Below are 72,089 nucleotides of genomic sequence, written 5' to 3'. Positions count from 1 at the left end.
AGAGAGAGAAGGGCTCTTGGGATCGAATGAGAATATTTCGAGCTGAGGTGAGGCATCCCAAGCCTCGACTTGCCCAGCACTAGTAGCGGCAATGGCAACAACAAATCTGTAAATGGCGGCATCTAGCTCGAGCAAAGTTACACTAAAGGCAGAGAACCAGATCTGTAAATGACATGCTGAATCTGATCAGGGGGAGACCCGCCTTCGTGGAAGAAAAGGTACTCGGAGCTTGGGTCCGATAGTGGTGGTGGTGGTGGAGGAGGCGGATTAGACTCGGGTGGGGGAGCGAAAGACAAAAGAATAAAAAAGAAGCTCAAAGGATGATGAGTTGCTTTCATGGCAAATTTTTCTTGGTATCTCTAATTAATTTCTTTTCTTTCTCCCAATTCATCTCTGGTTTTTGTCTTGCAAATTTTCTATACGGTGAGCCTGCATGTGAGCTGTGTGGGCAGTTAGTGGTTTGGGTCTGAGGATTCAAAGGTCCCAAATAATGCTATTTCTTCAAGCCTGAGAGGAGAAACAGTGCTAGAAAAATAGAGATAGAACACATTCTAAAGGGTTTCTTCTCTATGGCGTTTTAATGGAGTCTTCGCCATGAGAGAAAAGGCCTTTAATGCAAAAAATAAAGAAATTGGAAGAAATGAGTATAAAGGGTGCAAAGGCAATGGAGGGGAGAGAGAGAGAGAGTAAAAGGCAAAGGATGAACCTGAACATTCAGAACTTGTGCTTCTTGAGGCATATAATGGCTAGAATTGGGGAAGCTTTACAGGAGATGTAAGATATGAAAGACAATGCAAGATAGTGTCAGAGCCAATAAAAAAAAGTTGCGGGAGTCGTACTCATACGCATTAACTTCCGTCACAAGTTTTAAATTTATAGAGTTGGTAGAATTAACACTTGAAGAACAAATCTGACATTAGGTAGGTTGAAAACCGATTTGTAATGACCCGTCATATTGTTGGATGGATCGGATTGAATAAATCGGACCAATCGGTTCGTTGGCCATGTGCACAAGCCTATCTGCGCTTACACACTCCAAATACCATTTCTCTATATATAATCACATCATGCACTCGATATCTCTAAGCTTTTTTCTTCTCCGCGAATGAGAATAACTGTCTTAATTATATTCATACATTGTTCGTAGGGCTTTGGTTAGATGAAGGCAAATTAGTTCAGAACCCAGAAAAGGACAAAGAAAAATTAGAGGGCTCATAAAATAATGGCCAATATATATATATAAAACTGTGGAAACCTAATGTCCACTATAAGTTTCAAGCATTTTTGGAATCCAAGCTATGCTTTTTATGTCCCCTATATGTCCCCAGCTAGCTACTTACAGCGATATTAATTACCTCTATATAAGTCCAGAAAAAGGAGCCAAAAAAAAGAGGTAATCTTGACTATCGAAAAGCATATATAGCTAGGCAACATTTAATCTAGCTAGCTGCTTGTAATGACTTTGTTTAATAATTAGCTGTACCTAATTTATTATATAGAATGACTACAATAAATTAGAAAATGGGTCTATAATTTGTCTAATATTTCATTCATGTGACATATGCTACCTCAACTTACATAGGGTTCCGTCTCATTTGTTTTTATAATTCAATTTATCTCATCTAATTATTATAATTTTTTTAAAATCTCACACAAAATAAAATAAATAATTCAATTTTTTCAAATTTTAAAAACAAAAATAATATTAAAAAAATATATTGTAATAATATTTTATTCAACTTTTAACTTTAATCTCAATTCAACTCATCTCATCTACAAAAACAAAAAAAATGGAATTTAATTTATTTTCTCCCAAGGAATCATCATGTGATCAATTGGCATAGATCAAGAGAAACTAAATTATCTGAGAACGATCATCATGATAATCTAGTGATCCCCTTTCTAATTTTAAGGCAAAACTGATCACCCATCAAAGAAAAATAATAAAAGAAAAAGAAATTTGGATTAAGTGGAGGCCTTTGAATATATATGGGAGTACGGACACTAATTTATAAATAGTTTCAATTAATTCTAAAATTGACAACCAGTACTTTAACTAAATGCATGCCAAATGAGAGAGGCCGGAGATCAGAGATATATATTAGATGCCATGAGCGAGCTAGCTACTGATCATCTAATGTTTGGTACTCTTTCATATATATTGTTTGCAAATTGCAAGGCTTTGAAACAATAGATCGAGCAGTTGAGAGGCATATATATATATATATATATATATATATAGAAGGATAATATTATTGGAGGTGCCATACAGCTAGCTAGTTTTATTTTGATAAAATATATATAGTGCTACCATTTAATTGGGGGCATATATCCTTCAGCTTCTTGCTTTATATATAAAATATGATGCCCTAAATTTCGGGCAACCATTCAAATAAAATTATTATATATAGTCAAATCTGCAGTACCCCTTCAAAAGAAAGTCCTTTATATATATGTAAATATGGTCAAATATCAAAGCTAGCTGATATCGGTCAAGGGTGGAATTAAAATAATATTGAAGACGTGCATGCATGGGATGTTATCTAGCTTGTAATGGGCATCCACTAATTGCCAACATCCATGATCGCATGCATTAACCACTTCTAGCGATATCTTATTTTTATTGAGAAATGTATTTTTTTTCCTTGAATTTAAAATTTCAAAAATTCTATGTATAATTATTTTTGTGTGCTCCTTGCGCACTCTAGTAATATGATTGGCTGCGTCATTTTTTTCATATAAAATAAATGTTTTGGCCAATTACATCAATATATAGAGTGCACATATAAGGAGTACGCAAAAGTGACTATATATAACAGAACTTTTTTAATTTTATTATGTCAAGTTACATGATCAGTCAGTGTGTCACATTTTAAATAACTTCTCATATAAGAAGAAAATTGACTTATAAAATAATTCATTTAACATATGTTATATATTATATTGATTCATGTTCTTTATATATATATATATATATATATATATATATATTTGAATATTCAGTACACATACTTTGAAGATATGTTCATTAATTTTCCCGCTGCATATATACTCTACCATCAATCATAAACTGCACGGAAAAGAATTTGAAAAAACAAAACAATTAGAAAAAAAGAGTATTTGTGACGGATTATTTATAACAAAAAAAACTCATTTTTAGCATGAAATAGTTATTTTCGCAAGAAATAAATAATCACAAATAATCAGTTTTCTTGTTATAAGTTTTCTATATATATCAGACCTGTTTTTTTTTATTACCATTCCTTGAAAATAAATGGCTAAAAAGCTGAAGCTATGATCAGATAATTAATTAGAATTTAGACTCAGGGAAAATCTTGTTTTGTATAATAAATAAGCCCTTGCATGAAGAAATAAACTAATAGGAAAATCTATTTAACTGTGACCTAATTATATATATGAATATTATCTACCGTCGGAAAAACTTCGAGCTTGAATTGGGATGAATTAGCTAGCTATAGATCAACACATGCATGTAACCAGCCTGAGTTTACATCTATATATATATATATATATATATATATATATATATATATATATATATATATATATAATTCATTGGGGGAAATCTCATTTCTAAAGATGCAAATTGATTTGATTTGGACATGATCCTTGCTATTGACAATAAAAAAATGGAAAAAATAAGAGTAAAAAAAAGGAAGAAGAAGAAGAAAATTAGGACGTACGAAACAATTGACACGTGAACTTACATGCATGAGACATATGTCTATATATAATTGACATAAGAACCAACACGCATCTACGAAGAATCCTGCATTATGCATGAATGAAAGATCGATGGATCTCCCGACCTTTTCTCCATATTTCCCACTATTTCTTCAATGAAATCAATTACATATCAAGATATGCGTTATCAACATCAAATCACTACAGTTCCTCATGCCATATATGCATGGTCTGATCGATGTAGTGTTCCTTTCATGACCAGGCAATCATGCAATAAAAATTGTGAAGTCGACAAGACCCGCGTACACAATATATATTGTGGTCCACACTGACATTTACAGTCCTATATTAATCAAACATATGTTTTTTCTAAATATTTATATAAGGATATGGTAGGAAAAGGTATATATTTTTGTAATAAAATCTGGTATTATGGTAGATTATACATCCGGTCCTTAATTAATTTTGTTTTCTTTATATTTCTTTCCTACAGTACTTTTGATAGTGATGCTTCATCAACCTGAAATCATGCCATTTTCTCTTGTTATCTTTTGCTTTTTCGTTTTTCTCAGTCAATCACTGTAACTCGAGAGTTCTTGATGGAAGAGCTGCATGCAGGGCTGGTCAAGGTAGACTTTCACATATTTCCTAAGCACAGAAATGTTGTTTCAATTCATATTAGTGTTTTTGAGTTCTAGTACTGCTCTTAGGTTAATAGATAAAGGTTATTTAAAACCTCTAAAAAGTTCACCATGAGTTTATTTGATAACTTTAGCGAGAATATTTCATTATTCTTTTAACCATCATCATTATTCCATCATTTTTTGATGTGACATCATATTTTATAACGAATATTTGAATGGAGGTGAGACAAAGTATGTTTGAGAAAGTATTTTTCAAGCTCTTGATCGATAGCCTTGTGTCAATAATTGTGTGTTCACACATGGCTCTATTTAGATATTAAGAATATTTCAGATGATCTGTGAATAGTAATAAAATAGTTCGAGAATATATGAGAATGGTTGTATTTGGAAGCAGACTAAATCCCTAGAACACAATGAGCTCCTTTTAACGACCCAAAGCTTTCTCAATAATGATGATGCTCTCTGTAAGTAGGCCATTTAAAAGGCAAAGCCTTGAAGTGGATAACTTGCTTTATAGAAAGTTGTGGACACCATGAATTGATTAGTGTATAATAAGAAGTTTCTTAACAAAAGAGATTTATCATGTAAAGAAGGTAGGGCACAAGGATTATCCACCCAAATGATCTTTTGCTTTTGTGATCTTCTGCAAAGTAATAGCACATGTGCCTGTCATTATCTCATGTTCATTGCTGTTGCCACCATTTCCTTCATTAATGGATGATCAGTTTAGCCAAATCATTAGGTTTTGCATTTCATTAAATGGAAGTCACTAGTTTTACAAATGTCTCTTTTAAGAAAAAGATCATCTCAATTACATTTGAAATAGGTAGTCAATCTAAAATATATGGAAAAAAAAAAAAAAAAGAGTACAACAGTATTTCGAGCTATATACGAGAAAGAAAATGTCAGATATTGTACAGCATAAAAGTTGAATGTGTTAACAATATCATGAGCTTCCAAAGTTGGGAGGCAAATACATCCAATGCAATAGAATTGACAACCTCAAGTCAAATTGTGGATTTTTTATTAACAATGTTTTCACCCTCATTGAATTTTTATTTTTTAACCCTTTCCTATGGACATGTCTGCGTATGAAAAGGGAATATGTGAAAGTCTTGGTGACTTAATAAGATAGTCTTGGCAGAGTACTATTTCATTCTCAGAACACATTGTCCAATTTCATTCTCTCAAAACGAATCCCTCAACCAGTTAATTCAGATTCTCACAAACTGGAGTAGGGTCCATCTGATAGGAGTTCTGACACAACTGATGCCAACCTCAAATTTATTCGGATTCTAAGTGTAGTAATCAATGGATATAAGAGAAGTCTTAAATGGCCCAGTTAAGAAAAGCTAAGATTTCGTTGAAGAATTCTAAATCACATTCTTCTGAATGCCAAGTGCCTCATCAAGCCAAACATATGTAAAGGGAACGTTCAATGAACAGAAATAATTACCATTTGCATGTCATGATTTCCATCGCAGTGACTGCCTGATTCCAGTATAGATGAGTCCTAATGACCTCCCAATCAAGGAAACTAGAAAGAATGAGATCCCATCGCTGACTTTGTCAATCACAGCTCTAATCAATGGCATGCTAATGTCAGATAATTCAAGCAATAGGCTGAAGTAATATCTCCTGCGACACATCAATTAACAGTAATCAGAAGGCAAACACCGCTCATGCGACCTCAGAACCACCGACGAATAAAATTTGAAGATGTAACAGAAACTAATAGATTGGAAGTTACTATGTTCAGTCATTTGGCTCCAGCTTTTGGGATGAGACATCAGTTTTCTTTAGATTGCATTGTGACTACATATGTGCATTTACTTTAAAAGTTGGCAAAATCTGGCCTAAAAATCTGCTACCATAATTTCAGAAAGGGATATTACGAAGCAGAATTGTAACAGAACTCATCCAATATTGGTCCGAAAAATTGAATGCACAGAGTTTCTGAGATTCAAATCCAATAGGGGCAACAAATATCATGCTCTGTTCCCTCAAACTGTTAAAAGTTAAAACCCGAAATCATTCATCCAATGAAATTAAATTTATCTTCATTTAAGTCACTTGTCTTCCTCAAGAACCTATACAAGCACCAACTAATTTCTTCTCGCTGGCACCATACCAGGTCAACTCAAAACATGATCAAACTTCCTAAATTGAAATCCTCAAACATACAACGTATTGGATCACCTCAAGATATCCCCTCGTGCAGCATGTCTAAAAAGTTTTCAAATCCGCGAAATTCTCCAGTACAGGGTAAAATTGCGAACATAATCAGGCAAGTGTAATTAGGCTGTGTTTGGGTAGAGTGATCACTCCATTACTATTAAATATTTTATCATTACTTTTTCACTACTTTTCACTACTATTCAATATTTTATCATTACTTTTTCACTACTATCCACAGATTATATGAGATCACCTCATTATCCAAACGTACCCCTAAAGGTGAATTTAAGATCAGGAATCTCTTGCTTCCATTAATATTTAGAGGTAAATTAAAAATGAAAGACCAGCAATCCTTTTATACCATCTCCAACTATTTCAAGGTTGCATCGAGCAGTGATGGTTGCAAAAAATCTGGGGCAAAGAGAAAGAACATACCATCCTCTCAGGGCCCGTAACTCCTTCATCCGCTTTACAGGCATCGAGACTCGGCTTATCACAGTATGATGTACTTGAGATGACATAGTTTCAGAGTTTTGCAATGTAATCCTCTTCCACCAACTATTGTTCTCAGTCTGGCTATTTCTTGGCACCTCAATAAGTTGGCTCTTAAGGGTGCATAGGTCAAACCGATCCTCGTACATTGATACAATTGCCTCCACATTTTGATACAGCCACTGGTTCAAAGCCACCTAGTTTTAAAAAGAAAAAAATACTTATAAGTCTTGACAAGGCACTTTTTGGCAAACAATCATTATTTCGATAGCAATATAACATCATACATTTAGAAAAAAAAAATCCCCCCACTTTTTTCTCAAAACCTAATCTCCCCCACCAGGGACGAGGCCGGGGGGGGGGGGGGGGGGGGGGGGGGGGGGGGGGGGGGGGACCTTGGGTCCCCCAAGGCTCTAACCCAAAATATATATATATATATATATTATATAATCTTGTATCTAATTTACATATCTCTCTATTTTTTGTTTGATTGGCACTAGGTGTCTGAGAACAAAGTTCCGACTTATCCCGGAAGTGCACAAGCCCTCGACAAGGAGTTTCCCATAAGTGCACTCTAGGTAATTCAAGAGGAAGTTCCTCCAGTCCGATGATCCCTAGAAATTGTTTGCACCCAAGAGGATTTGAACCTTAGACATAGAGGGAGCATACCACCAAGATTAAGGCCTTTACCATTTGCGCCAACCCCTAGTTGTTATATCTCTCTATTAGTTTTTGATACTTTGTTCTTGTTCTTGTCCAAAACTCATAACTGGCACTGGCCAATGCTCTTAAATGGCCAGTCTTAAGAGGTGCCTTGCAAAATGTCAACAACTTTTTAATAAATTTTTCTTATATATCATCAAATTAGAATTTGGTCTCATTTACAATTTTGTGGTAACTATATTTTATTTTCTTGTTTTATTTCAAGAAATTAAGTTAAAATATAATAATCATATTAGATTATTTCTCTTTTAAAGCTTGTAATTATCTGGGTGAAACATATTTAACAAAAAACCTCACATTCACTAGATAGTTGGCTATGCAGTCTGCAATTGCGCTACTTAAAAACTTTTAAATATATGACTTAATGCTATATATTAATTCAGCAAAACACAAAACTTAGGGCTCGTTTGTTTTCAGAGATGAGATGAGATGAGATTAAAGTTAAAAAGTTGAATAAAATATTGTTAGAATATATTTTTTAATATTATTTTTGTTTTGGGATTTAAAAAAGTTGAATTATTTTTTTTATTTTGTGTGGGGATTTGAAAAAGTTGTAATGATGAGGTGAGATGAGATGAGATGTTTTCTAAAAACAAACAAGGCCTTAGTTTATAATTTACATATATTACCTCTTTTTTTATAATTCCTATATAGATTGTTTCCATAGTCCAACATCTTCTCAAAATTGCAACATATGAAAAGCTTAGATGTAAAATTACCGCTATTCATAGAAGAATGCCAAGTTTGAAATTTATTTTTTCTTTCTTATTTTACCAGGTTTTTTTTTTATCAATTTGTTAAAGGTGTTCCTAAAATTTTTTAATTCAACAACTATTTATTCTAGACCTAAAGTACCCAGCCCTCCAAACTTATAACCCTGGCTTCATCCCTATCCCCCAGCCCTCCACCACCATTTGCAGTCCCCAAGCCATGAAGAGCAGATAAAATGATAAATAACACAGCCTCGTACAATTCTAAAGCCTATTGGAAGTAGTTAGGACTAGAATTAAGTGGATTTAGCGGAGTCTATCTAAAGCCTAGATTGTCGAATGCTTGAAATATGAAATGGCATGGTGCCTAAACAGCAGGTCAATATAATTGGCACACTCAATGCATCACAACATTATAGAGGGAATACATATTACCTAGCTGTAGGAAAAGGACCTTTGTACTCTGACCAATAACTAGCTCTCGTGTATGGGAAAATTATATTTGAGATAAGTGTAAAAAGACAAGTTTCTTTTTATAGGTAAAGTCCAGAAAAAATCAAAGCTGGAATATTAGATGTAAGACCATGGATGCAAGCATGCCCAATAAATAATGAGTCAGAAGAGAAGGAAAAGGAAAATGCAAGAAGAAAGAAAGAAGAAAATCTACTAACATTAATACTGATGCAGTCCAGTTCTTCACCATTTAATAATCATTTTACATCCATATATATTTTGAAGGGGGAGCATTGAACACAAACACAACATCAAATTAGAAGTATAGTTTAAGGAACCAGTTGTGCACAAAAATCAATACTCAAATCTAAGCTGACAAACATTATACCTCATTACGTAATTTTTGGAGTGCCCGGGTTGACAAAGTACACAAAGGCAGACCAAGGCTATTCATTTCATTTGAGAAACTGCCGTCCACAGAAATTAGCTCCAAAAATATGCTCGCAATCCCATCAGCTAAAGTTATCACCATATCTTCCAATATCGAAGTTCCATGCAAAATAAATAAGTTTTTGTCATAACAGCAGCCCTCCCTGCTAAAACACATAAATGTAAGCATGAAAGTACCAGATAAAGTTTGGTTAGACATTGGAATGCAAACAAGCAAGCAAGTTGTGACATTAATCTCAAAGGCTCTCCAAGAATGTACTTAAAACAAGCAACCAAACCATGAACAGCATAATATGTAAAAAAATCTAGCATCATAAATTGCTACACAAACATGCATAAAAAACTAAGACAATTATCAGAGATGTCATACAGTAAATGCTGTCATCGTAATTCTTTTCTTTTTTTTTTATTGGCATCGGGTGTCCAGGAATAGTGTCCTAACTAATCCCGGGGGTGCATAGCGCAAAGAGTTTCCCGCAAGTGCACCTCGGGTAATTCAAGGGGAAAATCCCTCAGTCTGATAACCCCTTGAAATTGTTTGCACCCAGTGGGATTCGAACCTTGGATCTTGGAGGGAGCATACCACTAAAGACCAAGGCCTTTACCACAACCCCTAAGGGTTCTGTCAGCGTAATTCTAAACTAAGGTAACTATTTGAGATGTCATCCGACATCCAGTAAATGCTGCCAGTGTAATTCTAGCAGATAATCCCACTGGGCTTTCTCCCGGATCAAAGCAGATCAACTCGCCTTCTTGTTATCCAAAAGTTGGTTAAATCAGGCAGGTAAGATACATTTTACTCTTCAGGAAATCCTAATTTTAATACCAAATACTATGGCCCAAACTTACTCAGTCCCACATTTATACTCCCCATTATTTTCCATTGCTAAAAGATACAGTTCAAACTTTTATATTTATCCCAACACCATTTGTCATTACAAACAATACAACTAGATCCACATTTGAAGGCAATAGTGAGAAGAAACTTAAAAAAAAAAAAAAAAGGAGTAGATCGTAAGAGCAATTAATGTCACTTGCCTAAAAAATGTTCTTTGTAACCATACTTCAGGTGGTGAAGGAGTATTCTAAAAAACTCTTGATCAAATTTTGTAGAAAACCCCAAGGGGTTGGCCCAAGTGGTGAAGGCCTTTGTCTTGGGATATCACTCCCTTCAAGGTCTAAGGTTCAACACCTCATGGGTGTAAACAATCTTTTGGAGACACACCCCCAAGTAAAAAAGCCAATGATTTAACCAGTTCCGTATAGGGAAACTTCCGAGGGTGTGTACAGGACCGGGGTTTACTTTGGAAGGGTGGGTCTAAAGGGCCCTGCCTTGGAGAGGTTTACCGACACTAAAAAAAAAAAAAAAAAAAAAAAAAAAAAAAAATTGCAGAAGATAAATGGAATGCCGAAACGAGGACTTAAGCAGATTAGCAAACATGGTATAATCCCAATGATTGATTAACATGTTTAGGAGAGAACCAAGACACAGATAATAAAACCGAATTTACCTGAGAGAACCAAAACTTAGAAAGCACAAAAGTTCTGCATATAGATCTCCTTTGCCTGACTTTCTGATGTTCCGTAAAACAGTATCATCTCCCTTTAACTTTTCAAATATCAGAGAAGCAAGCGCCTGACAAGATGGGTAAAAAGAAAGGTATTTCATTCAACTTGCTAAATATTGCAAAAACTACAAAGTGGTACATGTAGTGTTCCAATATACATTGTTAGGATCACCCTTGTTGAGGCAAAGCTCCTTTCCCAGCCATGCCACGCATATAGGGTGACAGGACTTTTGAATGATTCCAGCAAAAACTGTCATCCAATTGTCCATCTTAGTTTCAGAATATTTTGTGATTTTATTCACCTGAAAAATAAAATAAAATTATATTTAATCAGTGAGTAGCCGAAATATATTCAAACAACTACCAATCAGAAAAAGGAAATAAATTCAAACAACTGAAAGTGTTAAATATTTATTTGACAAGGTAGTGTAAGAGACTCATTGCAAACAAAGAGAAATAAAGACAACTCATTATGGTCCAGTTGTACTTCATGATACAAGCAACAAAATTAGAGATTGCTTGCAGCTTTGTAAAGGTCATACAGGTCCCACAATACAGAACAAAAACTTAAATTGACTATCTAGGTAACTGTTCATTCTTATGGAGTTTAAATAAAGAGAGTAGTGATGTTCTTCATCCTAGACGTTGTCATTCTCAGTTACACTCGGTGATGTGGCACATCTTAAGTGATCTCCATTTAAGTGATTGATATAAGAAGCCACTTGAAATGTGCCACATCCCCAAGTGGGACTGGGGATGACAAATTTTACAATGAAAAGTAGCTCCTAAATAAAATGCTTATATTTGCTTATATTCACTCTTAGCTTTACATATATCTTTCTACATGATAGAAAAAGCTTCTCCCCTAGACAGATTATTTGGTCCCTAGTTCACTACTATAAATCTGATCAAGGAAGACTTCAACCAGCAATTCTAGCAGTTTGGGACTAGTTACTAACACCCAAAACAATGAAAGGGGACAGTTTATGATTTTATTTACAAAATCAGCCAATCTTGGAAATGTGAGGTGTAAAAAAAATACTACGTGAATACAAATGTCGAACTTCAGAAGGATACCAGTGGCAGAAAAATATCAGGATCAAATAAAGATGTAGATTCTCAATATTACGATTAATCTTTCATTCTATGACCCAAGCCTATAAGGTTTGCCATATCTGTTTAGGAAAATATTCAAAATTTTGGAACAAAATGTATCGGCCAAATATTATGGAATATAACTCAAATATTGGTTAGAATAAGAATCAACTGGACAGCTAAACATTGAATGAAACCTTGCCATGGGACCTAATTTCAATTAATTCCATCTAAGCATACCACTTGTACCAAGGCACATTCAGAGAAACGTGTCTGTAAGTATATTCACACACATATACCTAAGAATATCTATCATTCTATGACCCAAGCCTACAAGGTTCACCATATCTGTTTAGGAAAATATTCAAAATTTTGGAACAAAAAGTATCGGCCTAATATTATGGAATATAACTCAAATATTGGTTAGAACAAGAATCAATTGGACAGCTAAACATTGAATGAAACCTTGCCATGGGACCCTAATTTCAATTAATTCCATCTAAACATACCACTTGTACCAAGGCACATTCAGAGAAATGTGTATGTAAGTATATACACACACATATACCTAAGAATATCTATCCTTATGTATAGAATTCTTACATTCTCAAAAGTTTCTTCTTGAACAATTATTAGCAAGTGAGGTATCTATCTCACTTTCCCAACAAAAGGAAGAAATGATACTGTGCAGGGACACAAAAAAGGAAATAATCATGTAATCCCAACGAGTCTAGACTGAGTAAATTATGATTAAAATTCCATTCTCAAAGAACTTCTGGAAAATTTACTTTTTCTTCTTTTCCCTGAACGATTTCTGACCAGTGTGACTGGTCATGCAGGCAGGCAAAATGCTCAATTTCGATTAATGTAAACAAGAGTTCAGCAAAGTGATCATAGTGGAAAAAAAATAGCGACGGTGCCTACTTCTTCCTCAATTTGCTGAAATGAAGCCCACAGCAAACGCAGTCTTGGGCCCTCAGCAACAGCATTCACACTTAAAGGTTGTTTGGCATGATGTTCTTCAAATCCAAGACTGTTGTATCCCAAATTATGGCCATTTTCAAGAGCATTTAGAGAGCCCAAAAGTTTTCCTTTCACCACATCCAAGGCATACTTTGAATCCACTTTGTCATTGTCCTTCATGGCACTGAAACAAAATAAGTCTCTGGTAACTAAGAGAAAGAAGGAATAGAAAATCAAATGCATTCACTCCTATCCTTAAAGCTTAAAAACAGTCATCTATGTCTGATGGAAACATGCTTCAATCTTGACATCTTTGACATGCTTACCCTTACCTACCAGAAGAGTTTGAGCCTTCAGAGATCACATCATCATTGTAAATATTCTTTGGAAAATTTGGATAAAACTTCCGAACTGGAGTAACTCCAGCAATGTATGTGAGCAATACACTGGAGATCAAGAGCACTTGATCGATAACAGGTATCCAATCAGCAGCTGTTACACCATCAGTGTTTACCAAAGACGACCCCAGGCACGTAGACGTTAAGGAAGTCTCTCTAAGACAATCACTTAATTTCAAATTTGAGAAATTATGACTAAGCTTGAACATTTTCCATGCTGAGAGTTGGACAACCTTACAGCTTCCATGTGGATACTTTTTACAACTGCAAAGATAGAATGGGAGGGTGACAAATATCATGTCACTTTAGTTTTCAGTTGAAAAGGAACTAGAAAAATGCACCGGAATCTAAAATAACAGATTTCCCATTATTTAGGACACTAAAAACATGTGTTCATAGAATATTTGGCTTAGTTGAGGTTTTCATTCTGTGCCCAAAAAAAAAAAGGTAGCATGGAAGACCTGAAATTCATTTTATGTTGTTCCATGTTCTTCTTAAAACAAAGAGAACAATTTTACCAAACATACAACCTGCATAAAAAGGTGGTGAAGCTACGATGGTTTGGGGATTCAAAACTTAAGGGCTTTTAACAAGGCTCTCCTTAAGGGTGGCTTTAGCAGTACGCCAAAGAAGGGAGGCATTGTGGAGGGCTGTTACTTTTTTTTAAGTATTTTTTTTAATTGGCACTGGGTATCCGAGAACAAAGTCCCAACTAATCCCAAGGATGCACAACCCTCAGTAAGGAGTTTTCCGCAAGTGCACCTTGGGTAATTCAAGGGGAAGTTCCCCTGGTCCGATGGCCCATAGAAATTCTTTGCACTCAAGAGGATACAAACCTTAGACTTGGATGGAGCATACCACCAAGGCCTTTACCACTTGAGCCAACCACTAGAGGTTGGAGGGCTATTATTACTTCCAAGTATGGGAATACTTAATTTGGAAGTTTTGCTAGACACTTAAGATTTGCCAACCCCAGGATTGGATTTTGGCATGAGAAACTTGGTGGAGATAGAAATCTCAAGGTTGCATTCCCAGCTCTGTTTCAGATTGCACTTAAACAGAATGCTTCAGTAGCGGACCTAAGGGAAAGTCATAGTGGTTCTTTGCAATGGAATGTCAGTTTTCTCAAAGCAACTCAGGACTGAGATATGGGTGCTATTACATAATTTTTCAGCCTGATGTACTCTAAAAGTACAGGTAGTCTTGTGGTAAATAAGATGATTTGGATTCAGTCCGAGAGAGGGAAATTCTCTGTTCAGTCTGTGTACAAGGCTATGACGGGCCAGAACTATAACCCTTTTCCTTGGAAGGGTATTTAGAGGAGTAAGGTGCCTCTTAAGGTTGCTTTCTTTGGTTGGACCGCCTCTTAAGGAAGCAGTGGATTATTATTATTAATTGGTGTTTTATGTGTAAAAGCTGTGGTGGTGAATCCGTGGACCATTTGTTACTCCATTTTGAGGTGGCCAGGGTCTTATGTGATGATATTTTCAAGGAATTGGGCTTCGTGGGTAATGCCTAGGAGGGTGGTGGATCTCCTCTCCAGCTAGAGAGGTCTTCAGGGTAATCCCCAAATTACAGCGGTATGAAAGATGGTTCCCTTATGTCATATGTGGTGCATTTGGTTGGAGAGGAATGACAAGAGCTTCGAAAATAGGGAACGCTCAATGGAAGAACTAAGTAGATTTTTTTTTCAATGCTTTATTCTTATGGGAATCTGTTATTGATGTGAATGGAGCTACATTTCATGATTTTCTTGTTTCTTTTTCAAGCCCTAATTCTCACTAGGTGTTTCCTCTTGAATACTTCCTATTTAGTTGGGCTATGCCTACTCATTTGATTCAATAAAATTCTATTTTACATATAAGAAAAAGATGGTGAAGCCATAATCACAAAAGCATAGAGTACTGAGTGTGGGGCCAAAGTCACAAGAGCAAAAAAAGTGCAGAGTAAAAGGCCAGGAAGGAAATAAGCAAATAGACCTTTGAGCTATCCTGAAGTGAGTGTTCCGGGCCATGCAACCCCTCTCCTTGACGTAACATCTCTGCATACGAAGCTTGACACACGATGGTGAAGCCACGTATTCTGTCATTGGTATAATATCTATATCCTCGATCAAAACATTGCATAGCTCGCAAGCATATTGGAATACATTTGAATGAACACAGCTACCATATCAGATCCTATGCAAACCCATTACAATATAATCAGTTTCCAGAACCCATAAAAAACTGGGTCAATGTAAAATGCAGCAAAAAAAATCCACCAATAATTATTGAAAAAAGAACAAGCTTATAAACATAAATTGAAGGAAGAGAAATTAGCTTTCCACCGCTCTGTAAGGCTGTTCAAGTGAGAAAAACGAAAAGCCAAAAAGAAATTGCAGCACTCTTTATTTTTTGCGCTTCTCATTCATCCCGGAGTATAGAGGAAACCTAACTTTCTATCGGTTGTAATCCATAAAACCACACATGTTCCTACCCCAGATTAATATACACATTTCGAGAACCCGCAGACACTTCCATTCAATATAAGCAAAAAATGTGAATCTACTTGAACACATCTACTGATTCAAATTCATCAGTAATATAAAGTTCTCAAGTTGAGCTAGCTCCGTTCTCCACATGAGCATAACGCAACATCTTGACACAAATTAGGAAAAAAAAAATATATATTCTAGCTAGATACATATTCAATCACTTACATATACAAAAAAAGTAAAGCCCAAATGCTTCATAAGATGTGCACGAAATGCAGCTACAAATGACGGATACGATTCGAAGCAATAATTTTGACCAACTTAAATAAGAAGGCAGAGAGAGAGAGAGAGAGAGAGAGAGGCTGGAGTGGAGTCAAAGCAATGTCGAAGTCAAATTTAGGGTAACTGGGTAAGGGTTTTACGAGATTTATGTATGAGATAAGAGGCAGCAAATACGGAGGAGATATTGATCAGACAAAAACTCGGAGCTAAAGAAGATTGGGAGGATTGGATTTGTGCGTACCTGGTTTTTTTCTCCAACTCATACGACTCACTCTTCTCTCTTTCGTCGGTACATGCCAGGGTAACCACGGCCCGCAGTGATAAGTGACATCATAAGAATGTTTGACAAGATTTTCTATGTATTTGTTGGTTGGATTTTGTAAAAGAAAAATTATTCTCATGAATCTTACGCCACAACACCATCATCTAATTTTTTATTTTTATTTATTTTTTAAGGTAGAATAAACTGTATTTATTTATAATGAGATATTATAATTTTGACTTAAGATATACAAAATACAAGTTAACTTTTATTTTTAAGACTTCCTAATACATAAATTTCTTTGTGACTAAGATAGAATTAAACAACGTTAAACTCTGTCTAAGACAAAGTAGAGAATACACTCTATAGATAAAATTCAAGAGAATATGTGTTTTTTTTTTTTTTAGTTTAACCTAAAACAAAGAAAATAATAGAAAACTAAAAGATACATGAGAAAATAGCGAATTACAACTTGAAAAGTTGTAAATATGTATTTTTTACTTTAGAGGAAATCAAAACTACAAACACTGAGGCTGTGGTGGAGCGAAGTACGGCGGAATGTCAGGTCTGAATAAATCAATGAATGATGAGTAGCATTTCTCAACAAAATTAAAAAATTATTAACTATTTAAAAAAATAATTTTTTGGATAACTTTTGTTTGACAAATACTTAAGAAAAATTTACAAAAAACTTATTTCTTCACATGTCAGTTATTGATATGTTGAAAATTATGAAATTTTAAATTCAAAATTTGTATTTCAAAATAAAATTGATAAAATGAGTTATACTTAAAAGTGTAAGTATGTGTAGCACTACTCTTTTATTTTATTTTTATAATAGTTGTTCTAATTTTTGTATCTTTTGTTTTTCATTAAAATCTAGCAAATGATTCAATAGGAAGTTGACTTTTATTTACATTGATAAATGTTTAGATTGGTGTTATAATTTAAAAAAATAAAAATAGTTAGTTAGAATATGGTCCGAGAGAGGTGATTATGGAAGAGGTTTCTCTCTAGAATAAAGTGAGTCTCTGGGCTAGCTTGTGCTAGTCCAAGATAGGTGATTATGGAGGAGGAGTTGTCAAAGCAATGAGAGAGGCTATGTCTCATAGAGGAAGAAAAAGAAGGGGTGACACTAAAACACCATCCATTAGTGAATACTTTGAAGCTGAACCACTTCTATCTACTGGTCATGATTGTGGTGGAAAAAAACTATTAACAGAGAAGCATTCAAGAGTATCATGTCAAAAGTTTGGAAGTATGAAAGCTGGCTACAATTCTCAGACGTTGGAGCTAATAAGTTCCTGATTGAGTTCCAGAGCAAAAAGGATATGGATAGGGTGATCAATGGCAGGCCGTGGACATTTGATAGATGGCTTCTATGCATTCAGACTTTCAATGGCTCCATGTCCATTAATGAAGTTTAGTTCAACAAAGAGGAGTTTTGGATCCAAGCCTACAACCTGCCTTTTGATTGTATGAACCAAGATGTCGGTCACCAGACTGGAAACAACTTGGGAAGGTTTATTAAAGTTCATGTAGATGAAAGAGGCATTGGATGGGGAAAGTTTCTAAGAGTAAGGGTGGAGCTTGATATAACCAAAGTTCCTTTAAGGGGTATGTTCATCACAGTGGGGGGTAAGAAAACATGGGTGTATTTCAAGTATGAGAGACTGCCCTCTCTCTGTTTCAAATGTGGAGTCATCAAACACTCGTATAACTCATGCTTAAACGATAGGGGTGGAGATGGGCAGGTCTAATATGGGGCTTAGTTAAGAGCTCATCTAGTAAGGGAGAGTGAGTTGCAATTCAAAAGATATGGTGAAAGTGCTCCTCAGGCTTCTCAACCTGACTCACGGCCATGGAGGGAGAGAGGGGAGGTCAGGGATGAAGATATAATTGGTAAAGCAGCTTTCAAGGAATGGTGTAAGAGGCCTACAAAGGAAACTGATATTCTCGAGAAAAAATGTGATGGGAGGGGAAAGGGGCAGGTCCTAGGGGATATGTTAAAGTCAAAGCCAAAGTTAGAAGAGGAAAGTATGGGAAAATTAAAAAAGATAGCTAATGTATCTTTAGGCCCAGTTGAGGAGACATGTGACATGCTAGGAGTGGTGGATTCATGATTAAGTAATGGAAATATTGTTGCTAAAGAGACCAGATTTGACCTTAGCTTTGACAAAAGACCACCAAAGGGTACTGAAACCTTGACTGATCTAGTGAACCAAATTCATGAATTTGACCAGTTTTTCTCAAACCAAGTTAAAGTGCTTGAACAGGCTAAGAAAATTGCCAGCTAGAAGAAGAGGGCTCGAGACATCTGCCTAGAGAGGTGCTCCTTAGGTGTGGGGGCTAATTCAGGCTTACATTTAGGTAACAGAAGAGATAGAAGCTTTTTGTTGGCTATTGAGGGCCAGAACATAACAAAGAAAATCAAAGTTAAGGAAGATGACAACGTTATTTCCTCTCATTTTGATATGGTGGAAGCTGTGGAACAACCCCACCAAGACAAAAGAGTTGCCTCAATTGGAACTGTTGGGGGCTTGGGAACCCCCAAACAGTTCATGATTTGCACCAATTGGTGCTTAAAAAGTCCCCATCCTTTGTGAAAACAAAGTGTAAAAGAACTAAAATTGAAAGCCTAAAAAAACGCTTGAACTTAGATAATAGTTTTGTCATTGATTGTAAAGGACTGAGTGGTGGGCTTGCTTTCCTTTGGAAAGAAGACATGGAAGCTGTAGTGCACACATACATTCAATACCACATTTCTCTAATGGTGAAGGGGGCTGAGGAGGGTAAGGAGTGGCTGCTGACTGGGTTCTATGGAAATCCCAGTACCACAAGAAGGAAGGAAAGTTGCCAACTCCTTCAAGCTATTAAACCAGAAAGTTCCAAAGGGTGTGTGTGTGTGTTGGTGATTTTAATGAGATACTCAACTATGGAGAGAAATGGGGTGAAGCCTTGAGACCTAGTGCTCAGATTGAGGCTTTTAGAGCTGCTGTTGAGGCCTGTGAACTTTGTGACATGGGTTATATAGGCAACAAATTCACATGGACTAATGGAAGATATAGGTGAGCTTTTACCAAAGAAAGGCTGGACAGAGCTCTTTGTAATGCCACTTGGGCTGAGACCTTCCCTAACTCAAGAGTTTTTACTCTTCCAGCTTTGAGCTCAGACTACTACCCTCTGCTGGTCACATTTGAGGGGAGTCAACCTTATAGGAACAGGAAGGACAAGCCTTTTAGATTTGAAGCAAATTGGGCTCTAAGGGAGGATGATCAAAACCTGGTGGAGGAAGCTTGGCTGAACCATAAAGACTCTAAGAATAAACTGCATGCTATCAAGGATGGACTTAACCAGTGCAAAACAGAAGCTCTTGCAGTGGGATAAACGATTGTGGGGCAATCCTAAGCAACAGATGTCAGAAAATATGGCTCTATTGACTGATCTTCAAAAAGAGAACAAAGGCCACCTTAATGAGCAAATCAAGCAGGTTCAGAGGACTATAAACAGACAATTAGAGGAAGATAATCTCAGATGGAAACAAAGAGCTAAGTAGAGGTGGCTGAGAGAAGGTGACAGAAACACCAAGTTTTTTCACCAATGTGCTTCCTTCAGAAGAATAAACAACATGATCAAGAAGCTGGTGGATGATGATGGGCAGGAAGTGTATTCCAAAGAGAGTATTAGTTCTCTCTTCCAAGCTTATTATAAAGAACTCTTCTCAACCTCTTTACCAAAAAACATCTCTGCATGTTTAGAATCTATGGAGCCTCGAGTCACAGAAGAAATGAATGCCACTCTCACAAGACTCTACACCCAACAAGAGATTGAAAAGGCTCCTTTTCAAATGGAGGGCCTCAACTTTCCTGGCCCAGATGGCTTCCCTGCTGCATTTTATCAGAAACAATGGCCCCTTATTGGTAAACAGGAATGTGAAGCCATCTTGCAGGTGCTGAATTCAAATGGTAACCTTTCTACTGTAAATAACACTTTCATTTCATTAATCCCCAAGAACAAGAACCCCACTAAAGTTAAAGAATTCAGACCCATATCCTTGTGTAATGTTATGTATAAGCTCATTTCTAAAATAATTGCTAATAGACTTAAATCTATCCTGCCTCTCATCATATCTAGTTCTCAGTCTGCTTTTGTCCCCAATAGACTCATTTCTGACAATGTAATAGTGGCATTTGAAGCCTTGCATACGATGAAGTCTAAAATGACAGGTAAAGAGGGTTACATGGCACTGAAACTAGACATGAGCAAGACATACGACAGGCTAGAGTGGAGTTTTATCAGAGCCGTGCTGTGCAGAATGGGTTTTTGTAATCAGTGGATAGAATTGGTGATGAAATACATTGAGACAGTATCATATGCTCTCCTAGTTAATGGAATTCCTCAAGAACCCTTTCATCCAACTAGAGACATAAGACAAGGTGATCCCCTTTCACCTTATCTATTTATTATGTGTGCTGAGGCCCTTAGTTGCCTTCTTAGTAAAGCTAAAAGAAAGGGATGTGGGGTTCCTATTGCAAAAGGCCAGATCAGAATATCCCACCTCTTTTTTGCTGATGATTGCCTCTTTTTTTGTAAGGCTAATGCCATTGAATGGGGCAGACTTTTTGGATTATTGAGAACTTATGAATTAGGCTCGGGTCAAAGGCTTAATCTGGAGAAAACTTCCATCATTTTCAATAAGAATACAGCAAGGGTCACACAACAATATATCTTATCCATTGTGGGGGTGAGACATGGCATGTCTTATGAGGAATATTTGGGTTTGCCCTCAGTGGTTGGAAGGCTCAAATGCAAGACCTTTAAAGGTATCTTGGACAATGTTAGATAAAAAATCAGTAATCACAGGGTAAAATTGCTGTCTCAAGCTGGGAAAGAGGTCTTCATAAAAGCTGTGCTCCAAGCACTTCCAACCTACACAATGTCTGTTTTCAAACTTCCCAAATCCCTGCTCAAAGAAATCAATAGTGTCATCAACAACTTTTGGTAGGGGCAGCAAATCAATGAACACAAAATCCATTGGATATCATGAGATAAGTTGGGAAAAGCCAAATCTGAAGGAGGGATGGGCTTTAGAGATCTTGAGGCTTTCAACAAAGCAATGCTGGCCAAATAATGTTGGTGGCTGATCCAACATCCAGACTCTCTGGCTGCTCAGGTGATGAAGGCAAAGTATTACCCTAGATCCACCTTTCAAGAAGCAAAATTAGGCCCGAGACCTTCTTATGTTTGGAGAAGCTTCCTAGCAACTGGACCTTTGGTTGAAGCAGGTTCCTATTGGAGGATAGGGAATGGGAGTCAAGTGCAGATCTGGAAGGACAAATGGATTCTCTATCCAAATCCTAGTAGGGTCCAAAGTAATGTTAGTGTGCTGGGAATAATGCAACAGTTTCTAACTTAATTGATCCTTTCACTAAGCAGTGGGAAAGTGCCATGGTGCAGCAGCTTTTTAATCTGAGAGAAGCTGAAATCATAATTAAAACTCTCATTAGCTTACTCAACAGCAGAGATAGACTAGTTTGGCAAGGCACAAAAGATGGTGATTTTTCAGTAAGAAGTGCCTACCACAAGGAACTAGAGAGAAGTCTCCACACCTCAAGTCAAGCTTCAAGTAGTTCTTCATTCAAAGCAGTTTGGCAACAACTATGGCAGTTAAAAGTGCAATCTGGAGATAAAGTTTTCCTTTAGAGATCCTGCCTAGAGGCCCTTCCAACTCAATCAAATCTCTTTAAGAAGAGAATAGTTGAGAACCCCCTCTGCCCTATTTGCAACCTGGAGGAAGAAGATTCAGTTCATGCTTTATGGAGGTGTGAATCGACTAGAGATGTTTAGAGCCAGTGTTCAAAAAGATTACAGAAATGCCATCTACCTTACATGGCTGTGCTCCAACTACTTGAAGCCTTATTTCGGACCATGGATAGCCAAATCATTCAAGAGTTTGTTGTGGTGGACAGGAAGATATGGTGGAGAAGAAACAACCTTCTTTTTAAAGGTTCTTTTGCACACCCGAATGTTGTTGTGAAGGAAGCAAGAGGTATCTTGGATATGCTAAATGAGGAGGACTCTAGACAGGATCGTGCGCAGGCTTGTACATCAGCTGAGGATTGGTAGTCTCCTCCATCAAACTGGCTCAAGTTGAATTGGGATAGTGCAGTAGACAAGGCCAAAGGAGTAATTAGAGTGGGAGTAGCAGTTAGGGACAACTCTGGTCAAATCATTGCTACCATGAGGACCAAAAAACATCTCTTCCCTGATCCATTACTAGCAAAGACATTTGGAGCCCTTAAAGTAGTATAGTTTGGTATGGAGCTTGGTCTATCTCAAGTGACTATTGAAGGGGACTCGCTACAAGTCATCAATGCTCTGAGAAGGGAAAAAGAAGGTTGTAATAGTGCAAGTATGTTTGTGTGTGAGGCAAAATAGATTCTAAAAAATTTTGCCGAGTGAGAGGTTTCTCATGTTAGGAGCAATGGCAATATTATGGCTCACTTGTTAGCAAAAGATGCTCTTTCCATCCATGATCATAATGTAACGTTAGGGGATCTCCCTCCTTGTATTCCTTTGGTTTAATTGAATGAAATTGAGTTACTCAAAAAAAAAAAAAAAAAAAAAAGAATATGGTCATAACTTTTAACAAATTCTTAATTAGGATTCGATTTCTAAAAGACAATTGTCATGTGATCGATATGAAAATAATAGAATTTCAATATTTGGCAATTTATTTCCACATCAACATATCATTTTAAATAATAATAAAAATATATATTTTTCATTAAAAAACTAAAAGCATATTAATAATTAAAAAAATATATCCCACAATAAAGAACCCTCATGGTTAAGATGGCCTAGAACCTCAAAATAAGATGGTAGCGAAGATCCTTTTGTGGGGGTGGTACAGGCCACCTTGGAAGGTGGTTTGCCATCACCCTACGCTAAGGTGGTTGATGTGCACAACTCTTCGTGTATGGATCAAATCAGTAGTCTATAATTTAGTTTTGAGATAATGTAAAAATCAAGCTAAATGATAAAGCCAAAAAAAGATAGAACAAGTTGACTCAAACTTCTAAGAGGAAAGGGGTTTACAACTTAATTTGAACTCAATCACTCCAAAGAAATAGATATCTATATAAGGAAAAGATTCCCACAAATCTAGTAGGTTCTCCACAGAAGCTCCTTACGTGCAAACTCCACCACACACACAATGATTCCAAATGATCATCCCTAATATATTGTGAGATATGTGAAACTATGAGAGATTATAAAATCGTCTATTATAGTAGATTTAACCACTAAACAACCCGTGAATATAGGCATTATGTCAAACTATGTAAATTCATATGTCTCTCTTTATTTGTTTTTATTTACTTATGTATTATTTATTTCATGGATAAAGCAAAGAATACTGTATCAAAGCTTGAATTATCATTGTGGGCTGATGATAATTCTTTCTTCCATTTCGATGGCCTATTATGCAAATTTTAGATATTAACACTTCGACTCTTATGGGAATGATACAGGAAAAAATTCTTTCTCTATCTTTTGATAACTATTTTTCATAGGACGAGTCAATTTTATCTTTTCCTAAAAGAAGGTTTATATTATTTATTTTTTAATGATTTTATAAGAATATATTTTTATTGTATTTTGAATAAAGTGATGCACATAGAAATGAATGGCCATGTATTAGGTTTTTATTAGCATTATTTTTTATTAGAAATCGAGATAGACATAGTAATATAATTTTGGATTTGTAATAAAGTGAAAATTCAATGCACTTTTCCAAAATAGTAAAAAATATCAATCTTACCATTAACTCATATAAATAATTGTTTTCTCTAAAACATGTCAAATCCTATCTTTTAATATTTAATTATTAAAATCATTTAATTAATATTAAATTTGCATATTTTCTCAAAATGTCTTGTCAAATCCTATCTTTTAATATTTAGTTATTAAACTCATTTAACTAATATTTAATTTACATTCCTCCGATAATTTGACTACCAAACTATTAAATTACCACTTTACTCTAAATTACATCTTATTTTATAATTTTGCCCTCATTTAACATTAAACTGTTTCCAATGCGATAAAAATTTAGGGCGTGTTTGGGATTGCCTTTGAAGTATTAAAAATATTTAAATAGTCTTAAAAATTCTTTAACAAAAAAATTAGGTTGCTTGGATATTACAAATTAAAGTACTTTTTAATTTCAAATAACTTAAAAATTACGTTTGAGAAAAAATATTATCTTGGTGTTTTTCCACAAACGTATTTTTTCGGATAATCCATAATGTAATTCAAATTTTAAAAAGACTTTCAATTGACAAAAATACCCATATAATTTTTAGATAATTTTAACTTTTAAACTTTTAAGGATATGATTATAATTTTTAAAAAAAATCAAATGATCTTCATTTCTACTTCAAAAAAAAATTTTTTTAATTTGTTACCAAACAAATATAACATGTTTTAAAGTGTTTTAATCATATAGTTATAAAAAAATAAATAATTTTTTAATAATAGAACTTCTTACTTAAGCTATAAGTTATAAACCTTAAAGTTATAAAATATATTTTCTACGGTAATTCCAAATATGCACTTAATAGTTTTGTAATTATATTGAGAAAAGGAAATTAGTTATGAAGGTGAAATGTGATTTTTTCCTTAATAATATTTCAACTCTCCCTCAACGAGGACCAGAATCATAACTTTTTATTCAGAAAATTATTTTCCATCCTAAAGACTTTTTTAAACCAACAAATTTTGACTGCCATCTAAGAAAATGCTTTTGGTTTTCATTTATTATTTCTATTAGACAGAACTGTGGATAAAATTTGAAACATGACCCAACTAAAAGCATTTATGAATATTGTGAGAATCGTTAAAACTAAGTTATTTATCAAATAGTCTCGAGATTTAGGAGTGAAACGGTAACTAGTCACATTTATAATAAAAAACAATATTATTTTTTTTATTTTTTATTTTTCTGTTCGCAATTATATTTGTTGACGTAACAACTTTTAATTAATTTTGTATGAACATTTAAATATCACAGCCATTTAAAATATACTGTAAATAAATGTGGATGATAAAATTTAAAATAAAAATATTAGTTTTCTTACGATAATGATTGAAATATCTAGTATCCCTCATGCCATATTGTCAAAGTAATTTAACAAATAAATACAAAAATAAAAAGTAAATGATGTTGTGGTTTTCTATCCATTAAACCATATCATAAAACCTTTTCTTAAGGTACTTATTTTTTAATATATTAATTATAAATCTTTAAATAAAGTATTAGAATGAATTTGTTATCCGATTCTTAATAAAAGAGATCTATTATCTCATTTTTATAAAGCTATTATATTCTCAAAATTTGATATGAAAAGTAGATTTTGACAAATTCAAATTGTTAAAAAAGATCATTATAAAATTACCTTTACAGTCCCATTTGAACATTATAAATGAAATATTATGCCATTTGGATTAAAAAAAATACTCACATTGAATTTCAAAATATTATGAATGATATATTTACCCATTTTACTCACTTCTCTATAGTTTACATAGATGATGTATTAATCTTCTATTCATTTATTGAGCAATTGAAAACATCTGAATACTTTTGTTTAAATTATTAAATAAAATGGATTAGTTTTCTCATCATCAAAAATAAAATTATTTTAAAAAATACGATTAGATTTCTTGGACATGATATTTATCAAGGAATTATTACCAAAATTTTGAATACCGTTTCGATTAAGGCATTTGAACGAAATATTTCAGTACCGTTACCATTTCGGGATAGCCTATATATAGATAAATTAATTATATATGTATAAATTATATTTCAAAATAACATTAATACAAGTTTTTAAAAGTTAAAACACATATTTATAAAACTCAATAATACTTCTAAATTCTCAATCCAACTATTAAAAAAAACAATCACTCATCTTCATCATAAAAATAAGAGTAGAGATTTGATTTTCAGTTCTCGAGAAAATGGGATTAAAAGAAGTTAATAAAATAGTCTTTAGATGTGAGAATTGGAGTGAAATTATGAAAATACATTAAAAATACAAAAATACAAAATTTCGGCTGGTACACCGAAAATCGACCATTATAGACCGAAACGTACCAAAATGACCGGTATTTGACCTGGTATGAAACACCTATCTCCCCATGCCGGTTACTATTCGGGCACGGTAAATACCGATCATACCAGTTAATACGGCACAATATTCAAAACCTTGACTATTATACCTATTAGTAGAACAATATAGTTTGTTAATTAATTTCCTAATGAAATTAAAGTAAACAACAATTACAAAGGCTTATGGAAGTCGAAATTACTTTCGCAAGCCGGTAGAACAATGCTAATCAAAACAGTGGCAAGTACGATCTCTTCGTATCAAATGATGTCATTTTTGTTGCCAAAATTTGTATGCAAGTCTCTCAATAAAAGTTTCAAAACTTTCTGGAAGGGTTTTGCAAATAGTCAGAATCACAAGCTCACTTTGAAGTCATGGAAATCCATTTGTAGGAGGACTTGGACTAAGGCTAATGGAAGACATGAACCTATCACTTTTAGCAAAAACAAGATGGGAAATGAGTAAAGCTAATATGGGATTATGGCATAATATCCTCTAAAAAAAAACCTCAGATCTGAATATTTTTGGAATGTTTCAACTCATGGGTATGGAAGGGACTCCTAAAGACAAGAGAACTTATTTCAAAAGGCAGGTGCTATCAAATATTCAATGGCTTCTTAGTCAACGTATGGTCAGAATCTTGGATACCCATTTTGGAAAGTTTCAAACCAAAATATCTCCCTCACATGGATGTGGTTCATCCTCACTTGAAAGTCTTCGATATTGTTGATAACAATCCATGTTCATCGAATATGGAGAAAATGCGAACTCTGTTAGAGCTGGCAACATCTCAGAAATTCAAAAAATCCCTCTCCCTTTGTGCAGTCAAAGACAAGACTCAATAATCTGAACCCAAACAACTTCGAAAAATTCACAACGAAAACCGCTTATTACATAGCGACAAGAAATCTAGATAACACTAGTGCCAAACTTCCCCATGCTTAAGTTTAAATAAATCTGGAGCTTGAAAATTCATGACTGCCACAAGCTGCTACTTTGGAAAATAATATGGAATATGCTCCCAACTAGTAACCGGGTGAAAATGGTCATACCAAAATTTCAACTTGAAATGTGCCCCCTTTGCAATGAAGAGGAAGAAACTCAACTCCATTTATTCATCGAATGCCCATTTGCTTGTATCTTATGGCAACAAAGTTGCTGGCCCTTAAACCTTGATTGATTGTAGATAAATTTAGTCTTAGAATGGACTCAACTTATAATTAGCCCTAAGGCATTGGGAATAAAAGCATAAGAGAAATAATCTTTTCAACTCTTTGCGGTGATAATGCTCAACTTTATATGGAGGTAGCGGAATGAAACAGTAAACAATAAGACTGTCGTCTCGATCAGAGATGCAAATGTTCAACTCTCGAAAATATATCAAGTCTACAAATAAGCATGGGAATTGAAATCAAAAGTCCAACAACCATTAAGCTGGGTACCTCCACCTCTAAATCAATGGAGCTTCTCCTTCGATGCTATCGTAAGAGACTCCTTCTCCACATCTTCAATTGTATGTCGGGACTTAAAATGCAACATAATGGAAATATAGACCTAAAAAATTCCAACCACTAATCCAGTCATAGCAGAGGCGTCCGCAGCTCTCCTAGCCTCACAATTGGCAAACAACAACCTCAAGTGTCCATCAACTGGAAGGTGATGTGCAACTTGTCATAGATGCCATTACAATTGAAGCCCCTCCCCCATTTGGGCAACTAATTCCAATTATAGATGATATCCATCATAACCTCCACCCGTGAGAAGATTGAAGGGTAATCAAAATACATCCCTCTTAGAATTGATGTGCACACTCAGTGGCGCAATAAGCAGCGACCAATTTAATTTTTGGCCATATACCTTTAATAGTATTCCTAATTATATTTTATATATTGATAGCAGTAAAGACCCTCCTTGAAACTTTTTGTAACACAATATTATTTCTTAATATTATGCATGCTCGATTAGAAAAAAAAAAAATTACAACGGTTTTTAGGAAGCCTTTATTATGTTGTTGATTTCTATCAATCTCTTAAGCCAAAATATAACACCCGAGCTTAGCGCCAAGTTTTTTTTTTTTTTTTTTTTTTTTTTTTTTTTTTTTTTTTTTAAATTTTCGGGTTAAGTATATGAAAAAACTAAGGGAAATTTTTCGAATATTATTTTATGGGCAGAGATAATTTTTTTAAACAAGTTGGATTTTATTTATTTATTTGAGTTTGAGTCAGGGCCTATAATTCGCGGAAAAAGCCCAAGCCCGTGTTACCTTATTTTTTTTATGTACTACCCGTTTCACGTTCATTTGTTTTTCCTCTCCATGCACGCCAATCTCCCTCAACTAGGGTTACACTTGAATCAGTTTTTTTTTTTCTCAGCTTTAGGGTTTTTATTTTTGTTCTGTTTTAATTACCTATTTTTTTTCTTCACACGTTAACTTTCCCGCACGTTTTATTTTTCCGTCTATTTTTCACCCCTAAGTTTTCCCTCGTCCACAACATGCATGATCTTGCCGATTTTTTTTTTCTCTAGGGTTGTTGCCAATCAACTCTTTATATACTTTTACTCCTCTATTGAAAAAGTGGTAGCTGCAACAACCCACGCATAACTCCCTCTCGTTCACTGCCTCTCCGCGTTCTCGGCTCTATGCTCGTCAACTTTGCTACCATAAACCTCCATCGCAAACCACTAACATCGAAAGATAGTCACTGCAGAACACTCCTCCACCTTTGCCACGTAAACACACCCCAAGCTGTGCAGCACCCCCAACCGCTGGCCAAGCCGTAATGCAACACGGTTTTATTTTCCGTGATGCCGCCGCCCTGCCACACGAACTCACAGTCAGCAACTCCTCCTTGTAAACAGCGCACTACCCTCCAAGCCATTCTTGCCACCACGGAAAGCCAACCACCGTCACCCAGCCATTGAAGGAAGAACACCCACGGCATACTCTGTTTTTGACCTCCAAAATAAAGGAAGCTGTTTTTCCCCATCGTGTGCAACCAACCTGCTACCCTACGCTGCCAACCTCCTCCTCGACATCGCCGCCACACAGGGAGCTTTGCCGGGTGCTGCACTCCATCTAGGTCCGTCGCTCTCCTCTCTGTAAGCTTCCACCGATCTCACCCACTCTCCTCTCCATCTCTTTCCGTCTCACTCTCTCATTAGTTGGTCTCTCTCTCTAACTAGTGATCTGCCACCACCCCCAGCTGTGCCGCCGGGATAACCACCTTCCTCTCTGCACCGCACGCCGCTCATCCTTTCTCGATGAGTACCTCGCGCCCCTGTCCTCGCCGACTACTGCACCGAATCGCGTGAAACGTTTTAAGTCTATGTAAACTTAGTTTTGCATAATATTTTGGTATGGAATTACAGTTTTGCCCTTATTATTGGATAGTTTCAATTTGAAATTTTTGTTTATATTAAATCTGTTTTTACATGGTTTATGCGGGAAGTATAAGAAATTTTACATGAAGTAAATAAGATTTTCAAATTGTACTATTGGTAGCAAATTATTTTAGTAACTATGTAATTTTATTTTAAACATTTTAATTATGATTAAGGAAACATGTTATTAAGTAAAAATTTATTTTAAAAGTAAACAATATTGGTGTAATGTTATTTTTATACTTTAGATATGATTTAGTCTATCAAAAAAATGTTATGGTTTATTTTAAAATATTTTGGGATAATTAAATTGTCTCGTATTAAACTTTATAATTTGTTTTCAATAATAAATAGGTCTGACTTTTAAATGTTTTGGTCAAAGTTATTAAATCAATATTGATAATTTAGAAAGTGGTGATTTATAATTTTAGATTTTGATGAATTAAATAGGTTATTTTAGAAGCTTAAGATTAAATATCGAAATACATGATTAATTGGAAATTTACAAGAATTACGTGATTATTTTATAGGTGACGCTTAATTATTGTTCGATATTTTTGAAGAAAATTTCGAAAAAGCTAAGAAGTCCAGGTAAGCGGGGTTCCTATGCTAGACTTTGCATAAAAATAAAAAGGAACTGGGGTTGATTTATGAAAAGTGTGCATTATATGTTTTGAAAAGAAATGTGAAAATAGCCTTAGTTATTTGTTTGTCATTACTCATTGAATTCTGATGAGAAAGAAAGTATTTTATGTCATGACTAGTGTAGACATGAGCTTATTTTTGACATTCTATTTCTAAACTTTGAAAAAGAGAGCAAATATGAGATTTTGTGCATAAATTATATTTTGTGATATGATTTTGTTCTGTTCTAAAGATTTTCTGTACTCTGATATGATCTGATGTGTTTTTTAAAAACCTTTGACATAACATTCTATTTCTGTTTCTGTTTCTATTCCATTCTGATCTTACCACGGGTGTAAAACTGTGGCATCTGTTTGGGTTGGTACTACCTTTTCTGTTTCTGGTGCACCCACTTTGGAAACAAAGTGGTTTTCTGCGTGGTCTTTCCTATGTACGCACTCGGGGCTCCGAGAATGAATAAGGGGAAGATTCACATTCTGTTTCTGCTCGGTTAGCTACCGGGATTTGCACAACCCTACCACGGGAGTTAAATATGGTATTTGTTCTGATATGATGAGATAGGATGTGATGTTTCATTTTATGCTATGCCAAAGAGATTTTGATTATAAATATTTTTGAACTTTCGCTCTGATATTTTTGATAACATGCTCTGACGCTGTATTTTGAAAACAATATTCTGATTCTGCATTCTGAAAGAAAATATTTTGTTCTGCATCGTGAACTCTGTAAATGCTCATGTTTACATACTAGTATATGTCATCTGCTTACTGAGTCGTTGATAACTCACTCTTTATCTCCGTATATTTTTTATATTATTTTAATGGTTCAACTGGAGAACAAGAGTAGAAAGTGTTAGCAATGTGTGATGATCGTAGTGGAATAAGTGCCTGAGAGAACAAGTGCTTATTTGAGAGTCGTAGTTAGTAAACTAATTTATTTTTCGAGTATTTTGATTTAATGAATTAAAGATATTTTCGAGTTTTTTGAGAATTTCTAATTTATGTTATTGATAATTTCTTTATTGTCTCCATGGAGGAACTTAGATATTTGGATTGATTAAATGGATTAATATTTTATGGAATTTTCTGGATTTTATAGTTGTGTTATTTAAGTTGATATTAGGTATTAAGAGCTAACTCTCCGGGCCTCCGGGAATGGGGCGTTACACAATATGTAAACCTTTATTTAAAAGATTAAAGAAGAATCTACCGCTGTAGACAGGAAAACATACAAGCATTATAAAAAAAAATTAAATCTTAAGCAACTTCCGTACTAAAGAGAGTCTAATTCTCTTCCTGATTTTCTTTCTTGAGAATTCTTACAAGGAAAATCATGTCATCTTGTAATCTATAGTAAAATCAAAATCCTCATACACTAGGTCACTATCTTCTCTCTAGAAGAACTAAAAAGGAAAAAAGAAATTATAAAAATTATTCTAACAAAAAATAAAAATACAAAACACCTTATAAAAAGATAAAAGATAAACTATAATACCCGAACCTATTAGGAAAAATCCTATGTCAATAAGTTATTTAAATCAAATTCTTTCTCAATGTATTTTAATTTAGGAATCTCCATTATTGTATTTTTTTTCTTTAAATCCATTCTTTAACTCATAAAATGATTTTATGTCACTTTGAAAATTATTTTAAAAACTCCAAAAATATATTTTTAATGTTTAAATATGTGTCAATATTATTGTATTTTTTTTTTCTTTAAATCCATTCCTTAAACTCCATTCTCTAATATATATTGTGTAACTGATTGTCCCTCTAGTCTATTATTTTGTGTCTTAATAATTTTTCTCCTTTTAATCTCATCCATAGATAGGGCCTGAGAAGTAGAGAAACATGATATATCATTATATCTACCTACTTATCTCAGCCACTCATTTTTATGACTACAATAGATAGGTTCAGCCCCATCACCCGATAGACCCTTGCTTCAGAAAGAGAGTAAAAAAAAAAAAAAAAAAAAAAATCCTTTCTTTCTTCCTCGCTTCAGGCGACAAGAGTCTTCAAACTTCAAAAAACTTTTGTTGCTCTAGCCAAGACTTCTCCCTCTTATTTCACGGCTTCGTTTAGAGATGGTGGCTTCGTTTAGAGATGGCATAAGAAGGGTTGAAATTAAAATTAAAACGTTAAATAAAATATTGTTATAATATATTTTTTAATATTATTTTTATTTTAAGATTTGAAAAAGTTAAATTGTTTATTTTATTTTGTGGAAGAATTTAGAAAAATTATAATGATGAGATAGGAAGTTTTCAAAATTTTCAAAATTTTAGATTTTAGTTTTAAAAACAAACCAGACCTTGATTTGGTGTTTTGGTTTGCATCTTTGGGAAGTAAGCTTTAGTGTTTGGTAAGTTCGAAACTTCTCATTCTTGGATTCAAGTCACACACACAAAGAGCAACTATGTTTTGTTTTTGCTTTAACTTCTACTGCTATCTAGAATCAATGCAGTGAGTTTCTCCTTCTTTTTCTCACATCTTGCCTCTGAGTCTTGTATATTTGAGTGAAAAATCACAAGAAAGGAAGGTAGGATTTGTAAATAGGATTAAACCCATTTACACATCAGAAAAAACAAAAAAAAAAATCAGTTTTGCTTAAGACGTTCAGCTTCTTCTTGTTTCTCTTCAGCTCATCTTTCAGCCTCTTGGAGTGGAACCCTAGCTTAGATCTCCTATAGAAGAAGAATAAAATCATGTAAGTTCTTATTTTCGATTCATTTTCCTAGAGATTTTTGTTCTACACACAATAAATAGCAACCAAGAGTTTTAGGTATGGTAAGTGGGATGAAATACAAAATTCTCATCTCATCATTATAATTTTTTTAAACTTCCACATAAAATATAATAAACAATTCAATTTTTTCAAATCTCAATTCAACTTTTTCAAATCTCAAAACAATAATAATATTAAAAAATAATATTTTAAATTTATATCTAAAACTATAAATTCTCATCACACTTCCCAAACTAAAACTTTCTACAGTTTCCAGCCAAGAACCTCTTCCCTCAATTTCTTTTAGATCACACCTCTTATCTTTTTGCTTTGATGCTCCAGTTCACACCCTTTGGAAGGAGACTATGTCAGGCAAAAATCTAGCTCCAAATCCTTTGTTTGTCAGGTCTATGCTTAGCACAAAACAACAACAGCAAGTTGATTTCTGAAAATCCTACTGCTGTCCGAATTGGTTTAGTGACTTCCAACTTTGAAATTTCTCACATATTGCTTCTAACACTTGTTTAGTTGGGTGTGTAACCAAGTGAAGGGAAGATAAAAACAAGACTAAGTCGTGCAACCTACTGTTTGAAGAGGTGCGATGATTTTTTGCCCTATTTTGTTACAAGTTGTACAGCGTCTACAAAAATTCTGATATAGTTTTAGGAAAACACAACTTCCACAGAAAATATTTCCAGAAAATTTGTATTGAATTACTTTTTTATTTATTTTTACTTAATAATTAAGGACACTTTTTTTCATGAGTTTGTGATTTTTTTTTTTTTTAAAAAACTTTTAAGGGGTTTAAGGACACTTTGATGATGGTACCAAAGAGAATGGTAGATTGCAATACCGGCTCAGTTCTATTGGTAGTGCACCCAGTAATGCAATCCTGATTGAGGGATTCCAAACTCGAGCCACATGGGAGTCAGGTCTAAAAGACTGCTAACCCTAACATACATGGTGTAATAGTGCGTACCGGCCAAAGGAAAGTGAAAATTGATTCAGAATGTTTAATTGAAATGTTTTAAATTTGTATGACTTTTCAAAAGAAACAAATAATTGATGTTTGATATTTTAACTGTATGGTGTGACACCCCAGAGTTTTGCTAAGTTTCCGTTTGTACTTCTTGTGGATATTATTTATCTATTTATTTATTTATTTGGCTATTGGCTAAATGTTGGAAGAGTTCTTTAGGCCATTTTCTATTTTTGTTAGATTTGGATTTTAGAGTGTAAAGTTAGAGAGCCCACAAGAGGGAAATAAATAAATTGGCCCATGAGATTCGGCCTTTAAGGATTTTGGCCTTAGAAGGCCTAAGTTGACTCATTGGACAAGGAGGATGTGTCACTTGGCATTGGGAAGGAGTTTCTGATCTCTTTGGGGAAAGGACTAAAGTGACACTTGTCAACCATGCATTGGATCTTTATATGAAAAAGTGGAAGAAGCAAAAAGGACTTAGGGCTTCGGTTGGGAGGTGTTAGGCACCACTTTTGCAAAGTACAAGTTTCTAAATGGGACACATGTCAAGCTTAGGATACAAGTGCTTTTTAGGGCTGGTTTGGATTCAGAGATGAGATAATTTTAGATGAAAGACAAAAATTGAAAAAAATATTGTTATAATATTATATTTTAATATTATTATTGTTTTGAGATTTGAAAAAGTTGAATTGAGATTTGAAAAAATTGAATTGTTTATTATATTTTGTGTGAAATTTTAGAAAATTTGTAATAATGAGATAAGACAAGATGAGATGAAACACTTTCTGAATCCAAACGTGGCCTTAGAGTTCTAAGATGCGTCATATTTGGGAAGACAAAAAACATGTTTCTAGAAGGCTTTTTGTAAGGGACATGGAGCATATAGCCGATAACAACAAAAGGGAGAGAGGAAGAGATTCAAAAGCAACCTTGTGAATGACCAAAAAGTCACCTCAGGTGACATGGTGATTTTCGCACACAAGAATTAACACATCTCACACCACATGTCACTCATGTATTGGAGGAATATCTTGTAGGATTAAGGTTTTTGAGGAAATTACCTTTTAACCTCCTAGTTCATTGAACCAAGACAAGATGAAGGGCAAGATAGGAAATGAAGCAAAAGAGGGTTTTAGATCTAAGGGAAGAAGGGCACACGACATACACAATCCCAAGCAATCTTTGGTCTTCTCCATGCAATCCCATCATGAAGGAAAGGGAAGAAAGTCTTTGCGAAGTGTCCTTCATGCATTGGTTGGTGAAAAGCAAAAGGGGAGACACTATATATAGGTGTAGCTGAAAATGGGAAGCCTTTTTTGCTCAAAAAGTTTTCTTGCTTTTTCTTTGGAAGATTCGGCCACCACCTTTCTCTCTAAAGTCTCCACTTTCTAACTAGACAAACACCATCATTCTTACCACCATTTTCAAATATTATCAAGATTTCTTCTCCAATATTTTGAGTAGGAGCATAACACCCAAAGGTAAGAATCCCTTCACCATTTCTTGATGAACACGCATGGCCAAGCGAAGAACCCATCTCTTCATTTTCGGTTTTAGGGTTTTCTCACACAAATACATACTTTCACTCTAGAAACTAGGGTTTTCCCTTCAAGGAAGATGGAACCAGAAGTTTTCTTGATGTTTTGAACGCATGAACACGTGATCTAGGGTAGTGCAAGGTTTGGTTTTTGGCATAAAAGGAAAACTAGGGTTTGAACCTCCAAAGGTCTCAACTCGAGGTTTGTTAGCATGAGAAGATGATTTCGAAAATCTTAGACATTACACTCACTCATATTTCGAGATTAGGATTTTGTTTGATGTCTTCTAATATGCCACACTATACTTTTCAGATTCTTGCTATTGTATTGATTGGATTTTGTAAGTAAACCTTCAACCTACTATTGATATTATTTGTATATACTATGTGAACTTTGGTTTGATTGGTTGCTTGAGTATTGCTATTTTATTTCTTGTATGTAATCGGCCTATGTGATGTTATGAATATGTTGCATGAAATCGTTGCTTGAACCATGTTATTCTATGATGTTATTTTTGGCCTATGGATAAGAGTGATGGAATGCCATGTTTTGGGACACCTTGATTAAGAAGGATTTCGCATATGGTACTTAAGAGTTTCGGTTTTAACTTGTATGTTGGTTTTGTATGTTTGTTTGGATGTAAGGTTGAATGAAAGCATGTGTTTATGAGTTGGGATGACGAAAATGCATACTTTGGAAGGTCTAGTTGAATCGGCCAAGACACATTTTTGGGTTATCAAAATCTGTTTTGATGTTTTAAGGGATGAATCGATTATGTTTACATGAATTCATCATTGTTTGCATGTTCTAATATTTTCAAGCTATGTTGCAAGATGCATGCAATTGTTTAAGTTATGTAATTCGGCTTTGGCATGTTGCATGCATAAGATTAGTGCTTCATCATGAGTCCATGTCACATGCATTTGGGTCCATGATTTTTAAAGATTGAGTCGAGTATGTTTTATCACGACCTCAAATGCTAGAATAGGAAAATGCCCTAGTGGAACTCCCTGTTCACTTTGTAGTATTTAAAGTCGAGTGGAGACCCTGAGTAGACGAAGCACCATCAATGGGCCTCGAATGGTTTCTATGGAAGGATATAGGTGCGAGGTTGTAATGCTCGAGCCCAGTGTGAAGTAGACATTCAATTTATTTTATTTTTATTTTTTAAGTTCATATATCATCAAGACATAGACCCAATTTTTCTCGAAATGGGCCCAAAGCCCATAGGTTAAAGTAGAAAGCACTGCACACGTGCATGCCCCATGCATGTTGATCTCCCTTTTCCTTATTCTTTCCCTGTAGCTCCCTATCTTTACGCAGCCACAACATGAAGTAAACCCCACATGCTATTTCGGTTCTAAATCTTCGTTCTCTCCCTCACATTAGTATTCCACAACTACTTCCCTGATGCCTTCGTTTCTCCTCTGCATTGAACTTTCTCTTCCCCATCCTTCCCCTGCACCAACGGTTTCTTTTATTTTTTTGTTTCTGATATGCAAGCTCGCTCTCTATTCTCCGTGTGCCTTATTTCTCTCAACCGATTATCTTGCCACTCATCTTATTTCCTTTCTCACCATATCTTTCATTTTGTTTTAATTGGCACATTGCTCAGACTTCCCTTTCCCTCTCCCTCACATCAGTTTCTCACCCTCGCTCCCATAGCACATGGTCCCAGACCAAAAGTACAACGCCACTGTCGTGAACCACCAAGCACTGAAGCCTAGCCTCCTACCAACCAGTCGCCTCCCAACACCTCACCAGACCACCGCTGGAAGCCACCTAGCGTGCCTAGATGCAGCACTATGGGACAGCCCCCATGGCCTAGCTCAACCCCTCTGTGTCCTCAAATGGAAACCAACCCACAACATGCTCTTCCACGTCAACAGCCCCAATTCCACTGTGGATCACCATGGGAACAACCGACAACAATCCCATGAAAACCACCCCACGGGATTGCACCACCCACTGTAAATTTTAAACCAGAAAAGCCCTTGTTTCATGCACCCAAAACAGAGTACAAACTCTTCCTCCATGACCCACTGTGCACCTCCCTCACCAAGAGGCCAACTCGTCGGGACCCCCACACAAGCCGCTGCCAAGAACTTCCCGTCACCTTTGGTCTGTCGCACACCTTTTTAGTTTGATGGTGAGCTTACTATCTTCCTCATGCCATGCTTCCTCTCTCTGTTCTCCCTTAATCTCATCACAATTTTTATCCTTTCCATAGTGACCTACCGTCGTTCCCAGTAGGCCACCGCACTTGTCCCATCGATTGTAACTCAGCCATCGTTGCATTGCCTTCTCCCATGCGGTAAGCACTCTTTAATGCAACTCAGATAGCAGAACTACTACACCTGAGATGGGTGGGTCGTGGGCCACAAGCCCATGTAGTCTCATGACATTGCCAAAATGCTTTTATAATTTTAGTAGTATGGGCTTTCACATGAGTTTATTTTTGAATTCTTCTTACTTTAGGATGTTTGGTTTTAAAATAAGTTTGAATTGTTTGATGTTTAAATTTGGTTTTTTTTTTTTTTTTTTTATAGATATTGTATTAACAATTTTAAATGGGCTTTATCTTCTTCTTTTTTTGTATTAATAAATTAATGTATTATTTAAGTGGGTTATGTTCAAGAGATACCAGTTTTCTATATTATTGTTTAATATTTTAAACTATCCATATTTTTACATGGGCAATTATATTAGCCCATAAGCGGTGATTTATAGAAAAAGAAATTACGGTTTTAATTGTATAACTAAGTGTTAAATTTTAACTAGACTATATATTATAAGTTTACAAGGATTTTATTTCAACGTTAAAGTATTATTAAGGATATTTTATGAACTACTATTATTTAAGAAATTTACAATTTTCTAGTGCATTATATGTTAGTAGTATTAAATTATGATTTCAATAATAGTTCATAGAGATGTGAGTTTTAAATATGATTAAGTTAATTTTTGAAATGAATTTAAGTTGTTTTGCCATATTTGATAAAATTATATTATAATAATTTAAGAATATATTTGATGATAATAGTAATTACTAGATTTCTGATAACTAGATAATTATTAAAGTTATTTCCGTAGTATGAAGTTTTAAGTAAATGGAGAGTTTTAGCAAGTCCTTTTAGAAGTTTAGTAATATCTAGATTTCCGTATAGGTGAAGATTGGTTTTCATTTGGCACGATTGTGGAAAAATTCAGAAAAACTATAAAGTCCAGGTAAGCGGAGTTCTTATGCTAGATTTGCATAAAAAGAAAATGAACTGAGATTAATTTGTAAAAATGGGCATGCTATGTTTTGAAAGGAAAATATGAAACCAACCTTAGTTATGTGTTATGCATTCACTCATGAAATCTTTATGAAAAGAGAAAAATGTTTTTGGACATGAATAGTGTAGACATGAGTAATATTTGACATGTTTTTAAAATGTACTAAAGAGTGAATATGATATTTGAGAATTTTTGTACATGTGATATGAAAAATTTTTGAATCTGTTTTTGGATCATATGAAATTATATAAATATGTTCAGTACGTGGTTTGATATGATATGTATTTGAAAATCCTTTGGCATGACTTATTTGTTTTTATTCTGATTCTGATTCTGGTTCTAATATGATGATACTGGTTTGCGTGATATGTTTGGTATCAACATGATATCATATGATATGAGTGCACCCACTTTGGAAGTAAAGTGGTCTTTTATGTGTTCTTTTCTGTGTGCACACTCAAAGCCCTGAGAATGAATAAGAGAAAGTTTCACAATATGATACTGCCTAGTTTGGCCACCGAGGATAGCACAACCCTATCACGGGGGTTAAACATAGTATATGATATGATATGGTGACATGATATGATATGATATGATAAGAAGAAGATATTCAGTCATGTTATGCAATGACTTTAACTCCTTTCTCATGTAGAGCCGCAATCAGTGCCTTCAGTTCATCCTTAGATCCACATTTTGAGGCCTCAAGATCATATAGCCTTTTGGGCAAGTTGTTAAATATTTTAACATGAAACATTAATATTTCGATTTTCGATTTTCTATGATCCATGACATTAAATAATAATAATTAAAAAATATATCTCCCTCCTCAGTTTGATAAAGAATTTGACCTGACTATAAGAGAATGATCACTCTAACGACTTTACTTTCGAGTGTCTCCTGATGGCTAAATGCATAATTATGTTGTAGGTGAGAACCCTTAACCCTCAGTACTATTTATAGACTTTTGGCCATTATGAAATTTAGAGGTATTCGTGTCCCACTATGACTCATTAATTAAGTGATAATCTTTAAACTAGTCTAAACCCATTAGAATATAGGTGTGTGAGATATAGAGTTTTAATAAAACTCTTACATTCTCTCACTTGGCCCATATGCCCATAATATAACATTTTTCGTTTATACTGCGCATGTTCATTTCTAGAAAATATTCATAGCTCAAAATATATTATATGAGTTTCGTAATATCAATGTCAAATCATCTACCAATACGAGTCATGGCGGTTCTCTGTTATATAAGAAACAAATTTCCTTTCATGTACCACAATACTAGTAATTTAATTTAACATGATCTTGAATTGTATCAATTAAGGCTAATACTGTAATGCCTTAGGTTCTAATTCATGTCTGTTGCATACATTATTTTGTCATCATTCCTCCACACCATTCAATGTACATATTAAGTGGAAAGAAAAGACAACAAAAACAACCATAATAGATATCTTTCAATGTCCAGTAATAAAATACTCAACATATGAATGATCTTTTTAACATGTTAATATAATGGGTATAAGCATAAGACCCACATTAACACAATATTGATATGAACATTATTTGTATCTGTACTTTCTCCTTAATATTTAGGTATTTAAACTTTCATTAAATGCTCATCATTAGATGAAATTACAGACTTTACATTAATTTATAGATTTCAATCTCTCTTTTATGCATCGATCTTCTATAGAATTACTTCTTTCTATAACTTGTAAAAATATATGTGAACCTTTATTTGTTTTATTTCAAATTCAAAATTTGAAAATACACCATGTAGCCCAACCAAATGGTAAATCAAGAAGATCACATAAGGTTATCTATTATGATGTCTCCATAGCCAATTCTTTAATGGTGTTTCTCTGATGAGGTTGATGATCATTGTTTTTTGTTCTGTGTTATTATTGAGATAATAAAAAAAGGAACTACAAACATTTTTGAAGTACAAGAATGCACTTCACGACAATCACATCTCTAGTTTCTATGCTCCCACTGATTTTGCCAACCTTAAGGAATTTGACATTTCAATTTCTTCAATATTAAGATCATGATTAAAACCAATGCAACATATATCATCTGAATCTCTCTGAGTTATCAATAATGATAATGTACCCAATAATTGTTATAGGACTCAACTTTCTTTCATTTGGGTTATAAAATCTTACTTTAACTTGACTATCCATACTTGTATATGCCTTAAATTAGTCTACAACTTAAAAAACAAGTCATTAAGACTACATTACTAAGAACACGATATAAGTTCTACACTATTACTTTTAAGAGTTTTACTACATATTTTCAAGAAGTCGAGAAAATAGGTTAGGGTTATGATCTGACTCATAATACTTTTCATGGCATTCATTACTTCAATCAAATTCGATGATTTTTATCTTTCTACCTAGCTGCTTCCTCTTCATGAGAAGTACCTTAAGAATTGTAAAAGGCTTGAGACTTCTCATATAGCAAATAGATATTTTCACACCATGAAAATCATTTATGAAGGCAATGAGATACTTCTATCTATAAAATATTATAGGAAAAAATATCTATATGTGACTATATGCATTATCTCAAGAACATCCTTATTCTTTGTGGCATCTTTTCATGATATGTTTGATTTGTTTTCATTTTATACAAATCAACATACATCTTGAGATTAGGAAATCTGAATGAGGAAAATCTTTTATTTACTAACATTTACAACTTTTCTTTGGAGATATTCTCCAAAATTTGTATGCCACAAATTATGTTTCAAATTATAAGGGTTTTTCATTAATCATTTTTCATTTGGTTCTAGTACATGCCTCATGAGTGAAAATGAAAAACTTTTAGCAAAAGCATTATCATGAAGGCATGACAAATAAAAATGTTATTGGAAGGAAAATAGAACCAACATAAATGACATTTAGAAACAAATTGAAACATGAATATTTGTACTCGAGTTCAACCACCAAAAATAAATATCAATATTTATAGCATTTGATTTGAAAGTTGTATAGACAAAACAAAGATGAACATTTGTACTTGAGTTTAATTTCAAAAAATATATAAACATATATGAGATCTGATTCGAAACTTATATAGAAAAAAATTTGTCCTTCCCTTCAAATCAAGTCTTATGCTTAGACCTAAACCTTTATATGTCCTTGTTTCTTTCAAAATTCAGTCACAATTCTTACAATTTCGTAATCATCATTTCCTTCCTTTCCCAAAAGATCCAGTTGCTTTCCTATACAAATTAACAAAATAAATTTGTATCTAGCTAACAACCATGCTACCGACTTGTTCATATCTTATTACTTTGATGAAATAATAATGTCTTTGGAGTAAACTATTATGTACAAAACTAAGACGATTTCATCATTTCCATTCCTAAATTTCAAGATTTGATATGTGGTAATTAATTTCATCTTTTTAAACATTGTGCCTTTCTGACCCTTATCACTATTCTCAATAATAATTGATTTTAAACTTAAAATAGGTAAACCAGGGTCTAGAACTAGAGTCATTTCTAAACGAGGCCTTAGTGAGAATCTTACATGCTCATATTTCTCTAAAGTAGAGTCATTCTGTATAGAAAACCTTGTAATGAGATTTACATACTTACTACAAGAAAAACATTTTGATCACATTAATGATTTGAGTTTGACATTTATAAACAATTACAGAGTTTAAACCATTATGTATGAACTAATAGTATCATCGAGATCCCTCTTTTAGGAGTGAACTCTAACACACAAAATGTTCCCTCTTGTTTTAAATTTATAATTTAAAACATAATGGATGAACTAATAGTGTCATTGAGATCCCTCCTTTGGGAGTGAACCACAACACATAAAATGTTCCCTCCAATTTTAAATTCTATGGATGAACTAGCTGTATTATCAGAATTCTCATTTGAGAGTAAATTTTGACATACAAAATGTTCCCACTTGTTTTAAATTCGGTGGATGAACTAGTTGTATCATTATAATTCTCATTTGAAAGTAAACCCTAACATAGAAAGTGTTCTCTCTAATTTTAAATTATGTGGATGAACTAGCTGTATCACCAGAATTCTCATTTGGAAGTAAACCCTAGCATACAAATTGTTCCCTCCAACCTTAAATTATGTGGATATACTAGCTGTGTTGCAAAAATTCTTTTTTACGAGTGACCCTGGTATACAAATTATTCCCTCTAACTTTATTTTGATAGATGAACTAATAGTATCATCAAGACCTTTCTTTGAGAGTATGTCTTGACACATAAATTGTTTACTCAACTGTACTTTAATGGATGAACTAGTAGTATAATCAAGATACTCCTTTTGGAGTAGATCTTAACACAAATTATTCACTCCAACCTTACTTCGATGGATGAACTAGTAGTGTCATCAAGATCCTCCTTTGGGAGTAGGTCTTGACACACAACTTGTTCACTCCAACCTTACCTTAATGGATGAACTAGTAGTGTTATCAAAATTCCTATTTTGAGAGTGAATTTTGATACACAAAATTGTTCCCTCCATCATACCCATCTTACTATGGAGTATAATGATTTTTTATCCAAAATTGAGAAAAATCTTGTACCTTTGGGCAACCAATATTTTCCTTAATTTTGGTAAAAACCATTTGCTCCATATTGGATAAAAAAAAATATATGACATAATAACAATAATTTAAATAAGAGCAAAAAAATCAACATTAAATAATTCATGCATTTCTTGAATAGTAATAAAATTTCAAATTTTTTGCTGTAATAAATAATATTAAAATAATAATATAGTATAATATAATAATCTGACCAATCTGGATCTAAACCTGATTCGGTTGAGTGACCCAATCTGAAACCCAATTCAATTTCCCAGTTCAGATCTCAAGTTGGGTCACACAATGACCTTTTCATCTTAAGGCATTCTTTCTGGGCCGGACATACTATACAAGGCCGAATCCTTACCCTTTATTTTTTGTTTACTTTCGGGCTAGGCCACAATTGTTTTTTTTTTTATTTACTCTTGGGTTGGGCCACAATTGTGGCCCGTTGTGTTGGCCCCCTGTTCTTTGTTTCTTAGACTAAGCCAGAGCCACGACTCACTATGGGCCCAAATTCGAAAAGGTATAAGAAATCCTATGACTTTTTTTTTTCTTCTTATTCAACATTGAGCTGCCGTACCTTCTAAAATTTAACCTGTATCCAGGCACAGTTGTGGGCGTCGGCAGCAAGGAGATGCTAGAGAGGTATCCCCAGCCTGCTCCCGTCGCCGATGTCCACCTCTCTCTCTCTCTGTCTCTCTCTCTCTCTGTGTGTGTTTTTGTGATACCATGTTGCTACTGTGCTGTGCTTCACAACCCTTTGAGTTGCCGCCATATGGAAAATAATAAGGAGGTTTTTAGCCTCCTTGCGGCACCAAACCCCATTTCTCTCATTTTTATTTTCCAAAAGCCCATCTCAAAGAGAGATTGGACCACAAACCAGAAAGGAGATCCCCATCCCAGGTTACCAACGAAGGCACTTTGACCACCGCACACTATCAACCCATATGGCTCTTCTCCTCAACTATCTTTCTCCGAGCATGGTTCATGAAAATCGAAACAGATGCATGAATATCAATACAAAATTTCATGAACCAATTCACAAGTTTCTCTTCTACGGAATTATATCAACATAAAGTGAGAGAAGTACACAAGTATTATAATGTTAAATTAAAATGCGGTGATATATATCAAATCTGTATTATATTTTATTGAAACCATAAAAAATCTATAACCTAAAGCTCTGATACATATTGCTAAATATTTTAACATTAAACATTAATATTTGGATTTTCAATTTTCCATGATCCACAACATTAAATAATAATAATTAAAAAACGTACCTCCCTCCTTCTTAATTTGATGAAGGACTTGACCTGACTATGAGAGAATGATTACCCTAACAACTTTACCTCCGAGTGTCTCCCGATGACTAGAGGCACAACTATATTGTAAGTGAGAACCCTCAACACCTTAGTGTTGCTATTTATAGACTTCTAGTCATCATGAAATTTAAAGGTATTTGTGTCCCACTATGACTCATTAATTAAGTGACAATATTTGAATTAGTCTAAACCCATTAGGATATGAATGTTTGAGACATAGAGTTTTAATAAAAATCTTACACAAGTATCCTAAAATATAGTAAGTTTAGATTAAGCATCTTTTAGCTATTCTATCACGCACATGATCATATAGATGAGGATCATATAGATGATAAAAATAAACATTAAATTTTTGGCTGGCTGTAGCTCAACATCTTATTTATACGCTCGTTGTTCTTGTTTACATGTTAATTGAACAATCATACTTCCATGAGAATCTGATATAAGTCACAATGCATATTGGAAAACCTTCGAGTAGGCCAACCCAAAAGCAATTAGCCAAACCGGCAATCCAAATTCAGACCACCTACTCAATTTTCTAGCTAGAAAAATAGATTGAAACAACTAAACATGGCATCATTTGTTATAATATGTGATCAAATAAACCTGGCCAACAAAGTGAGGCCAAACTTTGACCAGTTATGAAATGGACATGGCAAGAACAAGAAATTGGAGATACCCTGGGGAGAAATAGATTGAGAGGGAGGAGGAAGCTAGACACGAGTGATTTCAGAATTAGCTAAATCAAGAACAAAGTTCTTTATTGAATTGTACCATTCTCCTTTTTTAATCGATTCCCAATTGAACTTATAACGCCCGTCCTTGTGATGAGATTTTAGAAATAGTTTTAGAAAATAAGACGGAAATTACTGAATCTTTTAAAACTTTTTCCTTCCCTTCCAAGGATCTAAAAGATTTTATAGTTAAAATTTAAAACTTGTATTTATAAATCTAGGAGAGAGCTTTGCAGCAGAATTCATTTAATTAAAATACAAGTCTTTTTACAAAATATGATTTTACAAGCTATACAAAATGCCTAGGCTTCCATCACCTTTTCCTTGGGCTGTGTTTGTCTTGACACTTCATCCTCATTTTATTCCTGGGTGGGGCACACATAAAAATAAAATAAGCCAAATACTCAATATTTATTACTTCATACCGTGAAAATATAATAATATAGTTTTCATTCATGCATTCTCACTCACATACATACTTTATATAAAACATTTTATTTTCTTTAAAACATTACAAGGTTGTGTTTTTCTTTTAAAAATGGTTTTCTTTCCTCAAAACATTTCCCACCTTGTACTTTCCTTCATAAAACTAAACCTTTTAAGTATACAATTATTCTTATCACTTTCATTTGGTTGATACACACTATTACGCCCCATGTGTTGGAGTTAGTAGTCTTTTAGACCTGATTCCACCCGTGGCCATGAGTTGGGAATCTCTCAGTCCGGGGTAGTCCTAGGTGCACCGCTAGTACTACTTACCCAGCATTGCAATCTGCCAAGTCCTTTGGTACCATCATTCATTTATCAGTCATGGCCATTACATAGTTTCATACATTAAAACATTTTTTTTCAGTCCTTTCCTTTCATTCATTCATTCATTTCCTTTTCATTCATTAGTCCATTCATAAAACATATTTTTATAACATAAAGCATAAAACCTCATCATTCATTTCATGGAATATACATACAATAATTACTACGTATAACATTCATTCACATGCATACAACTATTCTTTGGGGTGCATAAAAAGGGGCTGCCAAGAAAGGCTAGTACATACATATACTTGAACATTATTACTTTAGCATAGATTCATAAAGTGTCATTTCATTCTAAGAAACATTTTCCTTTTCTTTCATTTCATAAAATAACATTTTCTCATAAAAGCATTTTATTTCCTTTTTCACAAATAAAACATTTCTTTTTTTCTTTTTCATATTTTTTAGAAAACTCTAGAAGATTATGAGCATAATACTTACCTGGACTCCATGCCATACTCATTTCATGCAGTCCATTCATGTGTGTGTCAGATGGCAACCTACATGCATACATAACCTCACATTATTCCTTTCCTTAAGTGCATAACTTAAACTTAGAAAATACATAAACTACTTCCGACTTGGACTTCCTTCATCCAGACATACTCTTTCATCCCAGTCCATCTTCTATGCTTTTCTTTATCATGTTTCCTATTTTTGGAACCCTCTTGAGATCACCTTTTCCAAATACATAGCCTCCTACTTCATGTTCTTATCCTTTAAGGCGAACCTCCTTGATTCACTTTAAAGGCTAAGACACATCATCACCTTCATCATTCTCTCTACCTACCGAACCATTCTTCCGATGCATAACTTGGACCAACCAAGTTATACAACCCAATCCTAGTCAATGCATACATCCATTCCTTCATTCATGCACCATAATCAACACTTCATCAAAATCTGAATCATGCATAATACACAAATTTAAGCCAACTCTGAGGCTTAAACATCGTGTACCCATGCTTAAGACAAATTATCCATTACATATGATAAATCTGTCCGGCACATGTGTCTAACCACATTATACATGTCCCTTCCCCTTTTATCACCTAAGATCAATATATAATTCCACTAACGCCCGCTTGTGTAAACAAGCTCCATACTTTGATACTAAACTTCAACTCAAACCCAACTAGCATGACCTTTCATACAACCTGTCCATAACTACACAACTTAGCTCGACACTTTACACGACATAGCCCTATTCACAACTACACATCCTATCACATCACATAGCTTGCTACCATTTTTGAACTACATTGTGATCCTATCACTTCACATGGCATCTCGCCACTTCACAATTGCAACATCTCCTCACTCATCAAGTGCATGACTCCACATGCATTCCCCGTCACTTCATGAAATCTCGTCATTCTCCCTCTACATCACTATTACACTACTTCGTCACCCCACACATACTTCCAGCCACAACGCTACTATACAGTGACACCCATCACTTTGACCACATGATCATATCACAACTACTCTGGGACACTGTTTCACAGTTCTCAATACTTCACATCACGCTCCATACTTCTCAACTATGCAACCATCCAACACTTCGTAACATGCCATACGGTGCATCACAACTTCACCACACAGAATACTCTTCACATGTACTCCTTTCAGTTCACACTACACTTTGCACAGCACAGTCCACAATACGACACATTACACTTCACAACTATGTCCATCACTTCACTTACACAACCACGAGACACACTTCATATCACTTCATTACACAGCGAATTCCACAAATACTACAACACAGTCCATAACCAACTTCATAATAAAACTAACGAGGGAAAAGGGAGAGGGATTATACCATGCGTCGGGGCTGACCTGTTGTGTCGCTTGCTGCTCGGCATGGTCCTGCGGTGTCGAAAGCCACTACCTTGGGCGGTAACCGTTTCGTCATAGTCACTGTCGTGACCTTGAAACAGTGGCTATTCAGGTGGCCGGATCTAAGGTTTGGAGGGTTTCATGGTGGTGACAGAGGGTGGACAGGAGTGGTCCTTGGTGGCTGGGCTTGGCTTGGTCATGTACGGTGGAGGGCGTGTGCATGGGTGTTGGAGACTAGTTGAGAGAGAAGAGGGAGGCAAGGCCTCGACTGGCCGGGCACGGTGGTGGAGCTCAGCTTGAAGTGGTGGCCCATGGCGGCTTGGGAGAAGCACAACGGCGTCAGGAGAGTTGGTAGTCGTGGGTTGCAAAACAGAGCAAGGGAGAGGGATGGCTCGGTTGGGCATGAAGGAGAAGGGGAGGAGCTCTGGTGGGGGCTGTGGTGCTATTAGGGTGGATAGGGGCGGTGTACGGCGGCTGATCTGAGATCCCGAGAGATAGAGAGAGCCATTACAACATATTTGGCCTTTCGCCACCATTTTTTTTTCCAGCGAATCATAACTTGCCACAAATACATAGATTTATTCACCAAAGTCACACCTATAAAAACAGGCAATTATTTTGTCAATAAAAAGGATTATTGTCTGCAAGAATATTTGGCGCAATTAATTTGACATTATAAGTCATATTTGACATGTTTACTGGAGTGTAATAACGACATACAGTTTCCGCTACTGTGGTTCCCATTATATTGATGACTCAATCTTTGCTGATGATAAAAAATCGTTGTTATAACTGGTTATATAAATAGCACGGTCGTTAATACCCGTGGGACTTTTCCCCTCTCTTCTCATCAGTTTCTGATTAATTACGGACTTCCATTTTGGGTGAAACCCACATCGTCCGCCACTAAATCCCCCTACTTATCACATATCGAGAATCCCTTTGCTACCTTAATCTTCTCTCGAACTAGTGAAATACGGAATCGTCTTCGACAGTGATGATTGTTGATGGTTTGCATATTTTCTTTTTTCTGGTTGATTTGCGCATGGTGGTATCGGGAGATTCTATCTCTAGCTGTCATTGCTCAGTATTCCCCATCCCTTGACTGATCTTACAAAAATCAACACTTTCAGCTACCTTTCACGTGAGCTAGCTAGGGAAGTAGTTGGAAGCTACGGTTAGGTACGTAAAAAGCCCTTCGTTATTTTCTATTGCCACATCTATTTTGCTATATTTCTCTGTTGTCTCCGTTTTGTTGAGAAGTACGAAGAGGGGACAAGAGGTATTTCTTGGTAGATTTGTATCACATGAAAATTGCTAGTGGCATTTTATATATTTGAGAAAACTATACGCTGCAAAAGTTTGGGACATGGCAGATTGTGAAGCTTTTTAGAACTGTTTTAACAGTTAGGGTTTAAATGCTTGATGACAACCTTTACCTTACACTAAGATCAAATATTTAATTATTCTTAAACATCATACGGCTAAGTTCCTCACAACATTAATATTCATCTGTTGCTTCCATTAAGAAAAATCCGATTTTCCTCCTTCCCTCCACCATGTTGCCATACATAAAGTTATAGCTTCTAGATCTTTTTAATATATGTGTATGTTTCATCAACCAAAAGTTAAGTTTTGAATGAGAGATTCGACTATGTTGACTAAGATGAAATAAACAAATGGGCTTGTTTGAGTGTTGCTCAATTTGCTGATAGCTGCAATATTCTTATATGTTAGTGGAATATGGTAGATAGGGAACTCTAAAAAAACCTTTGCAAATTTTTTAGTGTGGATCCCATTAGCTCCATTGCCATTTAAATTCATTCACAATGATTTGTACTAATGAACTAAGACTTTCTATTTTATCCTATTTTCGTAATTACAAAATCATGCCGGAAATCTAACTTTATATATCTGGGTATAGGAAAAGTATGCACGCAATTAGCTAGCTAGTTGGGTGCCCAAAAAGGTAAGTTAATGTTCCAATTTATAAAGATCAGTCAACAAGTATCATTTTATATGAGACACAGTTTAACATATATATGTTAGACATCACAACCATGGCTTTCTGCTTTATAACTTATTGTTTTTTATTTGCTTTTATGTTTTTTTTTCCTTTCTAGTTTTACATTATTATTCTTCCTTCATCAATGTTGGTGGCTAAGCTATCTTTTGAAATGTTCTTAAGGTTAACTTGTGATGTTGCAACCTCTTTGGGACATGGCCTTTAGCAGATTTAGGCTAAGCTGTTTTCATTTCACACTTGGTGTAGTACTTGATGATATTTGCCTTGATATAAGGATGTATGTGATGTGGTTCCGAGTGTGTTCCTCCAAGTGTAGATGTGTCAGGTTGTATCAAGAATAAATCCATGATCGTATTCCACGGGAATAAAAGATTATCAAAACAATCTTGATAATTCTATGTAAAATTTGATGGTATATGTACAAATGAATAGAGAATGAGAGCTATGTAAAATCTTTTAGGACTTTTTACGATTACATCAAAATAGAGTGTATGAAAGGATTTTTGCAATCCTTTTTTTAAGAGTGAGCTGTAAGCATATCTACATTTGAGTCCAACTCGAATTGATGAAGTATAAATTCCATTCCCACAACTTTAGATTTGGAGGACTCTTGAAAACAAGAAATCTGGTTTACTCTAATCTTTAACCGGAGAAGAAACAGAAAAATGTGAGAATCTCAAGAAGTGGTTTTTGTTGTCTAAGAGCAAACTACCAAACAACTATATCTATTGGTGTCACTCTTCACGGATTGTGTTCTAAGTAAACCTCAATTCCTTTGAACCTTCAAATACTAACTCTGTCGAGAGACATGTATTCAGAAAATCCAACAAATAAACTCCAATTCTAATTAAAACCGCCAGTACGTACTTATAAAGTTGCAAAACCCACTTCAGAATAAGCATTTGAACAATTGATTCATATGGTAGACCCTAGCTTCTATTGTGCCCCATCATCAAAAACAAGTTGGACTCTAATGATCAACTGCTTGTTGTTTCTAATTTAGTTACAGCACTACTCACTCATTGTGAATGTTCAATTCTGGCATTGATGATTAAGATGATGAACAACAAAAGAGCTTAAACTTGAGATGAAGCTTTTAATGCTGGTTTGTTCGTGTCATTTATAAATTCATTATGGGATAAAGGTACATTCTTCTTTCTCCTAGTCATGGCACCTCCACCTATATGCTTATAGGATTGACATGCATGTTTATTTTTTCCCAAGTAAATGTTGCATATGTTTTTTGCATTTCATTTTTGCATGTAGTATCATAGTGATCATGTGGTTTGCAATTGCATCTTTAATAGATATTTTCACCTCAACTTTTAGTCGTTTTCACTATGCTGCAATAACTTTTCATACATTAAAATATCTATGGAGTTTAAAATCATTCGACCAAACATGTCCAAATGCATGATGCTTACCCATACATAATGAATTATGTGGGGCCTGACCAAGACTATAGCAATTCATTTCAACTACTTTGCACAAAATAGATCACATCCTCCACTTTTGCCATTATGTCAATTGAATTTTAGTCTCCTATCCATTGGTTCATGCTCATTCCGATATGTCTATGTTATTTTCTTATATAGTCCTACCATCCCTGTATTTGTTGTACCAAGGTTTCTATGGATAAAGAATGGATGCATATTGAAGATAGAGTGAGGTCCAATGAATATGCCGAGAGGGTTAAGCAATTCATATCCATGGCTCAATTACATGCCCACACAAGTGATTCCATTAGGTGTCATTGTTGAAGATGTCGAAATAATTTGTTCCATCCAATTAATGTTGTGAAAGATCATTTGTTCTTGAGGGGGATTGATACTAATTATAGTCGATGGATATTCCATATTCCATGGAGAAGATGACCCTTTGAATGCCAGGCGGTCACATGATGAGGATGAAGGGCCCAAGCTCGGTGACTACATTGATGACATAGACGAGATGTTAGATGACATCCTGGTGGGATCCTTTATGGATAGTGAAACTGGTTTTCATGCTGGCGGTAGTGAAGATGGTACTGCACAACACAACTTTAGTGCTCCAAGACACCAGACCTTTGAACAGTGTTTTGAGGATGCACAATGTCCACTCTATCCATCATGTACAAACTTCTCGAAGCTATCATTTATGGTCAAGTTGCTCCACATCAAGACAATTGGGGGTTGAGATGTGAAGTCCTTTAACATGGTGATAAAGCTATTGAAATCCGCATTCCCGAATGCTCTATTACCTGCAGACTATAATGATGCTCGTTGCTTAGAGTGTGGATTGTGATTTAGTTACACCAAGATACATGTATGTCCAAATGATTGTGTCTTGTTCTGGAAGAAAAATGTCGACAAAGATGAGTGCCCTAAATGCAATGCATCTAGGTGGGTCTCAAGGATAGGCAATCAACGAGTACCTTAAAAAGTGATGCATTGTTTTCCTTTGAAGACAAGGTTGCAACATCTTTATATGTCAAAGAAGACAACACAAGCCATATGATGGCATAAAGAAGAGCGTATCGATGATCCGAGTTATATGAGGCATTGGATAGATTCTAGGGTTTGGAAATCTTTTGATAACAAACATGATTGGTTCGCCAAAGACTTGCATACTTGTCATATCATACATAGATTTTAAATGAAATCGCATTCTTTCATAAATGTCGTGATATATATTTCCTCACATAAAATTATGATTTTTCATAAATATTTTGATGCATAACTCATTTCATAAAATCATGAATTTTCATAAATAATTTAATTCATAATTCTTCACAAAAAATCATAGATTTTCATAATTTTATCATGTCTTGGGTACGTAAAAAGGGGCTTCTAATGGAGGGCATACGTGCATAATATTTTTATAAAAGACAAGCAGTTTACCATATATACCTGTAAGGGTATGATCATGCTACTTATCTTGTAACGCTAATCCAATATTTTCGAGGCGCAGTTGATTACCTATAAACATGTCAGTAATTTTCGTAAATTCCTAATAAATCACGTGCTTCGTTATTAAAACCTGAAAGAAATCTAGAGCTCTTGGATCCTAAAATTTTGTCACTACTTAAATACTTTAATGTTTATAAAATTCCTCCAAAAATCTTACACGATTAAATCTCAAAAATCCCATTATTCCATATAATGATCTTATAATTCTATGTATGCAAGCATGTGTTGACCCCAACATATACACACATTAAATTCATAATATCGACGTTAAATCGTATTCCATATTCCTGTATCCATTAACTACTCTAAAATATTCCAACTTTTCATGGGTCTAAGTGCCCTTAAATTTATATGGCATCCCATATTCAGTCCTGTGAAGCCCTCAATATCTGTTCAACCTAACATATACTAACTAGCTTATGCGAGAATGAGAGAATAACATGAGAGGAAGAGAAATATTACTGAGAGAATAAAGAGAGAAAAGATAGGGGAAAAAGACATATGGCGTGGCTTCCTCGTTCTAGTTCCTACTTGCCGAAGGGAAACAAGGGCTGCGATGGTTTCATCAGTGGCTCAACAGAAGTGAGGTGGGTTGTCTAAGGCAGTACAATTGTGGTGAGAGGCAGAGGAGTGAGAGAGAATAGCACACGGCGTGAGGGAAAGGGAGGACCCACCATGAGGCCGTGAGAGGCTTGTGGCAAAATAGGAGTGCCGAATAGCCCTTGGCGACGGTTTCAGTGGGGTCTTGATGTGGAGGAACTCTCGGTGAGGTTGGGGTGCAGTGGCTCACGTTGGGGACGTACGTGCTCTATTTTGAGGGCTAAAAATAACGGAGGATAGTAGTGGCTTGTTGGCTCTCCAAGGGCAGTCGCGTAGTGTCTCCACTAGCTGGGCAATGAGGTGGTTGGCCTGGCTTCTGCAAGGTGGTGTAGTGGGTTCCCAATGGCATGCAGTGGTTCTATGCATGGAGAAAAAGGCGTTGACCAACTTGGCAGTGAAGTTATTTTCAGTGGTTTACGGTGGAGGGAATGGTGGGTGGTTTCCGGCGTGCTAAGCAGAGGTTGCGGTGCAACTGGACCAGAGTTTGGATGTGGGTGACGAGTGGAGGGCTGCACAGCTGTTGGGAGGCAGTGGAGTTTTCTTTGAGGGATAAAACATATTTATAAACATAGGTGGTTGAGAAACAAAAGAAAACCGAGATGACAAACGTGCATGCAGAGGAAGCGGGCACAATGAAGTCATGTATGCAATGATAGACGAACATGAAATGCGATCTAAACCATGCATGAAGAGAAGTCTACCATGGTGAGAAGTCTGTGTGGTGGAGAGCTGTTGTGTAACACTCGGGCCTAGCACCAAGTTTTTTTTTATTATTATTATATATTTTGGGTTAAGAATGTGAAAAATCCAGTTTAATTTTTTTTAAAATACTATTTTATGGGCCGAGAAAATTTAAGGAAGAGCCCATTTATTTTTTTTGTATTCACTACATTTTTTTTTGGACCATAAATCCTAAGCCCATGTTACCTTAGTTTCAGACTCCATGATTCTACACAGTTTTACGTCGGTTTTATCCCTATACATGCACACCCACATCTCCCTCTTTTCTCTAGGGTTTTTAGTATCTCCCTTTGATATATATTTAAGCACTTATCATCACATGCACATACGCCTATATATTCTCCTCATTTTGTGTTTGTTTTGGTTTCAAACATCTATTTATTCACACGGCAACTTCACAGTTTATCGGATAGCCCCATAGTTTTCTCGCCTGCACGACTTCATCTAGTGCGTTTTACTCGTCCGTTTCTCCATGGCATGAACATCCCTATCCCCGCATCATTCACGACAATAGTTGTGTAATAGATATACATATATATACTCACGTTTAGCAGTTCAACAATTTGATAAACTAGGGTTGCTGCTTACACTTTTCTTTCCCCAACCTCCATGTTGCCGCTGCCTCCCGTTACTTGCTAGCACAACCACTCCACACGCAGCAGCTCCTCTTTGCAAACAGCCCAGCCCGATCCTCATCCAGTCGAAAAACACCCCGCCAACCTATAGGAAGCCTCTGCCTTCCTACCCCGCGTAACGTGCACCGCGTTGCATGCCGCGTGAAGCCATCACATCTGCCTTCCCGACGAACCTGGTCTACACCTCCATAAGCTGCCGTGACCCACTCAACCATCAGCCCTTCAAACCTCCGCCCTTCACCTCCGTGCCCAGCCCATGTGAGATCGGTAGCCATCGGCATTGAGAACCGAAGACCTCTGTTTTTGCTCATCAAAACAGAGCACTTCGTTTCAGCCACCGTGAGTTCGTCTTTACCACCCAGTTGCTGACGTTGCCACTGTCCATCTCCCAGCCCTTTGCACAACTCCTTCCCGCACATTTGACTCTGCCGGGATAGCCATCTTCATCTCTGCACCTTACGCAGCTCCTCCTTCGCAGTGAGTTTCTGTTCCCTTGTTCTCCGTCTCTCCCTCACTATCCGTTTCCCTCACCGTATTGCTCTCTCTCTCTCTCTCTCAATGCTCCGCCGACTTCACCACCTCCCATCGCACATTGCGCCGTCGCACGTTACCTTCTTGGTGTGTCCCTGCCGCCACTGCACTCTATTATTAATATGTGTATGTTTATCGTTAGTTTTCTTCATAAGGGTATTTATATATATATATATATATATATATATGTACATATATATATATAAGTAAATTTTTAACTTGGGTACTTACTAGTTTTAACCTAATATATATATATATATATATATATATGGAAGGTAGTTTTAACCTAACGTTTTCGGGTGAGGGGTTTTTTTTTTTTTTAGGTTTATGTTTAAATGGGTTTTGCTTTAAGTCTCATTAAATATTATATTTATATTTTACTAATATTGTTAATTAAAGGAAGTAAACCTATTTTTTTTAAGAGAAGAGTTTTTCATGACTTATTTGATGGAAATTTTAGTAACCAATGTATTCTATTTATTTATAAAATATTGTTGGTATTTTAGAAATTTTGAATATTAATTTTTATTGAGTTCTATAATTATCATAATACTTATTCGATAAATTTTCTTCTTTAGTACGAATTCGATTAAGTGGATATTGATGGTCTTAGAAAATGATAGTATTTTAGGTGTTATGAGAATTTTAGGTTTTGAGGTTTTAAAAATAGGTTCTTTTAGCATTTTAAGTTTAAATATCGAAATACGTGATTGATTGGAAATTTGTGGGAGTTACATGACTTTTATAGGTGACAATTAATAATTGTTCGGCATTTTGAGGAAATTCCTGAAAAGCTAAGAAATCTAGATAAGCGGGGTTCTTATGCTAGATTTTGCATTAAAATAAAATGAAGTGAGGTCCTTTTTGGAAAATGTGCATGTTTTGTTATGAAAAGAAATCTGAAATGACTTCAGTTATTTGTTCTGCACTACTCATGAGATTCTGTTTAAGAAGAAAATATTTTCTGTCATGACTGGTGTAGACATGAACTTATTTTTGACATTCTGTTTCTGAACTTTGAAAAAGAGAGCGAATATGAAATTTTATGCATAAATTATGTTTTGTGATATGATTTTGTTCTATTCTGAAGATTTTTTGTACTCTGATATGATCTGATATGATTTCTAAAACCTCTGGCATAACATTCTGTTTCTATTTCTGTTCCGTTCTGAACTCACCACGGGTGTAAAACTGTGGTCTCTGTTCGGGTTGGAAACAAAGTGGTTTTCTGCGTTGTCTTTCCTATGTACACACTCAGGGCTCTGAGAATGAATAAGGGGAAGATTCACATTCTGTTTTTGCTCGGTTAGCTACCGGGGTTTGCACAACCCTACCATGGGGGTTAAACATGGTATTTGTCCTGATATGATAAGAAAAGATGTGATGTTTCAGTTTATGCTATGCCAAAGAAATTTTGATTATGAATATTTTGAACTTTCGCTCTAATATTTTTGATAACATGTTTCTGACGCTGCATTTTGAAAACATTATTCTGAATCTGCATTCTGAAAGATAATATTTTGTTCTGCATTCTGAACTCTATAAATACTCATGTTTACACACTAGTATATATCCTCTGCTTACTGAGTTGTTGATAACTCACCCCTTATCTCCAATTATTTTTCAGATAATTTTAATGGTTCAGCTGGAGAACAAGAGTAGAAAGTTTAGTAAGGTATGATAATCGTAGTAGAATAAGTGCCTGAGGGTACAAGTGCTTATTTGAGAGTCATAGTTAGTAAACTGATTTATTTTTTCAGGTATTTTGATTTGATGAGTTAAGGATATTTTCAAGTTTTTAGAGAATTTCTAATTTATGTTATTGAGAATTTCTTTATTTTTCTCATGGAGGAACTTAGATATTTGAATTGATTAAATGAATTAATATTTTATGGGATTTTCTGGATTTTATAGTTGTGTTATTTAAGTTGATATTAGGTATTAAGAGCTAACTCTCCGGACCTTTGGGATCGGGGTGTTACATGTTGCAACTCTACAAATTCCTAGTTGTGATAATGGCAGTAATGTGCCTAAGGGGCTGTGCATGAAGTGTATATATGTACATATATAGAGAAAGGAAACCCTAGAAAGGATGAGAGGAAGTGGCGTGCATGCAGTGAATAAAAGGGACGTGAATCATGTAGAACGTGGAGTCTGAAACAAGATATCATGGGCTTGGACTTTTTAGCTCATTCCAAGTATTTGGGCTACATCTAATCCTTAAAAGAAAAATATTTGTTTCATAAATTCCTCGGCCCATACTAAGATTACATCCAAAACAAAAATATTTAATGATATTAACTAACATGGCAAGCCCAATAAAATTTGATATTCGCCAAAATAAAAATCTTAGGCCCGTAGTCTATAAAAAAAAAAATACTCCAACACTCAATTGACTTCTATGATCGGGTCGTTACAATAACTTACTGAGATTTCCAGTAAATCTCACCCCTTGTGGACCCACTATCATTCCCCCTCCCCTGGAAATTATAGAAGTTGTGTCAGGATCAAAAGAAGACAGACAAGATGGACCGATGCATACGATTGGCTAAAGATGAGCCAGACCTTGATCGAAGATTAGATCTTATTTTGATGTTTATTGCATTAACTCTACATACGATAGAGCGTAAGAGAGACTTGATCTAACTATTAAGACTTGGTTTAAGTATTTGTATTATGTATATGCTATCTTTAAGTTTGAACTTATGATGGTTATTAATACTATTGGGATGTTTAGTTTATTCAGGCATGAGTTTAATTTCACTCATCCTTATTCCGCTACGATTATTGCATACTGCTAGTTGCATATTAGGATGTACTGCATATTAACTGTCATGAACGGGGGTATGTAACCTTGTGTTGCATGTCTTAACACTCCAAGTCTTTGTTTCATCCCAAACGGAGGTTGGGGTATCACAATAAAGAAAGATACTGAGCTGATAAATGATATGAAAAGATCCTAAGATGAATATGAGTATGGATAATGACGTAATGTGATGGATCGTGATGGTTATGAAGATGAGGGATGTGATAAGATTATGAAGATATCAAAAGATGATGAGTTTGTGATTATATGAAAAGATAATGAAAAGATAAAAGATGAGCTAACGATGTTGGTCTTGATAATTATAATAGTATGAAAAGATAATGAGATGATAATGATTATGGATAATGATGCAACAAGATGAATCGTAATGGTTATGAATATGAGAATATGATGAGATCATGATAATATGAAAAGATGATGAGATGACAAAGAAAAATGATAAAATGATAAATGATATGAAAAGATCATAAGCAGATGATGGGTATGGATAATGATGTAATGAGATGGATCATGATGGTTATGAAGATAAGGGATGCGATGAGATCATGATGATATCAAAAGATGATAAGATCATGATTATATGAAAATATGAGATAATAAATTATGAGCTAAGTCGCACAAAGAGGTATGAGTGACCTGACATCTTGGCCTACTATGCAATGGAGAGTAGGGCTACTAGGCGGGCCCTCGCATCCGACCTACCTAACCCTTTCGTCCATCCCCCGCTCGGGGCAAGGAAGGGCCATCACCCGCATACCATTGGGGGATGGCTTTGATTCTCTTGTTTGAAAGACCGAGGGGTTGGTGCCGAGCTAGACCTATCATCCGCCCGACCATTAATATATATATCTATATATGTAATATATTATATATAATAGTATAAGTCATAGTATCATATATATCTAAAAAAACAAAACCCTAACTATAAATAACATTGTTTATCTCTCATTTCATTTCTCTCCTTCCCAATCGTCGTCCTCCATTCCTCCTCCTCTTCTCCTCCCCCACTTCTCCTTTCCCCTTTTTTCAAGTTTTCACGCCTCAGTTCCTCTTTTCTCTTTCCTTTCTTTTCTCCTCTATCTTCCCTCCTTTAAGCCAACTTCTGAATTCTCTTCATTGTCGTGGGTCATGGACTCATGGCTAAGGTGCAACCTATGGTGGTAAGATCACTGCTTGGTCGGGGTTTGTACCACCCAAGAACACGGTTGTCGACGTGGATCTGTAAGTTAGAGACCCACATTTGCGACCGAGGGTTATGGTTCTGCAAGTTTATTGACCCACAATTGACCGTGGGCCATAAAGATGCACCCACATATCTTTGAAGATTTGTGCACACATCAATTTAAGACATGTTGGTATGTGCATAGATTTGTTCGATTATTACTTGGGTTTGTTTATTTTATTTGGTTTGGTCTATAATTTTGTAAGTTTGAATTGAAGTTTTGTTGGATTTATGAGATTTTTCTCATCAATAAGTTTGTTTAATTTGATCGATAATTTTGTTTTGCCTTTTTTTTTTTTGGATTTGTAAGATTTGAAACTAGTGCGATTGTTTTGGACTTTTTTTTCTAAAAAATGTGGTGTTAGAAAAGGTGGCTGAACGGTGGTGCTGTCTATTTGTCGCCCGACATCCGAATGTGGGCACCCGCCAATTGGGTTAGGGCCCAACTCATTCCCCCCTAGCAATCGATGTGGCGAGGGATGGAGATGGAGGTCGCCAGTCCTAGGGGTACATGTAGCATTTTTAATGGAGACTGGATGCTTTTGCAAAATGATATTAAAAGCCCTTATGCCTTTTATTCTCTCTAATTATTGTGCAATAACAAAAACACAACATAAACATATTGTATTTAGTATGTATAGTAAAAGATTTATGTCCTTTGTCAAGTTCTTCCATCTACAAAAGAGTGTTGAGGAAAAATAGTCCATATATACATGTGGTTAGTAAGGCAAACTACTAATAATGATAATAATAGAAAATGCGAATAACAATAAAAATATTTAACAAAACTTATTCCGATTGTTTATAAATAGATATCTATTGGACAAAGGCAATAAATAGTATATCAAACATGTCATTTTATAGTAACTTATAACATCGTCTCTTAACTACCGGTCCTCACCAAATCTTTTGAAAACATTAACAATAAAATAACAAAAACATTAGTATACAACAAAAACAAAGATCACTAACAACAAAAATATATAACAAAAGTCAATTAAGTTTTTATAACGAATAAAAACAATGCACAAACGTCGTTGTCAAACTTCGAGAAAAATCCATTTGTGCATTAATCCAAGTTCATTTTAATCTTATTTACTACGACTTTTGCTAAACACCAAATTTCATTTATAAAGGCATTGTAATTCAAATGAGGATGGTATCAATAAGAATAATATGAAAATATAATGAGATGATAATGATTATGGCTACTGATGGAACGAGAATGATCATGCTGAGTATTAAGATTAAGATCTAATGAGATCATGATGATATGGAAAGATGATGATGATGGGTATCGAAGATGATGTGATGAGATGGATCTTGATGGTTATGAAAATATGGATGTGATGAGATCATGATTATATGAAAAGATGATGAGATGATAAATTATATGAAAAGATGATGAGATGATCATGTGATGAAATCATGATTATATGAAAAGATGATAAATGATATGAACAAATGATGAAAAGATAAATAATAAGTTAAGCAGGATAAAGAGTTAACCTAACACCTTAACCCACTATAAGATGGAGAGTAGGGCTATTGGGTGTACCCCTCATCTGACCTGCCTGACCCTTCCTTCCAGCCACCGCCTTGGGCAGGCAGGGGCCTCCACCAGCATACCATGGGAGAGTTCTCTCGTTTGAAAGTCGGAGGCGCTGGTGCCAAGCTAGGCCTTGGGCCACCCAAGTTTCAACAGTTCGCCTAGCCTTTAATTTATATAAATATAAATATATAATATAAGTCATAATATCATATTACTTATACATAAACAAAACCCTAACTAGAAATACCATTGTTCGTCTCGCCTCTTATTTCTCCCCTTCCTAATCGTCGTGCTCCTCTACTCCCTCTTCCTTTCAAGCTTTCACTCCTTAGTGGCCAGTTTCCTCTTTTCTCTCTCCAATGTCTCCTCCTTCTTCTTCCCCTTTTCTTCTCCTACTCCTCTAAGCCAACTTATGAATTCAAAGGCCCACGACTGTGACCAAGGATTACAGGTATACGAGTTTATTGGCCTACAACTACGACCATGTTGATCCTGGGCTATAACGATCTATAGGTTTAAGATATGTGCACACATCATGTCATGACTCATGACATGTGGATCTGTGAACAGATTTGTGCGATTATTACTTGATTTTGTTCATTATTTTGTGGTGATTTGTAATTGTGCGAATTTGAATTGGTTTTTTGTTGGATTTGTGAGATTTTTCTCAAATATAAATTTGTTTTTGCTTTTATTTGGATTTGTAAGATCTGAATTTTACTTTGTGTGATGGTTTTGGACCTTTTTATAAAAACTGTGATGTTAGACAAGGTGGTCGGACGGTGATGGAGCTAATCTAATGCCTATCATCCGAACGGGGCACATGCCGATAGGGGTCGGGGCCCAACTCACCACCGTGCCCAGCCACATGAAGCCACAACAATGCCCCACCCTTGTTTTTACACTAGGAAACAAAGGAGTGCTTCCACCATCATGAGCCATCAACCTGCCAACCCACATAGCCAGCCGCCGTCCAGTCACCCCCAGTCTGCCGCACGCCACCTCAGCCTTTCGGTAAGCCACAACAAATCGTTCTATTTCCCTCTCTCAAACTCTCTCTCTGTCCTCTCTCTCTCTCTCTCTTGTCTCTCTACGTTCTCACTCTCTCGCTCATCTCTCTCTCTCTCTCTCTTCTAGTGCACAGTCGCCGGAACAACCATCGTTCACCGCATCCACCCAGCTCGCTGCCATCATGCCTCCATCTCTCTGTAAGTGTTGTTGTCGCCGTTCACGTTTGACCCTCTATTTTTGTTGGTAATTTACTTAAAAAGGAAACATATTGTATATATATCATTTAACCTAGTAGATGAAGGGTGTTATTACCCTTTTTGCCTTTTTTATTTTGAAAACATGATTTGATTATTTATTTTGGGTTTGAAAAACATGAGTTTTATATTACATGGGCTGTAGTTTTTTTTTTTTAATTTTGGACTTAGGCTCATGCGGGCTTAATTTGTGGTGGGTTTTATCTGATTAAGTTGGATTAGATCAAAAGCTTGTTAATGTTTTAAGGTATTTTAAGCTTAACTTTTAAGTTAGATTTATTTTACCAGGAGCTTTGTTTTGTCTCAAATTTATAATTGTGTAGATAATACTTTAATAAAATTGTTAATTAATGGAAGTAAACCTATTTTAATAGAGAATTTTTTCATGACTTATTTTATGAGATTTTAAATTAGCCAAAGTATCCTATTATTTTATAATATGTTGTTGGTATTTTTTAGATATTTTTAAAATTTCAGAAGTTATTGGTTTCCTTATTAATCATAATATTTATTCGATTATTTTCTCTAGTACATATTAGATTAAGTGATTATTGATTAATTTAGAGAGTAATGGTATTTTAGAATTAAGAGATATTTCAGGATTACGTAAATTTTAGGCTTAGAGGATTTAAAATAAGTTATTCCAGAATCTTAGGCTTAAATATTGAAAGACATGTTAGATCAGGAATTTATGAAATTTACATGATTATTTTATATAGGCGACAATTAATATTTGTTCAACATTGTTGAGAAAATTTTCAAAAGGTTAAAAAGTCCAGATAAGCGGGGTTTCTATACTAGTCTTTGTATAAAAAGAAAATGAAATGAGGTTGATTTAAAAATATGCATGTTTGTTGTGAAAAGAAATCTGAAAACAACCTCAGTTAAGTGTTTCTGCATATACATGAAAGCTATATAAGAGCAAATATTTTCTGTCATGACTGGTGTATATATGAACTAATTTTGTACATTCTATTTCTGAACTATACAAAATGAGCGAATATGAAATTTATGAAAATTTATGCATGAGACGTGAAAATGTTCTGAAACTGTTTTTTGAATATGTGAAAAGATCTGAATTTGTTCAGTACTCTATTTTGGATATGTTGTGACATCTGGAATCTTGGCATGAGATTCTAATTTTGTATTCTGATTGAGTCTGATTATGATGTTCTGCTCGATTTCCTTTACGGCCCAACCACGAGTTATAATAGTGGATACGGCTCAACCACGGATTATAATAGTGGATAAAGCCCAGCCACGGGTATAATGAGGGTTTATAATCCTACGAAGGGAGTTAAACATGGTGTACAGCCCTACCACATGTATAATGGTGGTTTATAACCCTACCATGAGGGTGAAGCATGGTACACGACCCAGCCACGGGTATAATGGTGGTTTATAACCCTACCACATAGGTTAAATATGATATCTGTCCTGATGTGATGTCCTGATATGATGAAGATGAGGTCTTAGATTTCATATGCAAAAGGATTTTGAATAAGAAAGTTTTATGAAAACTTCGCTTTAAAATCTTTGGTAACTTGTTTGATTTTACATTCTGTAAGTAAATGTTTCTGATTATGTACTCTGAAAGTAAATATTTTGTTCTGCATTTTGAATTCTGAAAATGCTCATGTTTACATACTAATATATGTTCTCTATTTACTGAGTTGTTGATAACTCACCCCTTATTTCCATAATATTTTTTAGATGATTATGATGGTCCTGCTGGCGAGTAAGGGTAGGCAGTGTAAGAGAAGTTGTAAAGTTCGTAGAAGAATAAGTATCCGAGAGTACAAGTATTTATTTGAGAGTATTTTTAGTTGATTTATGATTTTGTATTATTTTTGGAATTGTAAGTCGTGGAAATTTCGAGACTGTGTATTTTGATAGAATACTAGAGCGTATAAATTTGTTATGGAAGATGATGCTAGCTTACAATAGCTAACTCCTCGGACCCACGGGGGCAGGGCGTTACAGTGCAATGGAGGGTAGGCCTACTGGGAGAGCCCTTGCATCTAACCCGCCCAACCCTTCCTTCCGACCCCCACCTTGTGCGGGCGGGGGTCTCCACTAGCATACCATTGAGGAGGGCTTTAATTCGCCCATTTAAAAGCCGGCTAGGCCTTGGGCTATCCATATTTAAACCGCCCACACGACCCTTAATTTATATAAATATAAATATAAATATATATTATAAGTCATAATATCATATATATATATAATAATATATAAACAAAATCCTAACTATAAATATCATTGTTTGTTTCACATCGCATTTCTTACATTCCTAATCGTTGTGCTTCTCTTCTCCCCCTTCCTTTCAGGCTTTCATGCCTAGTGCCCAACATTTTCTTTTCTCTAATCTCTTCTCGTTTGTCTTGCCCCTTTTTTTCTCGCTCTTTTTTTTCTCCCCCTCCTTTAAGCAGACTTCTAAATTCAGAGACCCACGACTATGACCAAGAGTTATGGGTCTACGAGTTTATAGGCCCACAACTGCGACCATGTTCGCCCTAGGCTATAAAGATTTATAGGTTGAAGGTTTGTGCACACATCACTTTATGACGTGTGACATGTGGGTTCTATGCACATATTTATGCGATTATTACTTGATTTTTTTTATTTATATAAGTGGATTTGTAATCTTATATGTTCGAGTTGGTTTTTTGTTGGATTTATGAGATTTTTCGCAACTATAAGTTTTTTTGCCTTTATTTGGATTTGTAAGATTTATAACTTTACTTTGTGTGATTGTTTTGGTGTTAGACATGCTGGTTGGACGGTATTGGCGCTAATCAACCGCTCGTCATCCGAACAAGGCACTTGTCGATTTTGGAAGATGCCCAACTCACGCCCCTCCCCCCTGGCCCATGCAGTGAGGGACGGAGTCTGAGACTACCCTTCTTTGTTGCCAGTTGCATCCCTAATGGAGACTGATGCTTTTCCAAAACAGTAGTAAAATCTCTTATGCCTATTTCTATCTCTAATTTTTGTGCGATATAAAAAAAATACTTAATCATATTGTTTTTAGTGTGTAAATTAGAAGGTGTAAACACCTTTAGTCAAGTTCTTCCATCTGCACACAAATATAAGATGCAAGATATAAATCACACAAATAATGATAATAACAGAGAACATGAATGACAATATAAAAGGTTTAAAATAATTATTTTAATTTTTTATGCAGATGGAAGAAGTAGATCAAACCTGTAATTTTAAAACAAGTTCAAGATAACTTCGTCTCTTATTAACCTGTCATCACAAAATCTTATCCAAACATTAAGAATAAATTAACAAAATATTAATATACAACAACATCAAATATCACTAACAAAAATGATATAAAAACAAAAATGAAATAAGTTTCTCAAACAAATAAAAACAATGTACAAATATCATTATCAAGACTATGGACAACGATGTAATGACATAGATCCTAAATGTTATAAAAATGAGGATGTGATGAAATGGATGATGTTAGTATGGATAATGATGATGACATGGATCGTGATGCTTATGAAGATGGCAGTGTTATGTGATCATGATGATATGAAAGGATGATGGGATGACAAATGATATGAAAAGTTGATGAGATGATAAATGATTTGAAAAGATGATGAGATGATCATGATGATGAGTATACATAATGATGCAATGAGATGAATCGTGATGGTTATGAAGATGATGATGTGATGAAATCGTGATTACATGAAAAGATGAAAAATGATATGAACAGATGATGAAATGATAAATGCTAAGTTAAGTAGGACAAAAAGGTATGGGTGACCTAACACCTTAACCCACTATGCGATGGAAAGTAAGGCTACTGGGCTAGCCTCCGCATCTAACCCACCTCACCCTTCCTTCTAGCCCCAACCTTGTGCGGAGAGGGGCCTCCACCCGCATACCATTGAGGAGGGCTTTAATTCTCCTCTTTGGAAGCTGGAGGCATTGGTATCTGGCTAGCTCATGGGCCGCCAGAGTTACGACCATTCGTTCGGCCCTTAACTTATATAAATATAAATATATAATTTAAGTCTTAATATCAAATATATTGTCTATATATATAATATATAAAAAAAATCCTTTTTTAAATACCTTTGATTGATTCGCCTCGCATTTCTCTCATTCCTAATCGTCGTGCTCCTCATATCCACCTTCCTTTCAGGCTTTCATGCCTAGTGCCCAGCATCCTCTGTTCTCTGATCTCTTCTTGTTTGTCTTGTCCTTTTCTTCTCCTCTTCCTTTAAGTAGAATTCTGAATTCAAAGACTCACGACTATGACCAAGAGTTAAGCGTCTGCGAGTTTATTGGCCAACGACTGCGACCATGCTCACCCTTGGATATAATGATGTATAGGTTGAAGATCTGTGCACATATCACTTTATGACTTGTGACATGTGGGTCTGTGCACATATTTGAGCAATTATTACTTGATTTTGTTTATTTATTTAAATTGATTTGTAATTTTATATGTTCAAGTTTGTTTTTTGTTGGATTTGTGAGATTTTTCTCAACAATAAGGTTTTTCTGCTTTTATTTGGATTGGTAAGATTTATAACTTTACTTTGTATGATTGTTTTGGTGTTATATAGGCTAGTTGGATGGTGTTGGCGCTAATTAACCACTCGTCATCCGAACAGGGCACCTGCCGATATTGGCCAATGCCCAAATCACCCCCCAACCCATGCGGGGAGGGACGGAGTCTAAGACCACCCTTCTGGGTTGCCCGTTGCATCGCTAATGGAGATTGATGTTTTTTCAAAATGGTAGTGAAATCCCTTATGCCTATTTCTATCTCTAATTTTTGTGCAATATAAAAAAAAATACTTAATCATATTGTTTTTAGTGTGTAAATTAGAAGGTGTAAACACCTTCGGTCAAGTTCTTCCATCTGCACAAGCATATAAGAGGCAAGATATAAATCACACAAATAATGATAATAATAGAGAATGTGAATGACAATATAAAAGTTTTACAATAATTATTTTAATTTTTTTATGCAGATGGAAGAAGTAGATCAAACATGTAATTTTATAACAACTTCAAGATAACTTCGTCTCTTAATAACCTGTCATCACAAAATCTTTTGAAATATTAAGAATAAATTAACAAAATATTAATATAATGCAACATCAAATATCACTAACAAAAATGATACAAAAACAAAAAATGAATTAAGTTTCTCAAACAAATAAAAAAATGTACAAATGTCATTATCAAGAGTATGGACAACGATGTAGCGACAAGGATCGTGAAGGTTATGAAAATGAGGAGGTGATGAGATCACGAAGATATGATAAGATGATGATGAATATAATAATGATGTAATGAGATGCATGATGGTTATGAAGTTGAGGATGAGATGAGATCATAATGATATGAAAAGATGATGAAATGACGATTAGTATAGATAATGATGTAATGACATGGATCGTGATGCTTATGAAGATGACAGTGTCATGTGACCATGATAATATGAAAGGATGATGAGATGATAAATGATATGAAAAGATGATGAGATGATCATGACGATGAGTATAGATAATGATGCAATCAGATGATTTGCGATGGTTATGAAGATGATAATGTGACGAAATCGTGATTATAGATGAAAAGGTGATAAATGATATGAACAGATGATGAGATGATAAATGATATGTTAAGTAGGAGAAAAGGGTGTGCGTGACCTAACACCTTAACCTACTATGCAATGGAGAGTAGGCACTGGGCGAGCCCGCGCATCTGACTCGCCCAACCCATCCTTCCAGCCCTAGACTTGTGCGAACAAGGGCATCCACCTGCATACCATCGGGGAGCACTTTAATTCTCCCACTTGAAAGCTTGAGGCGCTAGTATCGGGCTAGTCCTTGTGCCGCCCAGGTTTCAACCGCCTGTCCGACCCTTAATTTATATAAATACAAATATATAATTTAAGTCATAATATCACATATATATATATATATGTTATATATATCAACAAAATCCAAACTACAAATACCATTGGTTGTTCTGCCTCGCATTTCTCTCATTCTTAATCGGTGTGCTCCTCTTCTCCCCCTTCCTTTCAAGCTTACACGCCTACTGCCCAACATCCTTTTTTCTCGTTTCTCTTGCCCTTTTCTTCTCCTCCTCCTTTAAGTAGACTTCTGAATTCAGACGACTGTGACCAAGAGTTTTGGTTCTGTGAGTTTATGAGCCCACGATTGCGACCATGTTCACCCTAGGCTATAAAGATCTATTGGTTGAAGATCTGGGCACACATCACTTTATGACTTGTGATATGTGGGTCTCTGCACATATTTGTGCGATTATTACTTGATTTTTTTTATTTACTTAAGTTGATTTGTAATTGTGTAAGTTCAAGTTGGTTCTTCTTTAGATTTGTGAGATTTTTCTCAACTATAAGTTCGTTTTTGCTTTTATTTGGATTTGTACAATTTATAATTTTACTTGTGTGATTTTTTGGTGTTAGACAGGGTGGTTGGACGGTGTTGGCACTAATCAACTGCCCGTCAAACGAATAGGGCACATGCCAGTATTGGTCGATGCCCAAATCACCCCCCCAGCGACCCTTGCGGTGAGTGACAGACCACCCTTCTGGGTTGTGGGTTGCAACCCTAATTGAGACTGATACTTTTCCAAAATGGTAGTAAAATTACTTATGCCTATTTCGATCCCTAATTTTTGTGCGATGTAAAAAAAAAAAAAAAAACATAATCATATAGCTTTCCGTGTTTAAATTAGAAGGTGTAAACACCTTTTGCAAGTTCTTCCATCTGTACAAGAATGTAAGAGGCAAGGTAAACCACATAAATAATGATATAAATAGAGAATGCGAATGACAATATAAAAATTCTACAATAATTATTTTAGTTTTTTATAAATAGATCGATAATATCGATTGGATAAAGCAACAAAATAGTAGATCAAACCTGTAATTTTATAACAACTTCAAGATAACTTCGTCTCTTAAATAACCTGTCATCACAAAATCTTTTGCAAACATTAAGAATAAATTAACAAAATATTAATATACAACAACATCAAGTATCACTAACAACAATGATATGAAAACAAAAAATGAATTATGTTTCTCAAACAAATAAAAACAATGTACACATATCATTATCAAGAGTATGGACGACGATGTAATGAGAAAGATCGTGATGGTTATGAAAACGAGGATGTGATGAGATCACGATGATATGAAGATATGATGAGATGATGACAAATATAATAATGATGTAATGAGATGGATGATGGTTATAAAGATGAGGATGAGATGAGATCATGATGATATGAAAAGATGATGAGATGATGATTATTATGGATAATGATGTAATGACATGGATCGTGATGCTTATGAAGATGACTATGTTATGTGACCATGATGATATGAAAGGACAATGAGATGATAAATGATATGAAAAGATGATGAGATGATAATTAGTATGGATAATGATGTAATGACATGGATCGTGATGCTTATGAAGATGACGGAGTTCTGCGACCATGATTATATGAAAGGATGATGATAGGATAAATGATATTGAAAGATGATGAGATGATCATGATGATGAGTATAGATAATGATGCAATCAGATGAATCGCGATGGTTATGAAGATAATGATGTGATGAAATCGTGATTATATATGAAAAGATGATAAATGATATGAACAGATGATGAGGTGATAAATGATAAGTTAAGTAGGACAAAAGGGTGTGCGTGACCTAACACCTTAACCCACTATGCGATGGAGAGTAGGCACTAGGAGGGCCCCCGCATCTAACTCGCCCAACCCTTCCTTCCAGCCCAGCCTTGTGCAAACAGGGGCCTCCACCCACCTACCATCGAGGAGGGCTTTAATTCTCCTACTTGGAACCGGAGGCGCTGGTATCGGGCTAGTCCTTAGGCTGCCCATGTTTCAACCATCCGTCCTGCCCTTAATTTATATAAATAAAAATATATAATTTAAGTCATAATAAGATATTAACATATATTATATATAAAAAATAAATCCTAACTTCAAATACCATCGTTTGTTTCGCCTCGCATTTCTCTCATTCTTAATCGTCATGCTCATCTTCTCCCTTTCCTTTTAGGCTTACACGCCTACTACCCAACATCCTCTTTTCTCCAATATCTTCTCGTTTGTCTTGCATTTTTCTTCCCTTCCTCCTTTAAGCAGACTTCTGAATTCAGAGACCCACAATTGTGACCAAGAGTCATGGGTCTGCGAGTTTATGGGCCCACGATTGCGACCATGTTCACCCTAGGATAAAAAGATCTATAGATTGGAGATCTGTGTACACATCACTTTATGACTTGTGATGTGTGGGTCTGTGCACATATTTGTGCAATTATTACTTGATTTTGTTTATTTACTTAAGTTGATTTGTAATTGTGTAAGTTCAAGTTGGTTCTTCTTTAGATTTGTGAGATTTTTCTAAACTATAAGTTCGTTTTTGCTTTTATTCGGATTTGTAAGATTTATAACTTTACTTTGAGTGATTGTTTTGGTGTTAGATAGGGTGGTTGAACGGTGTTGGCACTAATCAATCGCCTGTCATACGAACGGGGCACTTGCCGATATTGGCCAATGCACAACTCAGCCCCCCTCCCCCCCCCCCCCCGACCCATGCGGTGACTAACGGACCACCCTTCTGGGTTGCAGCTTGCATCCATAATGGAGGCTGATACTTTTCCAAAATGGTAGTAAAATCTCTTATGCCTATTTCGATCTCTAGTTTTTGTGTGATATTAAAAAAAATACATAATCATATAGTTTTTAGTGTTTAAATTAGGAGGTGTAAACACCTTTCCATCTCCACAAGAATGTAAGAGGCAAGGTAAACCACACAAATAATGATATGAATAGAGAATGTAAATGACAATATAAAAAATTTACAATAATTTTTTTAATATTTTATAAATCGATTTATAATATCTACTGGATAAAACAGTAAAATAGTAGATCAAACCTGTAATTTTATAATAATTTCAAGATAACTTCGTCTCTTACATAGCCTATGATCACAAAATCTTTTGCAAACATTAAGAATAAATTAACAAAATATTAATATACAATAACATCAAATATCACTAACAACAATGATACAAAAATAAAAATGAATTACGTTTCTCAAACAAATAAAAACAATGTACAAATATCATTATCAAGAGTATGGACAACGATGTAATGAGAAGGATCGTGATAGTTATGAAAACGAGGATGTAATGAGATCACGATGATATGAAGATATGATGAGATGATAATGAATATAATAATGATGTAATGAGATGGA

At 35.1% G+C, this 72,089-nt stretch overlaps 1 protein-coding gene and 1 long non-coding RNA gene across 4 annotated transcripts; one reads left to right on the top strand and one right to left on the bottom strand.

The window, feature by feature from the left end:
* Positions 1 to 5,619: 5,619 nt before the first annotated feature.
* LOC121253009 lies at positions 5,620 to 16,468 on the bottom strand. 3 transcript variants are annotated; one of them, XM_041152883.1, is made up of 9 exons: positions 16,379 to 16,468; positions 15,359 to 15,559; positions 13,314 to 13,643; positions 12,943 to 13,165; positions 11,082 to 11,225; positions 10,867 to 10,991; positions 9,294 to 9,498; positions 6,963 to 7,216; positions 5,620 to 5,987 (listed from the first exon to the last, which is right to left on the bottom strand). In XM_041152883.1, exons 2-9 carry the CDS (start codon positions 15,466 to 15,468, stop codon positions 5,816 to 5,818), a joined length of 1,563 nt encoding a protein of 520 aa, XP_041008817.1. In that variant the 5' UTR covers positions 15,469 to 15,559; positions 16,379 to 16,468; the 3' UTR covers positions 5,620 to 5,815. The 3 variants fall into 3 exon arrangements, with proteins under 3 accessions (XP_041008817.1, XP_041008816.1, XP_041008818.1); XM_041152882.1 differs by lacking the exon at positions 16,379 to 16,468 and adding an exon at positions 16,081 to 16,372; XM_041152884.1 differs by lacking the exon at positions 13,314 to 13,643.
* A 14,479-nt stretch (positions 16,469 to 30,947) lies between these two features.
* LOC121253008 lies at positions 30,948 to 57,294 on the top strand. The gene is made up of 3 exons (XR_005938319.1): positions 30,948 to 31,004; positions 34,560 to 34,562; positions 57,132 to 57,294. It is a non-coding gene; the product is annotated as an uncharacterized LOC121253008 (long non-coding RNA).
* Positions 57,295 to 72,089: the final 14,795 nt, after the last annotated feature.

This window comes from Juglans microcarpa x Juglans regia, chromosome 2S (assembly GCF_004785595.1).
Source record: "Juglans microcarpa x Juglans regia isolate MS1-56 chromosome 2S, Jm3101_v1.0, whole genome shotgun sequence".
In the NCBI taxonomy this organism is placed as follows: domain Eukaryota; kingdom Viridiplantae; phylum Streptophyta; class Magnoliopsida; order Fagales; family Juglandaceae; genus Juglans; species Juglans microcarpa x Juglans regia.
Note: the sequence above shows the minus strand (reverse complement) of the source record. Positions and strands in the feature narration are given on the sequence as shown.

Bases quoted from the DNA above. Each gene is read 5' to 3' on its own strand.
- LOC121253009 (XM_041152883.1), bottom strand. From the start codon at position 15,468: ATGACAGAATACGTGGCTTCACCATCGTGTGTCAAGCTTCGTATGCAG. The intron at 13,644-15,358 runs GTCTATTTGCTT...CTATCTTTGCAG, and splicing joins CACTTCAGGATAGCTCAAAG to TTGTAAAAAGTATCCACATG. The intron at 13,166-13,313 runs GTAAGGGTAAGC...ATTTTGTTTCAG, and splicing joins GGCTCAAACTCTTCTGGTAG to TGCCATGAAGGACAATGACA.